The sequence below is a fragment of the Melitaea cinxia genome, chromosome 5 (assembly GCF_905220565.1).
Source record: "Melitaea cinxia chromosome 5, ilMelCinx1.1, whole genome shotgun sequence".
NCBI classification, from domain to species: Eukaryota; Metazoa; Arthropoda; class Insecta; order Lepidoptera; family Nymphalidae; genus Melitaea; species Melitaea cinxia.
This window is the reverse complement of record NC_059398.1, coordinates 124,174-196,262: the sequence shown is the minus strand read 5'-3', so window position 1 is coordinate 196,262 and position 72,089 is coordinate 124,174. Positions and strand designations below refer to the sequence as shown.

At 37.9% G+C, this 72,089-nt stretch overlaps 1 protein-coding gene across 2 annotated transcripts; it reads right to left on the bottom strand.

Moving 5' to 3' along the window:
• Positions 1 to 37,884: 37,884 nt before the first annotated feature.
• On the bottom strand, positions 37,885 to 70,466 carry LOC123653380. Of its 2 annotated transcripts, none has more exons than XR_006743082.1 (3): positions 70,116 to 70,465; positions 38,773 to 38,863; positions 37,885 to 38,281 (listed from the first exon to the last, which is right to left on the bottom strand). XR_006743082.1 is itself a non-coding variant. In XM_045589370.1 (3 exons), exons 1-3 carry the CDS (start codon positions 70,350 to 70,352, stop codon positions 38,234 to 38,236), a joined length of 396 nt encoding a protein of 131 aa, XP_045445326.1. In that variant the 5' UTR covers positions 70,353 to 70,466; the 3' UTR covers positions 37,885 to 38,233. The 2 variants fall into 2 exon arrangements, 1 of the variants encoding a protein (XP_045445326.1); XM_045589370.1 differs by having other exon boundaries at positions 38,773 to 38,883; positions 70,116 to 70,466.
• Between the last annotated feature and the right edge of the window lie 1,623 nt (positions 70,467 to 72,089).

Genomic DNA, 72,089 nt, shown 5'->3' with positions numbered 1-72,089 from the left:
TTCTATCGTGGCTTATTAGGTTTTTTAGATGCTCGACGTTTCGGATACTTTACAGCAACCGTGGTCACGGGAGATATCTAAAAAACTTAATAAACCGCGATAGAATCCGAAAAGATCGCTTCAGCCTGTAATGCCTGCCAGTACTGGGCATAAGCCTCTTTCCCCGTGTAGGAGAAGGATCAGAGCTTAATCCACCACGCTGCTCCTATGCGGATTGGCGGATATATTCCCTAATATGAGTAACGATCGCTATCAGGTGTGCATGATAACAACCGGGACCGCCGGCTTAACGTGCTCTCCGAGGCACGATGGGGAGATCCACAAGAACTGCACAAACACCCAGACCACGGCAAACACATGTATGGCCAATACAAATGTTTGTCATGTGCGGGGATCATACCCGCAACCGCCAGCGCAACAGGTACAATCCATGGCTGTAACCGCTGCGCCAACGCGGCGAAAAGATCGTTTCTATATAATGAGTAAAATTCGCATAAACATTAGAAAATAATATTAATGAGATATTTCTATTTGCGAATTTTAATCTTAAGCTTGTACTTTATCAGTTGCGGTGAAATAGGTCCTAATGCCATATTTCTACCACCTACTGTAAAAGTCTAATCGTAATTTATTCGTAGGATAAACTATATCCACATCTGGTGAAACGGGCCCTTAGAATAACGAATTACTGATAGCGTCATAATGCAGTGACCTTCCACTAATTCAAACGATAAATTCCGGTAGTCGATAGTTCTGGGGAACTAAACTGCAATTGGCTCTTATCGAGCGATAGCCGCGGTGCGCTAATGAGGCGACCGGTTCCTGCTTCGAGCTAAATTGACGGCCAAAAAATTGGTCAAGCGCTCTTCCGAACCCTCGGCAAAAGTTCCGTACACATTTTTTTTTTTTTTTTTTTTTTTTTTTTTTATATACACACACGGTCGTCTGTTCCTAAAGTAAGCAACTTAATGTGTGTGTTATAGGTAACAGCCGACTGGTATAGCTACATATTTTTTTTTTTTTTCGATAAACATACTTATAAATAATACATATATAAATATATAAATAAATATTTATATTACACCCAGACTCGGGGTGGGAATCGAACCCACAACCCTCGGAACAGAAAGCAGGGTCACTACAAACTGCGCCAACGGGCTAGTCTATTTTAGTTGGGCTATTTTGTGTTTATTGTGTGCAAAGAATATAGCCACCCTTCTCTCCCCGTGTCGTAGGGGACGACTAAGGGATAACACAGTTCCACTACCGCCTTGGAACTTAAAAACCGACCAATGGCGGGATAACCATCCAACTGCTGGCTTTGAAATACGCAGGCCGAAGACGGACAGCAGCGTCTTCGGTGCGACAAAACCAGCCCTGCGATCACCAACCCGCCTGCCCAGCTTGGTGACTATGGGCAAAATACATGAGTTAACGCCATTTTTGTCGCGAACTTGTGGAGGCCTATGTCCAGGGTCACCACGCTGGGTAGTATTATGTATATGCAGGCAGTTATATGTATGTTTATCAAAATAAATGTGTAGGCTAAACAGTCAGCTGTTTACTAAAACACAAACATCAAGTTGCTTACTTTAGGAACAGACGACCGAGTGTGTATGTTGTAGAAAACAAAATTAGTATTCACAACAATTAGTAACCTACTGATGTTTTTTTTTTTTTTTTTTTTTTTTTTAATTTTAGCAATACATGTAAAGCCATTGAACCCTAAAAACGACCAGGATCAATGACTCGGTTTCATCGACCGATCAGAACTGGAGCAAGTTTGACCGCATACTCCGGCTCGAGTTTTCGAAGTACGTTCACTTACCAGTTCGAAAATTACTCATTACACTAAAAACGAGCGAATCCGTAAATGAATGTTATAATGAGATGCCTCACATCAATCACGATTAAATAATAATGTCACATCCTTCAATGTGTACATCGAACTTAATATAATTTACGTTCCTGTGTTTTAATATTATATTTACAACTAATGTACGGCTATTGGCAGTATCATTTATCATCTAATATAATTAATATAATAAAATGGTAGGAAAGTCAAAATTGTACATTGAATATTTTTTTAAAGAATACTTAGGGGTGTGATCTACAATCGATACCGAAGCCAAAAATATAGTTTTTAGAATTTTTATCTGTTTGTCTGTATGTATGTCCGTGATAAACTCAAAAAGTACTGCATGGATTTTTTTCAAATTTGGCACGAATATTATTAAGAAATCGGGTCAACTTATAGGCTACATATTATCACGCTATCACCTACGGGGAACGAGCAGTGAACCTTTATTTCTTCAACGCATTCTGTAACAACGTGTAATCTAACGACGCATATTTGAATGTTGTTGTTATTATGTTAATAACCATGCTATAAGCTAGCTTCACACTATAAATAAAGAAATTCTGTAGTTTATTTAGTAAAAGCATTGCACCCGTGCGAAGCCAAACAAAATAAAAAACAAAATGATCTGATTACGATTGTTAAGACACAAATAAAAATATGTTTACGCTTAATTTGGAAGTTTCTTTAAAAAATATGATAACGCGGAATACGACCGAAATTGGAGAGCAAAATTGATGTTGTTTGTTCGCGGACATTGAGTATAAATTAATGCCTAAATCTGTTATATAACTTGGTCGACAAATAGGCGTAAGGCTCATGCAATGATAAGCGATTACCGTAGCGTAAAGAAGCCTAATATAATAACTCCTGCAACACCGGAATCATCAAAAGCTCGTTGCAGACCCTATCACCAATTCCCCCCAGAGCTCTGGTCACATTACTCACCAACAGGAACACAACACTTGAAAACAGTATCATATACCTGTGATCTTCTGTAAGGTCCGAGGTCCTACATCAGTCGCGTTACTCTATATTTTGAGCTAGAAGGTCCCTGCTATGCCCTACCTTAGTAAAAACCTTGTTCTTGTAACGTAACTATAATAATAATGTATCAGACATTATTCAACAAAGTTTATTACATCTGAACTTTATAGAGTGTATCTCTAGTACATTAAGTGTTTATAGATAGCACTTATGACTGGAATCTCACAAACAATATTATAATTATGTGAAAGGGGTTCTTGGGACTTGATCACAAAAGAATCTCCGTCTCTTGTCAAAGATTTTTTGTAAAGAACTCACTATAGACGGCGCCACGGTCGCTTAGAACCTAATAAAAAATCATCATATCAAATTTTTTTTATCTAAGGAGTACATCGTTCCATAGCTTAATTGGCTAGAGCACCGACACGGTCAGTCGCAGATGCAGGTTCGAACCCCGCTGGAGCGGTCGATTTTTGATATGATATTTTAAAAAAATGTTCACAGAAGAATGATTGGGATAAAATGTTGTAGAGACTTTTAAAGTACAGTCTCGAACTGTAAAAGGCTTTTTTAATACCGGAAAATAAACGCCTCCCATGGAGAGGTTTTTTATAGTTTTACATATAATTAGTTCGGCATAAGTTTTTGGATTGTGGTTTTTTAGGGGTCGGATTCCTTTTTATCCGTGTAAAGTTCCTTTGGGATTCACATATCGTATATTGTGTCTATGGGAAAGGGTATCAATTGCATTATGCAATGTCAGTTCTCACATAGCCGTAAGAAGTCGCGGGCGAAAGCTAGTAGTTTCATAATTGTAGCAATAAAAATCGTTTTATTAATTAGTCCGTGATGTATTTGATAGTTTGTCAATCTGTTTGCTCGACGTATATGTATGTGTGCATACATATGTATGTATGTGAGAGTAGTTAAAATAATTGTGTTTGCTCGCAAACGAAAAAAAAACCGACTTCAATTACATCGACGAGTAATACAACGTAGATCGACGAAAAAATAGTCAAGTAACTACGCGTTATTAAAGATTACTCAAAAAGTAGTTATCAGATCTCAATAAAATTTATATGTGACCACAAGACAAACATCAGCATTCGATTAAATTAATAATTATAAAAATCGATACACCCAGTACAAAGTTCTTGCGGATCTTCAAGAGTTTTCCTCGATTTCTCTGGGATCCCATCATTAGATCCTGGTTTCCTTATCATGGTACCAAACTAGGGATATCTTCTTTTCAACAAAAAAAGAATTATCAAAATCGGTACACCCAGTGAAAAGTTATTGCGGATTTTCAAGAGTTTCCCTCGATTTCTCTGGGATCCCATCATCAGATCGTGGTTTCCTTATCATGGTATTAAACTAGGGATATCTCCTTTCCAACAAAAAAAGAATTATCAAAATAAATCGGTACATCCAGTAGAAAGTTATGCGGTATAATACAACGTAGGTCGACGAAAAAAGCGTCAAGTAAAAACGCATTATTAAATATAACTCGAAAAGTAGTTGTTAGATCTCAAATAAATTTAAATGGGACCAATTGGCACACACCACCTTTCGATTAAAAAAAAATTGTCGAAATCGGTCCACACAGTCAAAAGTTCTGATGTAACATATATAAAAAAAAATACAGTCGAATTGAGAACCTCCTCCTTTTTTGGAAGTCGGTTAAAAAAAATTAAAGTCGATGTAAAAAATGTACAGTCAACGATTAATTTAAATCGTTATCAATAACCTGAACAAAAAACTTAACCTAGGATAGAGAAAACTGATAAGCATGAATGAAGCAAACAACACGCGTAGTGTCGACTTCATTAACCGGTAAGGATATTCATTTGAGTATAGTAGGGATAAATATTCTTACTATATGTTCTGATATATTTGTAAGTTTATTATACATCTACGCCACCTACCCAATTTTGATAATAAGTTCCCTTTTATGTCTGGGTTATCTGGAAGAAATTGCTAATTAGCCATAAGTCCGCCTATTGTACTTCACCATCTGTAACTATCTTTATGCTTTGTTTGTAATATATTTGTGGTGTACAATAAAGTATTAAATCTATAATATAAAAATGAGTCGCTGAATGTGTTGCTAAGCGCAAAACTCGTGAACGGTTGGACCGATTTCGCTAATTCTTTTTTTTTTATATTCCTTGAAGTACGAGGATGGTTCTCACGGAGAGAAAAATTCTAAAAAAAAAAAAAAAATTAAATTTCCTGAAAAAGTCTAAAAACAACACTTTTTTATACTCCCATACAAAAGATTTGTGATAATACTTAAAAGTCACTGTTAGGCGATACGAAGTTCGCCGGGTCAGCTAGTAATAAATAAATAGTGTATTTTAGTTACCTTTATATTTATATTCCTTTCGTTTAGTTGTACTTTTATCCATGTTTAATCCAGTTAATTATCAATATGTATCCTGCATGCGCCTAATTCCGTGGTAACCTGTAGCTATTATGGCGGCCCAAGATACAAGCGTAGCTTAGTTTGGGTACCACGAGCAAATACTGTATATTCTATGCAAATGTAGTTTACTTGAATAAATATTGTTATTGATATATTGTTCATAGTACATAGGAGAAGGATCAGAGCTTAATCCACCACGCTGTTCCAATGCGGGTTGACGGATATATTCCCTACTATGAGTAACGAGAGTGGGGAGAACACAAGGACTAACAATCAGACCGGAAATAAACATTTTTATAAACACAAATATCCACTCCGAGTGGGAATGGAAGCTACGGCCTAAACACCGACGTTACGGCATACGCACCATTACTCCATAGCGGTCATGACCAGACTGGTCGAAATCGGCTTACCCCAAAGAAAAAGCAATCATTAAAATAGTAAGTGACGGATATACAGAATAAACGAGTCATATAAATTACATATTTAAGCGTTTACTTGAATAAGATTAACGTGAACACGTATAAATTTAGACTAGAGAAAAAGCAATAACTCCTTAATATAAATAAAATAATAATTAAAAAAAAAACAAAAAACCCGCCTGCGTGAAGGACAACTAATAGAAAATCAACTGAAAAAGCTGGAACAAGATAAAAATTCAATATGCACACAAAGTCAGCGAAATAAATAGAAACAATATTAAACATTTTGTGCTGTACATTTAAAATATATTAATACGGTAGTCTTTCGAAACTTTATGCAACGTCGTACATAACATGCAGTTGGAGACATGCACAAAGAAAGAATGATTTGACTTATCCTTCAATTTCATGCCTCCGACTGCATATTATCTACGACGTTGCCGTACGGCGTTGACGTAAAGTTTCGAAGGACTACCGTATTAATATATTTTAAATGTACAGCACAAAATGTTTCATACTGTTTCTATTTATTTCGCTGACTTTGTGTGCATATTGAATTTTTATCTTGTTCCAGCTTTTTCAGTTGATTTTCTATTAGTTGTCCTTCACGCAGGCGGGTTTTTTGTTTTTTTTTTTTAATTATTATTTTATTTATGTCTTTTTAGTCAGACGAATTACGTAATCGGTTCAATTCTTTAAAACAGTTTACATCATGTGGTTGATTAAGTAATTTTTTAGGGTCAAGAGAACTGATAGCAAGCCCGGAGAAAGATCTCACTCTGCTCAAAGCAACGTAAGCCTGACCTTTAGCAAATAGGTGACTGCTTAAGTCAACAACTATTAGTTTTAATATAATGAAATTATTATTAAAATTATTTGTTTGTATTTGGTATTATGTATTTGTTATTGATTTTATTAATGTAATTGTAAATTGGTGTGACATTTATTAATTTTTATTTGTAATTATAATTGTATGTTTTTTTTAACCATTGTATTTTATTAGAAAGGCTACACCCCGAAGTTGATCGTCGCCTAGGAGGCGAGTTTGGCATGGCATAGGCGTGGGAAAGAGCAAAGTCCACATTTTTTAAATTTTAATATTGTATTTCTTTATTAGTATTACGGTAATAATAATCATGATATACCTTTTTAAAATCCTTGTATTGTGCCCTCCAATTTGATTCCCATATTGTAGTATTCGAGAAAAAAATTTTTTTTTCATTAACTACAATGGGTTCGCGCAGCCGCCATGTTTAATTTTTTTTAATGTCACCTATCTACGAACACTTGGGCAGCTAAGACGAACCTAACGATACCTCAATTATGTAAATCCGTTCAGTGGTTCTGTAAATATGAGGTAGTAAAGAATATTACATACAAATATACATACATACAAGATACGCGCGAAAAACATAACCCTTCCTTGGCAGTCGGGTAATTAGACAGCCAATAGCCATAGAATCATCGATGAAGCATCGCATTTTCTAATTAGAAGAATGCAAAGTAAGCTGGCATATTAATAAATCAATTCGAACTTCCTTGGGCGAATTACACGTTTAGCTATTTATTTTTTTTACATATAAAATCCATATTATCGAAGAATCACAACTCAACTTGTAAAATCACTACCGTTTGATTCATTCAAAATATAAATACATTTTAAATTTTGAAAGATCAAACGATTCCACGATTCACATTAATTAAGAACGTGATGGAAATACGCCTCAGTATATAAAAAACGTTAAATTACCTAGTAGCGAATATATATACAAGATACAAATATAATGTTTGTAATAAATTTTGAATGTAGGTAGGGTCATTGCGCCTGTTCACGTCCACTTAGTGCAGTTGGCAAGTTTAAAGAAGAAAATAAAAATGTTCCCGCACTAATTTCTATGAAAAATTTATTTACTGTGTTCATTATATAGTCTACTAGCTGTGCCCGCGGCTTCGCCCGCGTTGAAATTGTGGAGCCCTCTACAATGGTGAAACCGCATGAAAATCCGTTCAGTAAATTTTGAGCGAATCGATCACATACACTTTTGGGGACTTTGTTTATAATACACTAACTGTTGCCCGCGATTACGTCCTCGTGGTTATGATGATATGTATTACTATTAAGATGTTTAACGCAAATTATTTTTTTATTTCAGTCACTTGAAATGCTTATCAAACTGAGTAACTTTTTAAAAGGCACAATTTAGTATAATTTAATAGTTATTTTTATAAAACCTCTCTACACACCACATTTTTGGTTTTATTTTCAGGCTGTGTATGTTTCATACAAACTATCAACCCCAATTAAACTCCCTTAGCGATGGAATATCGTAAAATCCGTTCTTAGCGGACGTCTGCTAACTATAATCTACATCCCTGCCAAACTTTATCTTTGTCCAACCTGGATGGATAGACCATCCGGCGGTTTTTGAGTTCTCGTGATGAGTGAGTCAGTGGCCTTTCTCTTTTATATATATAGGTTACGATGATTTATTTGGACACCTCTTCACCATCTATAAAGCATATATTTTAAATTTCAAGTCTCTTACTTCAAAAACATAAGACTTCCATACAAATTTCCGACCCCCGTTTTATCCCCTTAGGAGTCAGTTTTCGTAAAATTAGTTCTTAGCGGATGTTTACGCCCCATAAGGAACCTACCTGCCAAATTTCAAGTTTGTAGCTATTATAGTTTCGGAGGTTTCGTGATGAGTGTGTCAACCTACCATCCCCCGTTTTCACTCCAAAAGAGAGTTGATTTCTAAAGATACATTATTTGGTCACCTATCTACCATCTATAGAGCATACATTTAAAATTTCAAGTCTCTTACTTTAAAAACATAGGACTTTCATACAAACTTCCAACCCCCGTTTTATCCCTTTAAGGGTCAAGTTTCATAAAATCAGCTCTTAGCGGATGTTTACGCCCTATAAGGAACCTACTTGCCAAATTTCAAGTTTGTAGCTGTTATAGTTTCGAAGACTTCGTGATAAGTGAGTCAACCTACCATCCCCCGTTTTAACCCCAAAAGGGAGTTAATTTCTAAAGATACATTATTCGAACACCTTCTCATCATTTATAGAGCGTACATTTTAAATTTCAAGTCTTTTAATTCAAAAACATAGGACTTTCATACAAACTTCCAACCCCCTTTTTACCCCCTTAGGGGTCGAATTTCGTAAAACGCATTCTTAGCGAATGTTTACGCCCTAAAAGGAGCCTATCTGCCAAATTTCAAGTTTGTAGGTGTTATAGTTTCGGAGATTTCGTGGTGAGTGAGTAAACCTACCATCCCCCGTTTTAACCCCAAAAGGGAGTTGATTTCTAAAGATACACTATTTGGACACCTTCTCACTATCTATAAAGCATACATTTTAAATTTCAAGTCTCTTACTTCAAAAACATAGGACTTTCATACAAACTTCCAACCCCCGTCTTACCCCCTTAGGGGTCGAGTTTCGTAAAATCCGTTCTTAGCGGATGCCTACGTCTTATACGGAAGCTACCTGCCAAATTTCAAGTTTGTAGGTGTAATAGTTTCGGAGATTTCGTGATGAGTGAGTGACCTTTCGCTTTTATATATATTATAGATTATAGATTATAGATTTAAAGATTAATTTTCAGTTTTGTTCGAAACGTCTTGTTATTATTTTATTTAAATACAAACTTCAGAATTAGGCGATTTACCCAGTTTGCGTCCATAAAATCCAATTTGCGTCCACCCGCTGGACCACTTCGCGTCCACCAGCTTAGAAAAGGAATAAAGAGGTGATATTTTTATGATAATGTAAAGAGAGGTTGGATTTTAATAATTTATTTATCGAAGAATTATAGTTATTTAAAAATCAACATATTAACATTAATAAATCACTATAAAGTAAATAAAACACCTATTTATTCTTCTAAAAATTGATAGAACTTAAAATTAAAAAACAAATTAGGTACTCATGTATTTAGTAAGTAAATAGTAATTCCACCTATAAAATTCAACAATTATCTGTTCTGTGAATTTTAAAGGAATGTAAGCAATCTAAAGGATCAGCCTGCAATTACAATCACAGCAGCCTTTCGCAGTCGACTACTGGACATAGGCCTCGACAAGTTCACTCCTGTGTTTTGCCCATAGTCACAACGCTGGGCAGACGGGTTGGTGACCACAGGGCTGGCATTGTCGTACTGAAGATGCTGCTGCCCGTCTTCGGCCTGTGTATTTCAAAGCCAGCAGTTGGATGGTTATCCCGCCATCGGTCGGCTTTATGAGTTCCAAGGTGGTAGTGGAACTATGTTATCCCTTAGTCGCCTCTTACGACACCCACGGGAAGAGAGGGGGTGGCTATATTCTTTGATGCCGTAAGCAGACAGCACCACAAAGATCAGCCTTGATTAATAATTATGGAAACAAAATACGAGGTGGACACATATCTCTATTCGCATTAAATATTAATAATACCGTTATGTTTTCTTCTTCGTTACTTGGTTTTATTTGATACTAGCTAGCTCGGTTATGCCGTGGGGTACTCCAAATAAGCTCGGTCGCCGCTTTCGTTGTAGATACTTATCGGGTACGCTCAAATCTATCCACTGCAGTAACCCTGGATTATTGACAACACCGCGGAATAATTTTAAAATATAAGTTGCCAGAGCCAGCTCTCTCCTAGTCTCCAACTTGTTGTATCCAACCATGCCCAATACCAAACAATGTTGGATACATCAAGGGATACAAGGGATACACGCCATTAAGCCTAAGGTAAAGAAACCTGGTAAATTTATTTTGAATACGTTCCAGCATGAGACTGTATTTGACTTCATGTGGAGACCATACTACCGCATTATACTCAAGCTGACTTCTTATTAGGGCATCATACAGTAAAGAGATTGCTTATTTTGGTATATGTACCGTGTATAAATCAATATGCATTTAGTAAAAAGCTGTTACTTTAATATTACAAACAGACACTCCAATTTTATTTATTTGTGTAGATAAGTTTTGTACCCTCTTGGTCTGCACCCACTGATTTTGTCCAATATCGGAATAGCATATTTTTTGCATAGGTGCTTGTCTTACCGATTTCCTCTTCTCTTGAATGTCATGCAAAACTTCCCTTAAATCTTCCTCTGTGTATGTTCTCTTTTTCTTCTTCTTATCTGCAAAGAACTCATTTTAAACAGAAAAAAAAAATAAGAAAGAAATTACTTATTTCATTCAAAGTAGAATAGGTATTAAACTTGTAGTTATTAGTTTTATGTATTAAACTTATAGAATTAATTTAAGAAATGGACGCGATTTAGTTTTATTATTAATCCCTTTAGGTATAGTTTGCGTCCATTGCGGACGCAAAGTGGAAGTTTTATAAATTCGGTGTAGTAGTTCGCGTCCACCTTATTTTAACTGTTAACTATAAAAAAAATAAGCAAAATCATAATTATTATAATTCCTTTTATCATAACCAACGCCTAGAAACAGCTATGTATTCAAAACAGACATAAAATAATAAAAGACTTACCTTCAAACGAACCGCTGCCCACTATTTTTTTCTCAATATTCCGTGCCTTCGCGCTGTCTTGTTGAACAGCCCTCACTAACTATTTTTTTTACCCAGGATTGCTTGGACGCACAGAACTTTTGTCTATGCGTGCGTGCCTCTTATACATTGAGGTATTGCCGGTAATTACTTTTCGACTTATTGGTGTCTTAGTATACTTAATTTCGAGACTTTTGAAAGTGAGATCCGTAAAATGGACGCGAATTGGCCGGTGGACGCGAACAGGCGCAATGACCCTATTTGTGCGAATTGCAAGCGCGGGATGCGTTTGTTAGAAGCGATTAATTCCAAACTCCGCATATCCGAAGGTCACGCGAAATTGAAATGTATTCGTAGAATAGTACAAAATACATTGTTTCGTTTTTGTTTTTAGAAACGCAACAGAGCAATACGAGTTGTTAATGCTGTTAAATTATTCTTATACTTACAATAAAGAAGTTAAACAGAATATAGAAGCAACACAATTTGAAAAAAAATGATGAATTGTATATAAGTATATTTTCTAGTTCTTGATTTTTTTTTTTAATTTTGTTGATTGGTTTTTAATCTATACATATAATAAAATGGTAGGAAAATCAAAACTGTACATTGAATATTTTTTTAAAAGAATACTTGTGGTGTGATCTACAGTCGATACCGAAGCCAAAAATATAGTTTTTAGTATTTTTGTCTGTTTGTCTGTTTGTCTGTATGTATGTCCGGGATAAACTCAAAAAGTACTGCATGGATTTACTTCAAGTTTGGCACGAATATTATTAAAAAGTCGGGTCAACATAATTATATCATGCTATAACCTACCGGGAACGAGCAGTGGACCTTTATTTCCTCAACGCATTCTGTAACAACGTGTAATCTAACGACGCGTATTTGAATGTTGTTGTTGTTATTATGTTAATAACCATGCTATATGAGCTAGCTTAACACTATAAAAATCACGCAATATAAATAAGCCGATAAACATAATTAAATGAATATAAGTAGCCAAGACAATTTTAAAGCAGCGCCATCTATGAGATTTTTCTGTAGATATGAAATGTAAAGAAGAAACGGGTAAATGAATGTTATTTTAAAAGGTATAATCGTAGGTATTTTTGGCGCTGTATAGCGTTCACGCAGACGACGTCGCGGGTTGCAGTTAGTTAAGTACATAAAAGTATTTAGGAAATTTGGTATTTTAGAAAGGAACAAATACCGTAAAATAACATAAATCAAACAAAATAATAATAATAATAATTCAAACTCTTAAGTAAAATAAAAAAAAAAACATATGGCTTTATTTATTTTTGTCGACAATATAAAATTACATAAATAATTAAAAAAAAGTTTACAGTAATATTTTAGTTTTACAAACGTCATATTACACAGTCGTGTGACGTCACTTCCGTTATATATTTTTCTTACGGTTTTAGTATCACATTTTCTTCAGTTCGCTCGCCCAGCCAAATGTCAAGCCTGCCGTAAGGAACTCCGTTCCAATAATATTGACTAGCCCGTTGGCGCAGTTTATAGTAGGCCTTTACTAGTACTTTTTCTTCTCGTGAGTTTCCCGCCTGATACTGGGTGTAATATTTGTATTTATTGGTGACAATGGGCAACACACATGAGTTCGCGCATTTTTGGCGCGAACTTGTGGAGGCCTATGTCCAGCAGTGGACTGCAATAGGCTGAAATGATGCTAAATTTCCTAAATACTTTTATGTATCTAATTAAAAACCAATCAACAAAATTAAAAAACAAATCAAGAACTAAAAAATATATATAAATATCAATATTTTTTTTTTCAAATTGTGTTGATTCTATACTTTCCAAAGGAACTTCGTTCCTACCTGGTGTCCCATGTTTATTTATTTGTATTATTTCTGTATATATTTCTCAAAAAAAAATTATCAATCAGCTGTTAATAATGATACAAGCATTAAGTTGCTTACCGTAGGAACAGACGACCGTGTGTGTATTTTATAAAATATTTAATTTATTTATTTACATATATGTTCGTCGTCTGTCACTCCAAGTTCCTCTTTTTGATCATCGCTGTAACCTCAGTGGTCACAGGGAAAATAGGTTAGTAGTAAATAAAAAATGCCAAAATCCCGTACCATTAAAATATGGCCTATATTAAATTAAGCTATATTATGATTTCGTTGTTATACATTGTCAATAATTACGCTTTTGTTTTAATTGACACAGTTGTAAGTGTTTACAGTTCATCACACAGATGTGCGGTGGGTAAAGTGCGTTTTAACATAGTCGAAACTTGTCTTTAGAATTTGATTATAGCTTGTCAAGTTTTTACTGGCTTCGTTCATCTTTGGAGTCAGCTTTTCATTATTCTTCGTTCAAATTTTTCATGTGTTCTTGAACGCTGACCCTAAGACTCGGAAGACTATATCGGAGAGTAGAGCACACCAGGAAATTTCCTGCTATGCTCTTAGTAGCTCGACCTTACAGAAGATGACTAAATAATACTGCTTTCAAGCTGTGTCGTGTTCCTGGTTGTGAGTAAGGTGACTTCCTGCGAAAATTGGGTATAGGGTCGACAACGCGCTTGCGATGCTTCTGACGTTGCTATAAGCTATAAGCTACGGTAATGGCTTACCATCAGGTAAGCCGTACGCTTAACAGCTAAAATTTTTATAGAATTTGTATTTCCATAAAACATAAAAAGTTAACATCGTCGGTACATAAGCGTTTACAAACACTTGTACTTTTATCTAAATTTATACAAATACCTACAAAATATTTAAACACACTCGTTTCATTTTGAAATACAATTGAACTGAGCTTACAATATCAATGTAGTAATTCATTCTCTAGTACACTACAATGTAATGAGAGCGAGTCATCACGTCCACTGAGAGGATTATCCTCCGTCATTCTATCTTCACCAAAAGAGCTGCGAAAGAATGGAACAATGAGTGAGTCAGAGCAGCGATAACGACGCCCGCGCAGCGCGATAACCGCGCGAGCGGCGAGCGTGCGTCCGGGCGACCGCGCGACGGGAACCCACGGATCGACAATACTAATTGTATTCTGTGCTGTACTGCTGACAGACAGACGACGGAGATAACCACACAAATGTCGTTAGCTTATCTTTAATCTATTATTTTTCAAAATACAACTCGAAAGAGAGAGTCAATTTATTACTTAAAACAATAACGACATATGAAACAGCTAAACTGAAATTAATTCTAAGAGTTAGTGTAATATAGTCACTAGCACGCGGTATTCGTAATTAGATAATTCGAAATAACCTAGCTTATAAAATACACGGACTCAAGGTGAATGTTTGAAATGTGACAATCTGTGTTTAGTTCACACACACACACACATAGTGTAAATTCGTAATTTGTAATAATCTTGTACTTATAAGCTTAAGTCTTCCTAGGCTTAATCAAACAGGAAATATTCTCTCAACGTCATTTATATTCCTTTATCTATAATCTATAATCTATCTATAATATATATAAACGCGAAAGGTCATTCATCACGAAATCTCCGAAACTATAACACCCACAAACTTGAAATTTGGCAGGTAGGCTCCTTATAAGACGTATAATATTTTAGTTTTACAAACGTCATATTATACAGTCGTGTGATTGATATTACGTCACTTCCGTTATATATTTTTCTTACGGTTTTAGTATCACATTTTTTTCAGTTCGCTCGCCCAGCCAAATGTCAAGCCTGCCGTTTGTAAAACTAAAATATTATTTTACGAAACTCGACCCCTAAGGGGGTGAAATGGGGGTTGCAAATTTGTATGAACGTCCTATGATTTTGAAGTAAGAGACTTGAAATTTAAAATGTGTGCTCTATAGATGATGAGAAGGTGTTCAAATAATATATCTTTAAAAATCAACTCCCTTTTGGGGTTAAAACGGGGGATGGTAGGTTGACTCACTCATCACGAAACCTCCGAAACTATAACAGCTACAAACTTGAAATTTGGCAGGAAGGCTCCTTATAGAGTGTAAACATCCGCTAAGAACGGATTTTACGGAATTCAACCCCTACGGGGATAAAACGGGGGTTGGAAGTTTGTATGAAAGTCCCATGATTTTGAAGTAAGAGACTTGAAATTTAAAATGTATGCCTTATAGATAATGAGAAGGTGTCCAAATAATCTATCTTTAGAAATCAACTCCTTTTTGGGGTTAAAACGGGGGTTCGTAGGTTGACTCACTCACCACGAAACCTCCGAAACTATAACACCTAAAAACTTGAAATTTGGCATATAGGCTCCTTATAAGGCGTAAACATTCGCTAAGAACGGGTTTTACGAAATTCGACCCCTAGAGGGGTAAAACGGGGGTTGGAAGTTTGTATGAAAGTCCTATGTTTTTGAAGTAAACGACTTGAAATTTAAAATGTATACTCCATAGATAATGAGGAGGTCTCTAAACAATGTATCTTTAGAAATCAACTCCCTTTCGGGGTTAAAACGGGGGATGGTACATTGACTCATTCATCACGAAATCTCTGAAACTATAACAGCTACGAATTTGACGTTTGATAGGTAGGTTCCTTATAGAGCGTAAACATCCGCTAAGAACAAATTTTACGAAACTCGACCCCTAAGGGGATAAAACGGGGGTTGGAAGTTTGTACGAAAGTCCTATGTTTTTGAAGTAAGAGACTTGAAATTTAAAGTGTATGCTCTATAGATGGTGAGGAGGTGTCCAAATAATACGTCGTAATCTATATATATAAAAGAGAAAGGTCACTGACTCACTCATCACGAGAACCCAAAAACAGCTGGAAGGTCCATCCATCTAGGATGGATAACGATGAAATTTGGCAGGGAGGTAGATTATAGTTAGTAGATAATAGTAGTAGAGTAGAGAGATTTAGCGATATTCCACCGCTAAGGGGGTTTAATTGGGGTTGATAGTTTGTATGAAACATATACAGCCTGAAAATAAAACTAAAAATGTGGTGTATAGAGAGGTTTTATAAAAACAAGTATTAAATTATACTAAATTGTGCCTTTTAAAAAATTACTCAGTGTGATAAGCATTTCAAGTGACTGAAATAAAAAAAATGCGTTAAACATCTTAATAGTAATGCATATCTTCATAACCACGCGGATGTAGTCGCGGGTAACAGTTAGTGTATTATAAAACAGTCCCCAAAAGTGTATGTGATCGATTTCCTCAAAATCTACTGAACGGATTTTCATGCGGTTCAAGAGGAAGGTTTACGGAACGGCAAAGCCGATTATAATGAGAGTTTAACTGGAAGTGTGCCGGGAAAACTTTGTGACACACTGATTTCAACGCGGGCGAAGCCGCGGACACAGCTAGTAATTAATATAATGTAGTCGTAAGTGCGCTTAAAGTAACGACCCGCGTGTGAGTCGCGTAGGGTACGTTACACCGTCCTCCAGAGACGCGCCGCACGCCAACACTTCATTACAGCGAACATCCACGCTACCTATCACACGAAACTATTACAAATTGTTGCATGTTTTTGTCCCAAAATATTTAGTACCAAAATTCCCAAAAACCTATAATTTTAAAGTAATCTAATATACATATTAATATAATAAAATCGTAACTGGCCAATGTCTATCCATGAACGTTATTCAGGAAAAACTAGTTGTATAATATATAGAAAAACTATTTATAAAAGTAATAGAAAGCAAAGGTCTATCATTTGGATATCCTCAGTCTCTTAGTCTATCATATTGATTCACTCTAGTCAGTGTAAGTATCATTTGGGTACACCGTCTTGAAGCTTTTATGGAAATAATTGTCTTAAAATAATAACAGCCATGTTACACCGTATTACTGCGGGTACTATTTATTGTGGTTACGGCACTAAGAATATAGCCACCTCCTCTCTTGCCGTGGGTGTTGAGGCGACTAAGGGATAACACAGTTCCACTACCACCTTGTAACTAAAAAAGCCGACTGATGGCGGCATAACCATCCAACTGCTGACTTTGAATTACACAAGCCGAAGACGGGCAGGAGCGTCTTCGATTCGACAAAGCCAGCCCTGCGGTCACCAACCCGCCTGCCCAGCGTGGTGACTATAGGCAAAACACGAGTCCACTCCATTCTTGTGCGAACTTGTGGAGACCTATGTCCAGCAGTGGACTGTATTAGGCTGAACCGAGGTGCATATCAAAAAAAGCTCAACTTCTAATTTGAAGTGAAACCGTCTATAAATTATCTAAGTGTATGACAGCAGAGTTGTAATCTAATCAGTCAGGTTGTCAACAGGGAATTAACGGATAATTTATTTTTCAAGGACAATAACTGATGTCTTTAGGTATATTCAACCTAGAACCAAAGGCACCATCGTTAGCGTTAGTGAAACTTTCGCCATCAGTCAAATCTTCTGTATCGTCCTCAGTCAGGCTGCGTCCGATTTTGAGCGGGATATTTCCTGCTCTGCCCTACCGTAATTAAATTAATTTCTATAAACTACATAAAAAACAGCGCTAGATCCGCTTTATTGAAATGACTCTCCTTTGTTTTATGGGTGATTTACTAAAAATATACAAGTAAATGTCCATCACGGTAAAAACACGTTAAACATGGTCTCGACATCATACTTTATGGTAGGTTGGGGTATTGTACTCTGGGGTAAAGCTTCTAGTACTTACTTAACCTTTGCATTTTTAAGAAACCTTCAAGACTTACGTGTTCTATTATCCAAGTCTAGACAAGGTATACAACAAATAACATAAGATTATATAGAACAACTACAGGATGCTTATAGACACATCCACGTTTCCTCTTCCAAACCTACCACACTCCATTAATCTAAAAATACAAATTACTTTGTTAAACTATATAAAAAATATGGTGGAAAAAATTGAGCTTCGCAGGACCAATAATCCTTCTTACATGCAAGTGGCTATAGGCTTTAAAATAATAAAACTACTGGTGGTAGCTTCAACTACAATTGATATGACAGATAAGTCTGAACAAAACAAACAATTTCAAAAGTATATTTTGAGTTCCAGTTTATAAACACTGTTTTTAATTAATAATTGAAGCTTAAAACACGCCGACCGGCTTTCGCAGGTACAGTTAGCGAGCAGGTCTGAGTGTGATACATCCGACAGCGGACAACTACACGAAGGTGCCGCCGTACGGGCACACCGCGCATCGATCTTACGACGCCATACTCGGTTCCTTTTGCACTTTTATTTGTTTCAGCCCACCAACTAATACACTGACAAGACTTCTTGCCCAACTTTGTTCGCTTTGTATTTTATTTTATCATGTACCTACATGTTGCTCGCGTGTGCGTGTGTAATAGCATAGCTTCGTCGCAGTCATATTTTTAAATGAAGTCTTAAACTACATTTACGTTTGTAAATTAATGTAAATAAATTGCTTTTTAATGTTTACGCGAATTTCACTCATTATAATGAAATAAATATCGGGTTTTATCGCGGTTTATTAACTTTTTTTGATGCTCGACGTTTCGGATAATTTACAGCAAGTCACGGGTGGACTAAATGTCGGGCATCTAAAAATCTTAACAAATTGCGATCAAATACGAAAAACTTGTTTCATTATAATATAAATGAAAATAAATCATTTTTAAATTATTTAGGTCTAGTTGCAAATGCGTTAATCGAAAAGCAAAACAATTTACTTTCAAGATGAATCAAATGGTAACTAAGGCAGGGCACAACAGGAAGTTTCCTGCTCAAAATATGGAGCAGCCCGACTGGGGTAGTACCTCGACCTTACAGAAGATCACAGCTAAATAATACTGTTTTCAAGCAGTATTGTGTTCCTGTTGGTGAGTAAGGTGACCAGAGCTCCTGGGGGGATTGGGGATTGGGTCGGCAACGCGCTTGCGATGCTTCTGGTGTTGCAGGCGTCTATAAGCTACGGTAATCGCTTACCACCAGGTGAGCCGTACGCTCGTTTGCCGACCTAGTGACAAAAAAAATGGAGTCGGTCTCTTTAAATTTGAATATCACAAACAGACGAACAGACCACATTTTCCAAATATGTTATAACGCATGCACAGCTTGTTACAGATTTATTATACGAACTTATATCATCATGTGTATCTTTCACGATAATCATCTTTCTGACTTGTCAAACGTCTGTCAAGATATTGAGAGCAGAATTTATAAGGATTAACTTCGATTCGCGAAAGTGGACGTGTTTGTTTAATAAACAGACTGCAGCTCGCGTGTTCTGAATATTTTATACTGTATTTTATTAATTAAGATCAATTTGATATTATAGAAACTGATATAATAATAATATGTACATATAACTGGAGATCAGTGTGTGTTGTGTGTGAATCATCGCTTTATTATAAGTGAATGGGATAATTAAATGAATAAAATCATATAATTATATACTTATTAGCTAGATAAAAATATTTGCAAAGTTTATCAAAAAACAGTATTAAACTATCAATAGAATATCGCGTAAGTCATAAGAACTATTGTAAAATATACTATCAGACAACACAAGGTAATTAAGCAACTCATAATTATAAACATTAAAATACTAAACGACATTTACAAAGATAAGACCTTAAATATTGCCATCAAATTACACGCACACAGACTCGCACGCACACAGAGGCACGTAATGGGACGAGGCAGCACGTACGTATGTAGCGTCCACTTAAGGCGATCGCATCTGTAACCGTTAATTCCCCTTGTGGCGCTGTGGCTCGACGACTCCGCAAAAAACTCCGTGGGATCGTCCACGGACTTATTTGCATTTTATCGAGTTGCTATCGATTCGATTTCGCTCGATTCGTTCCGTAGTTTCGAATTGATCGAGACGATTCTGTATCTACATTGCTACCATGATTGCGAACAAAGGTTGCGTGTCCAGTTTCGATGGAATCGAGTCCAGTCAGGCAGTTCCGAACAAATGGAAACATGGCGGATTCGAAAGTGAAATGTAAGAAAAAAACTATGAGGAGATACGAGGCATCGATTTCATCCCATATTTAATTTTTAATTATTACAGTTAATTGTTGTCCCCAATGCCATATTCCAGCAGCCTATGTTTACTTCCTCTTACAAAGAAAATTCCCCTCTTTTGAATTTAATAAAACTGTTATGTTGACCATTCTTGTATTCATTTAAATTAATTTGGTAAGTTTGGGAATTAACATAACCTCTATACTTATAAGATTAGGTTTTTCTACGTTATCACATTATCTGAGGTCCTGTGTGTACATGTACGTATGTATATATGTCTGCGTGTGTGTGTGTGTGTGTGTGTGTGTGTGTGTATGAGGACATAAATATTCATGGTCTTAGTTCGCACTACGTCGCACCGTGTCACGTTACGTACCTAGGAGATAGGACAGTGTTTAAAAAAACGAGCAAACATTTGAGGTAAAGGGAATTTTATATAACAAAACTATTTTAACGTTTACTTGTACATCATATTGTTCAATGTTCTCTGTTATTCAAAGGAAGTAATACCAATAATAATAATATAATGAGCACGATATTCCTGTTTCGTATTTTTTGCCGCTCTCTATACATATACTAGCATAGGTATTACTAGCTGACCCCACAAACGTTGTTTTACCATATATGTTATTAGCCCCCTTAAACCCCCATAACCCCCCTTATAACTTAGCTGTATGAAATAGATAGATAGATACTCTTTATTGTACACAACAACAATCAACACAATAACATATTACAAATAAAAATACAGTGTACAAAGGCGGTCTTATCGCTAGAGTAGCATAGATGTTGGCCGATTCTCAGACCTACCCGATATGCACACAAAATTTAATAAAAATCAGTCCAGTCGTTTCGGAGGGGTATTGTAACTAACATTATGACACGAGAATTTTATATATAAGATTTATCACTGAATTTATTGTTCAATCACAATAAAATATAGCCTATGTCACTCCTGAATAGTGCAGCTTTCTGTTAATGAAAGAATTTTCGTGACCGGATCAGTATTTGCGAAGATCACCCCCACAAACAAACAAAGTTAGAAACTTTACCTCTTTATAATAATATTATACGAGTAGTATAGATTGAACGATAACAATAAACATATTTGTATAACAGATTTGTCTACATATCCAATGAAGGAGGACATTTTTTCTAATAAAAAGAAAATTCTTTCACTAACAGAAAGCTACACTATTCAGGAGTGATATAGGCTATATTTTATTGATATCGAACAAAAAATTTAGTGAAAAATAATAGTATATGTAAATCAAGTCGGAGAAATGCGAGCGAGATTAAAACTTTAGTACACATTTGCATCACAATAATTGTGTTTGCTCGCAAACGAAAAAAAAACCGACTTCAATTACATCGACGAGTAATACAACGTAGATCGACGACAAAATAGTCAAGTAACTGCGCGTTATCAAAGATTACTCAAAAAGTAGTTATCAGATCTCAATAAAATTTATATGTGACCACATGACAAACATCAGCTTTCGATTAAATTAAAAATTATTAAAATCGGTACACCCAGTAAAAAGTTATAGCGGATTTTCAAGAGTTTCCCTCGATTTCTCTGGGATCCCATCATCAGATCCTGGTTTCCTTATCATGGTATCAAACTACAGATATCCCCTTTCCAACAAAAAAAGAATTATCAAAATCGGTACATCCAGTAGAAAGTTATTGCGGATTTTCGAGAGTTTCCCTCGATTTCTCTGGGATCCCATCATCAGATCCTAGTTTCGTTATCATGGTACCAAACTAGGGATATCCTTTTTCCAGCAAAAAAAGAATTATCAAAATCGGTACATCCAGTAGAAAGTTATGCGGTATAATACAACGTAGGTCGACGAAAAAAGCGTCAAGTAAAAACGCATTATTAGATATAACTCGAAAAGTAGTTGTTAGATCTCAAATAAATTTAAATGGGACCAATTGGCACACAAAACCTTTCGATTAAAACAAAATTTGTCGAAATCGGTCCACACGGGCAAAAGTTCTGATGTAACATACATAAAAAAAAAAAAAAAAAAAAAAAAAAAATACAGTCGAATTGAGAACCTCCTCCTTTTTTGGAAGTCGGTTAAAAATAATAATTATTGCCCAACGAAATGGACACGGGTCGGCTAGAATGAAATACATTTACAGGTACATTTATCTTTATTAGTACAACCACATATCGGAATAAAGGCAGTTATAAAATCATACACAAAGTTCGTAGACTAGTTGAATTTGTGTCATCTTTGCCCTAGATTTCATCGTCACACGTAACGTATTATAAGACGTTATAAAACTCATTTTCTCAGAATATCGAACAAATCAAACAATGCTATTACACAATATAACAGTCGTTCGACAGCTTCTTGTCAGCTGCTCCATCACCAAACGACTATCTTCTTTCTTGCACTCTCATAAAAGATACGTAAGTAGGTATATTAAGGACGTAATAACGTAACAAAACATACTTATAAGACGGAGTTTTTAGTAAATTATGACGTTTATTACGATTATATAATTACTACTAGCTGACCCCATAAACGTTGTTTTGCCATATATGTTATTAACCCCCTTAATGGACCGAAAAATGGACGATGAAAGTTCTAAAGTTACAATTGAGATTTCAAATGTATTTTGTTTCATCTCTAACAAGTATATCGAGGTTTTTTTTTAATTCCAGCTAGGTCGGCAAACAGGCGTACGGCTCAACTGATTGTAAGCAATTACCGTAGCTTATAGACGTGTGTAACACCAGAAGCATTACACTAATGTTGCCGACACTACTCTTAATCCTCTCAGGGCTTTGATCACCTTACTCACCACAGGAACACAACAGTGCTTGAAAGCAGTATTATCTATCTGTGATCTTCTGTCAGGTCGAGGTACTTCCCCAGTCGAGCTGCTAAAGATTTTGAGCAAAATATTTCCGCCGTGCCCCACCTCAGTTAAGTGCGTTTGTATCAGTACTTTTGTTGTATGTACAACAAAATATCGAATAAAGCCATCAGTTCACGTTATTAAGATATTGATAGCATGACGTAAGGCCCGTGTGCTCGGTGAGTATAAACGTTAATCCTTGTCGAAATGCAAATGCTGGCCGCTGCGATTTTATAGAGCAAGAAGAGTCAGTCGGCGATGCGCAGTTACATACCGTATGAGTCCTTCGGAATCCGCGAGGCGCTGCGAGATAGAACTGCAGATGAATTTTAGACAACATTTGACACGTGTAGAGTTGTGATATTAATTGTAATACTTATTGTCCGATTATTTGTATAGTAATTAAGTTATAGTAATTAATGAAATTTTGTTATAAATTTTTATACGTTATTGTCTGATTTTCTTTCTCTTTGCACTGTCCTACCTTTTGTAACATTTAAGCTTTGTTAATTTATGTTCCAGTTTTATTTATAATGTTATTGTATTCTAATGTTATTGTATAGTTGATTAATAATATATTTGTATTATGATTGAAAAAGTAAATGTCTAAATAGATCACTTTAGACAGATCACTTTTCGTCATATAAGTACTGACTTTATGATTTCAATTGTAACGATATTATCATAGTAATGTAATATGCACTTTAATTTCGAATGTTTTTCTTTTAATACCTGTATCATCACCATCATCACAGTAGCCTTTCGCAGTCACTACTGGACATACAAATTAAAAAACAAACACAAGTAATTTATTGTTTGATTTGTAATAACAAGGTTACGGATTGTTTCAAAGGTCGGTTAACAGTTCTACTACTAAACAGTACCAATCAGTAATAAAAACGGATCGGTAGCGATAGTTTACAAGTTACGAGGCGTTTTCCGTGCGAACCTCAAGCTACCTGTCATTAGTCTTACATAACCGACGCTCACACCTACCGCTCTAATAATAACGAGCGAAACTCAACTGTGCCACTTTGTTGCACGAAGCTATGCGGAACCGCAGGAATAACGCGACGCCTTTTTTAGGACACGGTAACCCAAATCAGACAAATCTCTTCAACTGTGTCTAGTAGACGGCGGAAATAGATACGAAATTCGTAGTTTTATTTTGATAACCCTTTTGTAACTATAACTCAAAATATTTTAGAAAAAAAATAAAAATAAATAAATAATATAATTCAATCTTAATAATAAATAAATTCAAATCTATAATATAAAAATGAGTCGCTGAATGTGTTGCTAAGCGCAAAACTCGAGAACGGTTTGACCGATTTCGCTAATTCTTTTTTAAAAATATTCCTTGAAGTACGAGGATGGTTCTTACGGAGAGAAAAATTCAAAAAAATTTATCTGAAAAAGTCTAAAAACAACACTTTTCTATACTCCCATACAAAAGATTTGTGATAATACTTAAAAGTCAATTTGAACTTTAATACCATACGATAAAGTTTGTGTTAGGGGCGATACGAAGTTCGCCGGGTCAGCTAGTTTAATAATAAATAAATTCTTCTCTCTCTTTCTGTTCATTTTGAAAACAGAATTACAAAAACAAAACAAAAAAAATGAAAATAGTATTTAAGTAATAAACGTTAAGCTTAAAAAAAAAGGGTCGTCCAAGGGCTTCCTCAAAGACGGATCGCTCTGATCAAAATATATAATTTAAGACTCGAAAGTAAGTTAAGTAAACGCAGCTCGTCATCGCTTCACTGAATTTTGGATTCGTTATTCATACGTGTATGCCTGTGAAAGAACAATGTATGAGATTTAATTTTATTCGATGTATAATAGGAACATTTTTGCTTTCGTTTTATTTAAATAGTCTTTTTTATGTATATCGTTTCAGAGCAATGTCTTGAGTATCATTTTTCGTAATGATGCGTTTACACATACAAAAGTTTAAACTAAATCATTATTATGAAACTATAGGTCAACATTGAATACGTGCGTGAAATTTTATTTATTTTAATTTTGTTTAATACTTTATTTCATACAAATCAGATAATAGTACTAAAAAAAGCGTACAAAAAATAACAATATATAGAGATTTTTATAGAGACAGCTTTATATAGAGATTTTACACACACTTACGGTAGCATTGTGTAAAGAAAGTGCTGTAAGTATTATAAAACACACAAAACGGCATTCATCACCAAACCTATTTTTAATAGTCAATAATAACAAAAACAGTTCATTCGTGAACGTGTCACAAACGGCGCAAGAGTGGACGCTTCTTAAAGTTTTTGCGTGTGCACTTAATTACGTTGTAAATATGATAATCCAATTTATATGGAACTCTGTGCGGTAAGTGCTTTCATGTGTTTCTTTTTTATAATAAATATTCTTGAAGACGATCTTTCATTATCTTAACCGAAGTCAGATCTGGGTTTTTGTAGAAGTAGGGTTCCTATCAAGCTTTTCTGTTCGAGGTATCCAGGATTCAAAAGGATGGAAAGGCAAAAGGAATATCAGGGACTGACTAAAAGCTGTTAAACTCACTAGAATCAATAGTTTTGTACTTCATAAAACCGCTCTCTTAAAGATCTTTAGGTCTCGAAAGTACGGCCTGAGAGCCAAATCCAGCCCGCAACAGCGTAAGTGTAGAGTCATAAATCTAGTCCGCGGCAGCCAAAACTAAACTAACTAATAGGCTTAAATATATTCATAATAATATTAATAAGTTAAGGACAGAAAAATTAAAACTGTTTTGATTCTTGAAACACATTGAAAAATGATTATAACCCTAAGGCTTCAAAGTCTGGAGACCCCTTGTGGGTGCTAATAATAATAATAACAATCAAAGAATCTGGATCGGATTGTTTTATTAGACATATGATTTTTTTTAACGTGGGGAAAATCCGTCATGGATACCCTCCGGCGCGGGAGCGCCAGAGGGTTATGTCAGACTCTACTGACTAAAAAACCGCCACGTGTGAGCAGTCGTACACCTGGGTGGGGCGAGATGGGGTCGCGCTAGCATTCGCCACCTAGACATATGCATACCCCAGTTGAGAACTCGAAATTCATCACGAAAATGGCCTTCCCTTAAGTATGAATTGTTTACGCTACAAGATCATTAAAACATCAATAAATACGAAACGTCTGATAAGAGAACATTTTCTTCTAGATAAATTTACTAAAAGATTAAGATTGAGCATATATTCTGCACTTTTACTCGTATGGTATCGGTTACATTTTCTTAACTTTAGCGGTTCTAAAATAAAGGCGAAATATGTATGTCAACTGAAAACGACGCAGAGCCACAATTCAGGAGTAAATAGTCTCGGCCAAGGGCCCGGTTCATATTGAGGTCGCGCTTTAACTTAACTACAAACAAGCCTTGAGTTTGTAATACTCGTGTGAAAGTCTTTTACTTTTTAACCGACTTCAAAAAAAGGAGGAGGTTACTCAATTCGACCGTATATATATATATATATTTTTTTTTATGTATGTTCGGAGATAACTTCTTCGTTTATGAACCGATTTTGATAATTCTTTTTTTGTTGGAAAGGAGATATCCATAGTTTGGTACCATGATAAGGAAACCAGGATCTGATGATGGGATCCCAGAGAAATCGAGGGAAACTTTCAAAAATCGTAAGGGTGACTAGTAAATTTAATCATGTTTTCATTAAGTACTATAAACCACTACTATTAAATAAAGGTCTGGAGTCGATCTGATGATGGAGAAGAAAGATAGTCGAGGGAACTCTTCAACAATTTATAGCAATTACCTGCTTTTTGAACTTAATTCGTTTCTATTGATGAGAACTTTGCACCTGTATGAGTTATAAGTGCTATTACAGTCTGATGATGGAGACAAAAGATAGTCGAGGGAACTCTTTAACGATTTATAGCAATTACCAGCTGTTTGAACTTAATTCGTTTCTATTGATGAGAACTTTGCATATCTATGAGTTATAAGTGCTATTTCAGTCTGATGATGGAGACGAAAGATAGTCGAGGGAACTCTTCAACGACTTATAGCAATTACCTGCTGTTTGAACTTAATTCGTTTCTATTGATGAGAACTTTGCACCTATATGAGTTACAAGTGCCATTAAGTCTGATGATGGAGACGAAAGATAGTCGAGGGAACTTTTCAACGATTTATAGCAATTACCTGCTGTGTGATCATCTGTGTCGCAGGACCAGGTTTGATGATGGAGCCCATAAACACTCGAGGGAATTTCTCAACAATTTTCAGCAGTTATACCTTTTGTTGTTTGACGACCGCTTTGATATAACGGTGCATGTGCTGTGTCGGCGGCGCTTAAACACCGACGGTCGCGGGTTCTATTCCCGCTCGGAGTGGATATTTATGTTTATACAAATATTTATTTTCGGTCTAGTTGTTAATCCTTGTGGTTCTCCCAACCTAGCCTCAGAGAACACGCTAGGCCGTCAGTCCCGGTTGTTATTATGTACACCTGATAGCGAACTTTACTCATAGTATGTCGACGCGTTAGCGCAGCGGTCACAGCACCGGCTGTTGCGCTGGCATTTGTGGGTTCAATCTCCGCGCACGACAGACATTTGTATTGGCCATATAGATGTTTGTCATTGTCTGGGTGTTTGTGCTTGTGTATTGTATATGTTTCCGGACCCCCGACACAAGAGAAAAAGCATCCTTGTTAGGTCTACCCATCACTAAAAATTGTAAAATAAAATAATTTTTAACAAAAAAAAAACCGACTTCAAACAGGAAACTAAAAAGTGAAAAATAAATTTACTTAGTACAAAGTAATTCGTATTTTGATTTAGTTAATCAGAAATGATTAAGTACATATTTTATAATTTTGAAGTTGGTGCCAAGTAAATACTACAACAACCTGGCTACAATAACAAATACAAACAACACACACACAACAAACAAGTACAAAAAATACTATTAGATATGTCAAAACAATAACAGAATAATAACAGTATTCAACCTAATAGTCAATGAAACAAATTATGAAAGAAAACTGAATACAACTTACGAGTAGATACCAGAGTAGTTGTTTTACTTGGCACCGACTTCAAAATTATAAAATATTTACTTAATCATTTCTGATTAACTAAATCAAAATACGAATTACTTTGTACTAAGTAAATTTATTTTTCACTTTTTAGTTGCCTGTTTGAAGTCGGTTTTTTTTTTTTGTTAAAAATTATTTTATTGAAATTAACATTAGTCGACCTAAAGAGAAATGACCAACATAAGAGGGTGTTTGATAAAATGTTTTGAAGTTGCAACGTTTTTATGACCTAAATGCTTTAAATTAGATGTCAGCAGATTTAATTGAACTGAATAAAATTACTCATTGGTTTTTGAAGTTTAACTTCTATAGAATCGTTGTGATTTGAAACTCGCCGAAACGAAAATACGTTACGATAAAGAAAGAAACATATAAATGTATATAGTAACATTACTGCTCAAAACGCGTAATTAACTCGTTTTGCATGGCGATTAAGACCTTTTTCACTAGACCGTGATCATCGACGATAGAACAAGTCGCAACGACCTACCGACCTACGACTTATCAGAAGATTCACTTCTGCCGTGTGTGAACAACACATACACTTTTTTTAAGTACGCTTCAGCCTGTAATATCCCACTACTGGGTATAGGCCTCTTTCCCCATGTAAGAGAAGGATCAGAGCTTAATCCACCACGCTGCTCGAATGCGGGTTGGCGGATATATTCCCTACTACGAGTAACGATCGCTATCAGGTGTACATGATAACAACCGGGACCGACGGCTTAACGTGCTCTCCGAAGCACGGTGGGGAGACCCACAAGTACTGCACAAATACCCAGACCACAGCAAACACCTGTATGGCCAATACAAATGTTAGTCATGTGAGGGATCGAACCCGCAAACGCCAGCGCAACAGGTACAATCCATGGCTGTAACCGTTGCGCCAACGCGGCGGTAAGTAGGTACATATGTATTCATTTCAACCAGTTACATAAACGGTTATTTCCTATTTGTATAAAATAAAAAAAATCAAGTCTGTTCTGAAGGCTTGTTATATGTACATTGTGCGATGTCACGTCAAATGAAGCCACGTTGACAGAAAAATACGCATCTTATCCAGTCTCGATCTCTTCAATGACGCGATTTTTTCGCCGCCATTGTTTTCTGAGCGGTCGATAGTCGCCCACGCGTTGATTATAGATTTGATTTCTTTTACCAATGTAGTTATTATTTATTGAATAACGGCCTTCAATATTTTATTGAGTGACACACTCTTAACGTAGAAAAATATCTTATATTACTATTGCTATTTACATTTTGATGAGAAAAATTTGCTTTTCTTATGGGAAAGGTAAATTCACCAAATTGCACGGAGTGCGAAAGAACAGAAGATGTATATCACATTTTGACTGAATGTGTCCGGATTGAAGCCGAGAGAGGGGTTTTTTATACAGAACACAATATAATACTAGTAACATAGGGGTTCATAATACTATCCTAGTTTTTCCTCTTAGCGAAGAAGCAAAAAAAATATATAAAATTGTACAGATATATCTTAAGCGTCGTGTGTAAGATTTAGTGTGTAAAAATGAGGGTGGCATGTTCAACCTGTGAACAAACCCTCTACAAAAAATAAAGATTAAAAAAAAAATGTGAAACATCTATAGGCGAGGAGTAAGCCTTATCGTTCGCGTGGCGATACAGGTTGTGGCGACGCTTTGTCACGCTATATAACGGAATATAATATGTACTATACTATTAAATAATTGAGTAGTCGCAATTTTAAAGAATTTTTTTTAATTAAATTTAACAATCATTTGCCAGACGTCTTAAGACGGTTCACATTTTTCTTTTTTGTATATTAAACGAATCCCTCTTTTACCCTCGACTATGACATGAAAATAGATATATTTTAATTGATCTTTTTTTAAATTTTTTTTTTCTTCTTATAATTTGTAGAAAGTTTATATGGAATATAAAATTTAAAGCAAATTTTAATAATTTCAGAAGTCATCATAATATTCCATTAATATATATTTTTTTACACTAAAACATATAAGTACAAAACTCGTACAAATAAACTAATAACAATCATTAAATAGCATCAGTTGTAACAACGACTGTCTTGTATAAAATAAATCTCAATGTTAGAGACGATGAAATATCGTAACTCATTGTTGATATTTTTCCTAAGGTCTTTACTCTCTTACAACACGTGAACTATATATACACGTGAACTAATTATATATTACTAGCTGACCCCGCAAACGTTGTTTTGCCATATATGTTATTAAACCCGATAATTCCCCCCCCCCACCCCCTTATAATTCGGGGTATGAAAAATAGATGTTGTTCGATTCTCAGACTTACCCAATATGCACACAAAGTTTCATGAGAATCGGTCAAGCCGTTTCGGAGGAGTTTAACTACAAACACCGCGACACGAGAATTTTATATATTAGACTGTATTGAAGTCATGTGATGATGGATACATGTACAGTAATTATTTTTAGTGTTGACTAGAAGGTAACTCCGAAGACGGGCAGCAGCGTCTTCGGTGCGACAAAGCCAGCCCTGCGGTCACCAAACCGCATGCCCAGCGTGGTGACTATGGGCAACACACATGAGTTCACGCATTTTTGGCGCGAACTTGTGGAGGCCTATGTCCAGCAGTGGACTGCAATAGGCTGGAATGATGAGAAGGTAACTCTATCTTATCTGATAGAGCTTTCGATAAAACCATTATAGACGTCAGCTAACGAGAAAAATCATGTTTTGGTCAGAGTATCCTCAAATCTTAATTCGTTGTAACTCCTAACTGATTTTTTTCAAGTACTTTGACGAGATATCACACGATATATAGCAACCGCTCTGGTGTAGTGGTTCGATTGGTCGCCTACAACACCGACGGTTTGCGGGTTCGATTCCTATTCGTGATGGAGACTTATATTTACGCAAACATCTTTTTTCCGGTTTTTTTCCTTGTGGGTTTTCAAAACCGTGACTCGGAGAGCACATTAAGCCGTCAGTCTCGGTTTTTATCATAAATATCTGATAGATCGTTACTCATAGTAGGGAACATATCCGCCAATCCGCAGTGGTGCAGCGTGGTGGATTAAGCTCCAATCCTTCTCCTACATTGAGATAGAGGCCTATGCCCAGCAGTGGGATGTTACAGGTTGAATGCGTCCCAACTGATATTGATGTAAGTATATCTATCCTACTAACTATCAATTTATCGCAGTTGATATTTATTTAATACAGTAGTTATGTTGGCTAATAGATAAATATACATGTTTTAGTATCAGATAATTTGCAACTTTAAACTAGGACTAATCAGAACCTTCACGGTCACCAACCCGCCTGCCTAGCGTGGTGACTATGGGCAAAACACATGAGTTCACGTTATTTTTGGCGTAAACTTGTGAAGGCCTATGTCCAGCAGTGGACTGTATAGGCTGTAATGATGAATCAGACACTTATAAAATAATAGTTAATGTAACTAAATGAGCGACAGAAAAGTTAATAAAATAAAACTTGAACAATTCAGCAAACAAACACATTGCAATAACAGTAATACGAGAAAATATAAACTATTAAATTATGATTATTACGCTTGATGTATTGAGATAGAAAAAAAACGAGTGTCCTTTAGACCACACGACTGAAGTAAAACTTCTTCAGCTCCATCTAACTAATATCTCCCTCTCAACTTCCGTTCGCCTCGTCCGATCATACTTTTCGTAACACTCGTCACGCAGTCACCAGTTTACACCCCAAGGCAAGCGCGTAAATAAGTTTTACTTTAATAAACGTTATTACGTCGATAATATGGTTGTTATATTATGACATGTGTAGATTAAAAATTTAAAACTCAGACACTGAGTAATTAAAGGTATAACTCATTAGTGGTCCGTATTGCGGGGACGCTCGGTGCACTGTGGCGTGTGGCTTCACTCGCTGCGATGATTCACGGACTGCGGGTCTCTTTGTATTGAAACACGGCGAATTTATACATAAAAACTTACTTAGATTAATATGCATAATTGTGTTTCAAGAACGATCAAAAATTAAATATATTTAACTTAAAATATACGCGTGGAACCTGGTTAGAGAATTATATAAATACGGTGTAATTTGAAGTTAAAACGTAAGAAACATTTATTACATAATAGTTTTATTATATACATATATTATTTTATCTAATAGATTTCGCTTTAACTAAAAGCTGCTTGTCTAGTAATCATTTCTAATTATAAGAAAATTATTATAACAAAAATAGGCAGACGGATACCGTAGTCCATTGACGCCAGCAACACAGAACATTTCAAACGCATTGCCGATTCTAATCATTCTCCTTCCCCAGGAGCTACTACTACCTTCCAAACCACAGCGACACAACACTACTTCAAGCAGTGTTATTTAGTACGTATGTATCTATTTGATGTGAAATCATTATAACATGTAACAACGGTCTGAAACACATACAACATCAAAAACCAAAACTTTGCACACGACCTTTGAATACATACATACATACACATGCTGACGAAGTAGGTCTCAAAACAAAAAACAGGTGAGTCAAGGAAATGCAACTGAATACTAGTTTCGGTAACGTCATCTTTATTACCCGACTGCCAAGGAAGGGTTATGTTTTTCGCGCGTATCTTGTATGTATGTATGTTTGTATGTAATATTCTTTACTACCTCATATTTCCAGAACCACTGAACGGATTTACATAAATCATCGGATTTACATGCCCAAGTGTTCTTAGATAGGTGACATTAAAAAAAATCAAACGTGGCGGCTGCGCGAAGCCATTGTAGTTAGTGAAAAAAAAAATTTTTCTCGAATACTACAATATGGGTATCAAATTGAAGGGCATAATACAAGGATTACCGTAATACTAATAAAGAAATACAATATTAAAGTTTAAAAAATGTGGACTTTGCTCTTTCCCACGCCTATGCCATGCCAAACTCGCCTCCTAGGCGACGATCAACTTCGGGGTGTAGCCTTTCTAATAAAATACAATGGTTAAAAAAACTTACAAATAAAAATTAATAAATGTCACACCAATTTACAATTACATTAATAAAATCAATAACAAATACATAATACCAAATACAAACAAATAATTTTAATAATAATTTCATTATATTAAAACTACTAGTTGTTGACTTAAGCAGTCACCTATTTGCTAAAGGTCAGGCTTACGTTGCTTTGAGCAGAGTGAGATCTTTCTCCGGGCTTGCTATCAGTTCTCTTGACCCTAAAAAATTACTTAATCAACCACATGATGTAAACTGTTTTAATGAATTGAACCGATTACGTAATTTATCTGACTAGAAAGACATAAATAAAATAATAATTAAAAAAAAAAACAAAAAACCCGCCTGCGTGAAGAACAACTAATAGAAAATCAACTGAAAAAGCTGGAACAAGATAAAAATTCAATATGCACACAAAGTCAGCGAAATAAATAGAAACAATATCAAATATTTTGTTTTTTTTTTTTAATTATTATTTTATTTGCAAATAAGGAAGAAAAACACGGGCAAACTTCACGTGTGTTGAATTAATAATTAATAAATACTATGTTTTATTTAATATCGTTAATTTTATGTACCTATCTACCATTCTCAGGTCAACCATTATTCTTTCTACAATTTATAATAGTCTAATAATAACCGTGTTTCGAGCGTCAATATAATATTTAATACACACTTCCTGTTGCAGTAATAATTACCAGTAAACCTGTATCCATGCACAGTCGCTCTGTCAGCCGGTTTCTTAACGTTAACTAATCACTCGGCCTCCGCTTGTAATTTGCCTCTGTCATTAAAAGCTTCCATCCATTTATTGGTGCAGGTCACTCGGGAAAATAATTAATTTACATGTGGCAGTCAAGTCTATCGATAGATATTATTGACTTCTGTTTCCACAATTACAGTATGGATCAAATAAATGTCCATAATTGTGTTTGCTCGCAAACGAAAAATAACCAACTTCAATTACATCGAAAAGTAATACAACGTAAGTAGACGGTTGTTATCATGTACTCCTGATAGCGATCGTTACTCATAGTAAGGAATATATCCGCCAACCCGAATTGAAGCAGCGTGGTGGATTAAGCTCTGATCCTTCTCCTATATGGGGAAAGAGGCCTATGCCCAGTAGTGGGATATTATAGGCTGAAGCGTCGACGAAAAAAATTAACAAACGCACTAGTCGTCTGTATGATTTTCGAGGGTTTCCCTCGATTTCTCCGGGATTCCATCATCAGATCCTGATTTCCTTATCATGGTACCACACTTGGGATATCTCCTTTCCAACAAAACAAGAATTATCAAAATCCGTTCATAAACGACGAAGTTATCCCCGAACATACATAAAAAATATATATATATATATATATATATATATATATACATATATATGGCCGAATTACATATATGTACGTATAACAGTCACAGCCATGGATTGTGCCGGTTGCGCTGGCGGTTGCGGGTTCGATCCCCGCACATGACAAACATTTGTATTGGCCATACAGGTGTTTGCCATGGTCTGGGTGTTTGTGCAGTCCTTGTGGGTCTCCCCACCGTGCCTCGGAGAGCACGTTAAGCTGTCGATCCTGGTTGTTATCATGTACACCTGATAGCAATCGTCACTCATTGTGGGGAACATCCGAACATCCGCCAAACCCGCAGTGGAGCAGCGTGGTGGATTAAGCTCTGATCCTTCTCCTACATGGGGAAAGAGACCTATGCCCAATAGTGGGATATTATAGGCTGAAGCGTTACGGTCGAATTGAGTAACTACCTCCTTTATAGAAGTCAGTTGATAAAATGACGAGTCTGCCTAAATAGTAATCGTACCTACATACCGACTTTGATTTATTAAAAACCTTATTTTCTATTATTTTTTCGTTTCGAAATTTTCTATATGAACGCCAATACTATATACCATGTAGGTAAGCTATAAAGCTATAAAATTGTGTTTTATCAATAGAAAATTACTAAAACGAGTACCTGTTACAAGCAAGCTAATTAATTAATATATTCAAACTCACCTAAAAGAAACACGTACGCGAACAATTGAAGAATCGCCCGACATTCTCCCGTCCTCATCAACGCACAATCAGTCTTACATTAGAACACACGTGAGAGCGTCTCAACAATTATGTTATTATTGTGCTTAAATTAGTAATAAACGAGCTAATTACATTTAAACTAGGTTAATAAAGACTTGAGAAATGTGACACCTAACGATTTGGAGCGATTTATGTGTTCTAGAGTTTTCGGATTAATTACAAAATTGTTGAATTATCGATCTGTTTTTTTTTTTAATGTCACTTTTTTATGTCAAGCGTATGGCTCACCTGATGTTAAGCGATTACCGTAGCTTATTGACGCCTGCAACACCAGAAGCATCGCAAGCGCGTTGCCGACCCAATCCCCAATCCCCCAGGAGCTCTGGTCACCTTACTCACCAACAGGAACACAATACTGCTTGAAAATAGTATTATTTTGCTGTGATCTTCTGTAAAGTCGAGGTACTACCCCAGTCGGGCTGCTCCATATTTTGAGCAGGAAATTCCTGCTGTGCCCTACCTCAGTTAGAAAAGATAGATATTAAGATAGATATTTTACGTTTTGGCCTCATTTAGTAGCAGTCAAATATAGACTGCATAACGACACGCTATAATCAAAAGATAAGCAGTTAAACGGTTAAGCACACGCCTAGACTAAGCCTGAAGGGATGTCTAGTTCCTCCGTACCTTCTCTACAAAGTACAAACTATCGGAGAATTACTGAACCGTAACGTTGCTTTAGATTAATTCTAATTTGCTTTAACTAAAACATAGGATGGTGTTCTTTTTCTTTATATTTTATTTGTAAGATTAGTAATCTATCTATAATATATATAAACGCGAAAGGTTTCATCACGAAATCTCCGAAACTCTAAGAACGAATTTTATGAAACTCTGCCCCTAAGGGGATAAAACGGGGGTTGGAAGTTTGTATAAAAGTCCTATGTTTTTGGAGGAAGAGACTTGAAATTTAAAATGTATGCTATATAGATGGTGAGAAGTTGTCCAAATAATGCATCGTAATATATAAAAGAGAAAGGTCACTGATTCACTCATCACGAGAAATCAAAACCGCTGGATGGTCCATCCATCCAGGATGGACAAAGATGAAATTTAACAGGGAGGTAGATTATAGTTAGTAAACGTCCGCTAAGAACGGATTTTATGATATTCCACTGCAAAGGGCGTTTGATTGGGGTTGATAGTTTGTTTGAAACATATACAGCAGCTATAAGTTCGCCTGCTAGGTTATTTATACTGCAGCCTGAAAATAAAACTTAAAATGTGGTGTATAGAGAGGTTTTATAAAAATAACTAATAAATTATACTAAATTGTGCCTTTTAAAAAAATTACTCAGCGTGATAAGCATTTCAAGTGACTGAAATAAAAAAATAATTTGCTTAAACATCTTGATAGTAATGCATATGTTCATAACCACGCGAACGTAGTCGCGGGCAACAGTTAGTGTATTATAACAATAACTCCCCAAAAGTGTATGTGATCGATTCCCTCAAAATTTACTGAACGGCTTTTCATGCGGTTTTACCAATGGAGAGAGGGATTCAAGAGGAACGTTTACGGAACGACTAAGCCGATTTTGATGAGATTTTGAGTTTCACTGGAAGTTTGCCGGGAAAACTTTGTGACTCACTGATTTAAACGCGGGCGAAGCCGCGGGCACAGCTAGTAATTATATAAAATGTATTTTGTAGTAAAACTTCTTTGAACACGCTTGAATGTGTGATCGCGCGAGGCGAAAGGAATTCAAGAGGGAGATATAAGTTAGTGAAGATAGAAAGAGTGAGGGTTACGTTTCGTAAGTACACTCTATTTTATTTACACTTTTTTGTACACCGACAAAAAGGATAATGAAAAATGAAACGAAGCAAACAAAAATAATCTGGTTGCATTAGTTGCAATATGCATTATAATTCATTGCACAGTAATGACTGTACAGTTGTATGTTATTTTTGAAACGTTATACGATTCAGCCCGTCACATCCCACCGCTGGACTTAGAGCTCTTTCTCCATGTCTTTGTCCAGGTATATTTAAAAAAAAAAATTAAATGTTATTAATTATAATCACGGTTGGGAGACCAGACATCGTAACCGGAAAGAAATATTTGTAGAATCACAAATATCCATTCCGAGCGGGAATCGAACAGACAAACCGTCGACGTTTGGGCGCGTTCATGGCGAACGCACCACTACAACTGACTCAGTTGAACTGAACGATTGTTGGCTATTTCAGAGTTTTTAGATGATACGGAAAACAAGTTTGATGTTTAGATGTTTTTGTCTCAAAAAATATTTACTTTAATTTTTGTACAATCATAAATAAAAATTTTAATGTTTTTCTACACGTCATGCTCGGTTTCAACTCGTGTTGCTTTTATAGTGAATCAACATCCTACACTTTCAATCAGACGCCATTCGAAACAGAAAAATTTAAACAATTAAATACTTTTACCGATAGCGCGCATGATATTACTTAGGAATTCAATGGAACAGCTAAAGGTTAGCGGTTTGAATAGTAATAGGTATAAATTGTCGGGAGTCATGTGCGCGGGTAGCGTCGCTCAGCCAAGGTCACGAGTAACGAACGAACTCCGCAAGACCTACGCGACCAAATGGGTTATTTTCCTCAACATTCCTTCAAATTATCACAAGGAAACTTGTATAACTGTTGGTATGAAATGACTTATGTGATGATTTGACTAAAACAATAGTATTTCGTGATACAGTTTATTCTCATCAATTTTCATTACTTCGTAACTTTTAATTAAAAAAAATACTTAACACATATAGACACAAACGTATTTTTAGTGCCAAAAGTCAAACTGTCTTTTTAAGTCTGCCAAGAAGAGTTGTTTTTGAAATTTTATTACGCCCGGTTTAATCATTATTAATAGAATTATTTATCGTGTTGTCGCCTCAAACAATTATATATGACCATTCTAAGCTCTTTCGTAGTATTACGGCTGCTTAAAGATTGTCCTTGCGTCGCTCGTCGCCATTGTCATCTGTTTCTCGTATCAGCGACAATTGACCGGAGGATGCCGCCGGCTGACGCTCCGATATCACACTCGTACATTACTGCACCATGACACACGATCGAATGATACGCGCTGTAAGAAATACGACAGAAAAAACAATTTAGTTACCTTTAGTTACCTAGTCGATGATAATTATAGAATTACAATTTGGATCTAACAATGCTTCTAAGTGAATGAAGAAATAAACGTTTACACATGGCTCTTAAATATTATTACGCTTATTTTTTTTTATGTCACTAGGTCGTCAAACAAGCGTACGGCTCACCTGATGGTAAGAGATTACCGTAGCTTATAGACGCCTGCAACACCAGAAGCATCGCAAGCGCGTTGCCGACCCAATCCCCAATCCCCAGGAGCTCTGTTTACCTTACCCACCAACAGGAACACAATACTGCTTAAAAACAGTATTATTAGCTTATATTGAGGATATTTATAAATACGTTATACTTTTGTCCCTAAGTGAAAGCATTCAAACTGATTTTAATTATGTTTTAAAACCCCACAATTATTTCTTTTATCTTTTATTTACCATCACAATTGTGTAACAATCCATTAATTAGTACCTTCGGGCGATGAGCGTAACAAGGTAGCTGGATTGCCGAGGACGGACACGCGGGGACGCCTCGTAGCCAATCACGACCAGCTCTCGTCGAGCTAGTAATACCGTATCTAGTCTTTAAATCATTCCAACATTATAAATCTTACATTTGCTAACATCAAGTCGTATTAACATTAAACACTACATATCAATACTAATATTTTGTTCTTAAAAGATTTAATACATTCCACATAATGTAAATTTAGGTACGCTAATAGGGAATTTGTGCAGTCCTTGTGGGTCTTCCCACCGTACCTCGGAGAGCACGTTAAGCCGTCGGTCCCGGTTGTTATCATGTACACCTGGGGGGGGTAAAGTTATTCGCGTCCGTAGGTACTACCTAACCACTTGCCCCTACACGTGCCCCCTGGGTGGTGCTAAATGAATAACAAGTCGAGAGTGCCTGCGCAAGCAACTTGGGCAGTGCCGGCGCGGGCACTCCCGTAACACACTCACACACACATAATATACTCACCTAGAACACCACATTTACACTACACAGTTACACTCCCACAGGCCCCCACACGCGCAAGTGCGTACATACTAAACATGCACCCATACACCTCCTACACACAATAGACACTCACAACAAGGTTTTAACATAACACTTCTGCAGGGATGGTGTGGTCAAGTTCCTGCGGACCTTCCGTCGCAACAATAAGCGAGGGTTGGCCCCAATTGACCACCCACGTGTTTGTGCCGTGCGCGGGGACCCGTAAGGGGGGATGAAGGAATCCTGGTGGCTGAGCCGAAAGAGCGTCGGCTGTTGTACGTCTCCAAGGCAACACTCCACTTTGGTCTGGATTTCTCCTGACACGGGAGGCCGGAGGCTAGCCACCTTCGGTCAATCGGCTGCGACGTCCCGTCAGAGGGCCGTCAGGCGAGAGCTCTGTCCCGTCGGGGGTGGACGACGGGTGGGACGGTGAAGATCATCTCGCCCAGCTCGGCCTGCTTCCTAGCGGGGTGGGGCTCTATATCCTGAGGTGACTTCTGGCGCTAACAGCGTCCCCACTTGAGGGCTCCAAGGAGGGTGGAAGCACTCTCAGGATGAACTTTATACTACCACTCATGGCTAATAATAAAAACAAAAACAAAAAACACAACACCAAGGCCGCACCGGGGGCGAACAACCCTACTGGAGCGCCTACCACCAACCAACCGGCTGCACCTCAGGCTCATAACCTGAGTGTTGCGCCAACAATCGAACCGGCTGCACCTCGGGCTCACAACCTGAGTGCTGCGCCAACCCAGCTACTGGCTGCACCTCAGGTGCAGCACCTGAGTGAGGCTAGTACAAGTACTATTGACCTCACTTCTCTGAAGGCAGCAATGCCGACAGCCACCCAACCCTGGCAGGACGAGTCTTGCTGGAACTTGGTGACTGTTAAGAGAAGAGAGGTCAAAAAACGTGACCAGGTGTCGGCTCGCAAGGGGAAGCGGGCTGTAGTCCGTGCGGAGGCGCGGCGAATGCGACGCCCGACTGATGACGGGAGTAGGCCGCTTGAAGCTGCCGAAGGGAACGAAAGGACCCACGCTGCCCCTGTCAGTGTTGCGCTGGTCCCTGGCGAAGCCGGGTCAGCTGCACCTGTGGGGGCACCCTCGGAGGTTGTGGCAACTGCTGCTGCCTGCGCCTCTAAAACCAAACGAGCCAGACGCCGAAACAAGAACGCGACGAAGGTGAGCCACGGGGAGCATCCAAGTCGGTCGAAACCCGCGAAGCGGGACCGACCGGATGACTCCTTCACCCTCCAGGGTAGTGGCAAGCGTCGCAAGCCTACCCATACCATCGGCTCCATCAAATACGCTGACGCGTTAAAGTCTAACGACTACTGCGTCGCGATTATGATGGAACCCTACCACGACCTCTCCAAAGAGCAGGCTGAGGCAATTGAGAGGCAGTTGCAGGGGGTGATGGACGAGGAAATATTCTCGCCCACCACTTCCGCAACACCCGTCGCTGCACCGCAGTTTAGGGGGAAAGCCTTCCATAGTGAGGGCACCCTTAAGATGTGGTGCAGGGACGATTTCGCCCTTTAATGGCTTCGCCGCTCCATAGGGAGGATTTCGTCACCACGCGCGGGAACCAGACTGGTTGTAAGAAAGCAGTCTGAGATCCCGCGGCGCGTCAAAGTAGGGCTGTTGATCCCGCAGGTGGAACCGGAGGATACTCTGGATAAGATCCACCTGCGGATCATGTGCCAGAACCCGCAATTCCGCGTCTCCAACTGGGCGCTTTACAATGCGGTGCCAACGGAGGAGAAGGCGACGATGTATCTTCTCCTTGGCATCCCGGAGGATGACGCGGAAAAGCTGAGGGAAGGCGAGCGTAGAATTTACTACAAGTTTGGTAATATCTACGCTCGCTTCCACGATGACCGCACTACTGCACTGCCGAATCTCGGTGCGGACGAGAAGGTCCCTAGTGACCTAGGCAGTGCGAATAACAATATGGTGGAGGGACAGCCGGGCTCCAGTAAGGAGCCTGTCGTCGACACCGGCTCGTCTGAAGTGGGTCCCCAATTTGATCTGGGTGATCTTTCCAAGGATGAGCCAGGTGATCTTGACGACGCCATCCTATCTAGCGATGATGGCGCTGCCAGCTCCACCTAGAAACCAACTAAAAATCACCCAAATTAACCTCCAGCATAGCCAGACTGCGACGGCTAACCTACGCAGATTGCTGGAGGGAAAAACGAAGACCGTGGCCCCGATCCAGGAGCCGTGGATCAGGAACGGGAGAATCTGCGGTCTAAACAACATTGGAGGTAAGTTACTACTAAATAATAACGTATACCACCCACGCACTTGTATCTATGCACACAGGGACGTGAACATCACCTTAATAACCGAGTTCTGCAGCAGAGATCTTACAACCGTTAGGCTCCAAAAGGAACCCTCTTCGGGCCTGCCTGATGTGGTGATGGCATCCGCCTACTTGCCGGGCGATGCTGACATCCCCACTCCGGAGCTGGCCGCGCTTGCTGAGTACTGCGAGCGCCAGGGTCTGGAGCTCATCATATCCGCTGACTCCAATGCGCACCATGCGCTATGGGGCAGCAAGGACAACAACCAGCGAGGTGAGGATTTTGTTTCTTTTTTACTCGCAACTAAGCTTAATGTTATTAATAGAGGATCGGAACCAACCTTTGTAACTTCGAGATCCCAAACCATCATTGATCTAACTCTGGCGACAGAGCATGTGTCCGAATATATTTCAGATTGGCATGTGTCTGACGACGTGTCGTGCTCTGATCACCGGTGGATCAAATACAACCTAGAAGTCACGCTGACGTCACCTACACCCCGCCGTAACCCTCGGAAGATGGACCGCGGCAGGTATGAGCTTCTGACAGCGGAGAAACTCAAAGGTGTCGAACTACCCGATAACCATGAAGGCACGGAGGACATTGATAATCATATCAACCAGATAACTGACTGCCTAATCACCAGCTTCGAACAAACATGCCCACTTTCATCACCGCGCTCTAGCGCGGCAGCTTTGCAAAGGGCACTGGTGGGGACCGGAGCTCGAAAAGCTACGACGCAGGGTGAGGAAGTTGTTCAACAGAGCAAAGAATACTCGTCTAGAACACCACTGGGATGCCTACAAGCAGGCCCAATATCACTGCAAAAGGCGCATCAGAATAAGGAAGAAGGAGTGCTGGAGGCGCTTTTGTACCAACATAGAAACGAACAATCAGGCGAACAGAGTTAAGAATATATTGTGCAGCGAACCGGTGCACAACCTGGGTAACCTGAAAAAACCGGATGGAACATACACCAAAACGGATCTGGAAACTTCAGAACTGTTAATAACTACACACTTCCCAGGATGCCAAATCGAACGAATTGCGGCATGGGAGCAAGAGCCAAAGAAGACACCTGTAATGGTGGACTGGATCACCGCCAAGAAAATTGTCACACATGACAAAGTAATATGGGCCATCAACAGTTTCTTACCATTCAAGTCGGCAGGACTGGATAAGGTGTTTCCAGGTCTGCTAAGATGGAGTGATAGGAAACTTATCGACCACCTTGTCTCCATATATAGGAGTTGTTTAGCCTATTGCTACACTCCAAAGTTATGGAGGGAAGTTAAGGTAGTCTTCATACCTAAACCCGGCAAAGGAGACTACTCACAACCAAAATCATTCAGACCTATTAGCCTTACCTCCTTTCTATTGAAAGTTTTGGAAAGGCTAATAGATCGGGAGCTGAGGAGCACAACTCTGGTTGAGCAACCCCTGAATCCCAACCAACATGCCTACTCAATGGGCAAATCAACGGACTCTGCCCTACATAAGGTTATATCCTATATAGAGGGCAATCTCCATCACAAAATATCAACCCTAGGCGCCTTTATTGATATTGAAGGGGCCTTTGATAAAACTAAGTTCACCAGCATAAGCCGTGCCCTGACCAAGCATGGAGTCAATAACACGATTGCCGGGTGGATTGACAGCATGCTGAAGTACAGGGCCATCCAATTCACTGTGAATGAAATAACTAGAGGCGTTGTAGCGAGGGGGTGTCCGCAGGGGGGGGTCCTTTCCCCACTTCTGTGGAACATAGTGATCGACGAACTGATCACCTTGCTCAACGACCGCAGATTTCTCACAGTGGGCTATGCAGACGACTTAACTGTACTCATCAGTGGGCCATCTGAGAGGACAGTCTGCGACCAAATGAGGGCCGCATTAAAAGTCGTTGAACAGTGGTGTACGGACCACGAACTAACAGTGAACCCCGCAAAGACGGAACTTGTGATGTTCACAAATAAACGGAATTTAGAGAACCTTAAACTCCCTAAATTATTTGGCACCAGTCTTGCCCTAACCAAGGAGGTCAAATATCTTGGAGTAATCCTAGATAGTAAGCTTCTTTGGAACAGGCATTTAGACTCAAAAATCAACAAAGCCAGCATAATCCTCTGCCAATGCAAAAGGCTCCTCGGCAAAAGCTGGGGCATATCACCTAAAATTACTCTATGGCTTTACAAAACTATTGTCAGGCCTATAATCACCTACGGTGCGGTTATCTGGTGGCAGAGAACAGAACTTACAACCGTTAAAAACAAACTCCAGCGGTTTCAGAGAATAGCATGCTCTGCAATCACTGGCTGTATGCGTACCGCCCCCACAGCAGCTCTTGAGGTTATGCTTGACCTGGCGCCGCTTGACTTGTTCATACAACAGGAGGCGGCTATGTCAGCTATCAGGCTGAAACACTTGGGCCTGTGGTGCAACCAGGAGGGTCCACACAATAGACTTTGGAGCAACCTTGTGAGCTATGAGCCACTACTTGCTGCTCCTTGTGATAGGATTCCCAAACAACATATTTTCGAAAGAAAGTACCATATACAACCGTTTGAGTCTGAAAGAGACCAATCCGGCATACGCGAGGTCCGCATCTACACGGATGGCTCCAAAATGGGGTCTGGCACCGGTGCCGGAGTGTACTCACAAGACCTCAATATCAACTTATCACTAACGCTGGGCCAACACAGCTCCATCTTTCAATGTGAGTGTGTTGCGATAACCCATGCAGCCACCGCCGTCCTGTCAAAAGGCATTAGGGATTGCAATATCCGTATTCTGTCGGACAGCATGGCTGTACTTAAAGCACTAGAGAGCAATTCGACTAACTCTAGTCTTATATACGAATGTCATCAAACCCTGGAAGTATTAGCCTCACATAATGAGGTAATCCTCCAGTGGATAAAAGGACATAGTGGATCGCGCGGAAACGATGCTGCCGACGAGCTTGCAAGACAGGGGTCCAATACAAAGGTTGCCGGCCCAACCATCCTGTTGCCGCTACCATTTGGACAACTGCGCTCGTGGGTAAGGCAACGTACACGTGCAAATCACAATGCCCTTTGGGCAAACCAAACCGGCTGTAGACAGTCCAAATTGGTACTCACGGAAGTATCACCGCACCTAGCGTGCCGACTGCTCAGTCTCAACCGCCTGGACATCAGAATAGTTGTTGGCACGATTACCGGCCATATGGCACTCAATCACCAACTATTCATCATGAATGCAACAGACAGCCCTCTTTGCAGGGGCTGTCTGGCTGCTGAAGAAACAGCCGCCCACGTAATCCTGGAATGCGAGGGAGTGGCCGCACACCGGGCTACTATCCTTAAGGAAATAAGGACGCTCCGAGAAGCCTGTGAACGCCCCAGGAGGCTTCTGAGCTTCTGGAAGGAGCTGGGCTGGCTAAACTAGTCGGCCCACTTTTCACGCATAATGGACCACCTTTGCGTCTAAATGCGGAAAACCGAGCCCACTACAATACAATACAATACATGTACACCTGGTAGCGATCGTTACTCATAGTAGGGAATATATTCGCCAACCTACATTGGAGCAATGTGGCAGATTATGATCTCTGATTCTTCTCTTACAAGGGAAAAAGAGGCCTATACCCAGCAGTGAGATATTACAGGCTGTAGCGTAAGCGTAATAGGGATTAAGAGACACACAAGTGAAAATTATATGAAAACTAAATGATATAATGTTTATTTATAATATAAAATATATAAACCACAAAATCGGAAAATACAAGTAAGTACCAAGTACAATGTTTTAGAGAAATTAGATGTAATCGGAACCGTTAATTACATAATTATGTAGGTAGGTACCGACAGAACCAAGGATTTCAAAACGTTGTTCAGCTTCATAATTGAGTAGTAAGCCTTGTTTTAGTCTAGGAACATGTTTTAAAACATTTGCACTTTTGTATTGTGGCAATACAGTGCATTTAAAGGACGCCGATGTAATTGCATATAACCTGCGCCCGGCGCCCGCCGCTGTCGACGCTCACCGACTGCTATTAATACAATATTTCACCTTTATCTACTTGATTTGTTATTTGAACCACGTAACGTTCTCTCACTTAAGTTATTTAAATACTCATTTACTCCTTAGTTTAAATGTTTCAACACTAAATTGTCTAATATTAGGTAATAATAGGTATCTAAGGTTAATGCAATAGATAATGATTAACACGAACATACAAAGTTTATTGCGTTTCTTATATATGAAACGAAAATGACTACGTTTCCTTTTTATTATGTGATTATTTCTCTTCATTTCTTTGATTTCTTTTGTTTTAATCTTTTGTTGTAGTTAATTTAATTGTATAACACTGTCTTAAGTTCTTGCCATGTGTATGTTATTTATGTATGTCATTAGTGTATGTTAGTCAAGCTTAATGGAGTTATCACCTATGATTAAAGTTACACCCAGACTCTACCGTTATTGTATATGTACTTGAAATATGGTGTATACTTTGTTGGTTTTCTATAAATAAATAAATTAGTATTTATTGAAATTGGAATAGCTTAAAAATATTCAATGACTAATAGTTAAACAAGCATTACAATCGTTATAGAGTGTTATGTAAAGGTAAATAAACAGAACGATAGATAAACAGAGTGCGGAGAGTTCACGCCTCTGTACCGGTTGGCTGTGATCTCTAGCAAGCCTCACTGCTAATCAAAAGTAGGTACATAGTAATGTATGCAAACAATTTTAGTTTGCGTGAAGTTGTGTTGTCATTGCGCATGTTTACCCACAGAGTGGTGTTATTTTGCACCATATTACTAACACGTGCTTTAATGACACAGCATAGAGCAAAATAACTATGTACACATTACACCAAAATAAAATATTTAGATTACAAATGAAGATTATACGATTTTATTGGTTTCTAGGACAAGAATCATGTCTGGACATTATTTTGAATGTATTAAGCTGTTTTAATCAAACTACCTGTCGTATATTATAACTAGCTGTGCCCGCGACTTCGTCCGCGTGGATATAAAAAAAAAAATATTATTCAGTATTACGCAGAATTATAAAAGAAATTTTCTAAAATAAAAGTGGCTTAAGTTAGTCCTTATAATATACGCTATCTGCCAGTGAAAGTCGCGTCAAAATCGGTCCAGCCGTTTCAAAGATTAGACGGAACAAACAGACAGACAGACAGACAAAAATTGTAAAAATGCTATTTTGGTATATGTTCCGTGTATACATATCATAGCGGTTATTTTAATGTTACAAACAGACACTCCAATTTAATTTATTTGTATAGATTTACAAATGAAACTGTACTCTTTAAAAGTGAATTTGGCAAAAAACTAAGTTTACTTTAAAGTAACCGAAGCCATACACAAGTCGCTGAATACATTTTTAATTGCAGTCAATCGTTACTTATTCTGGGCGTCATTAAGCCCCATGTGCACAATACCTGTCGCGTCTCACCGCCGCGGCCGCTGCCCGCCGCAGTCAATCAGAAGTGGCACGCGGTCAATTACTTTAGTTCAAATTCCGATGAGCTTGCATAACGGTCGAGATTTCCTCAGTGAAAACCCGCTGTGGAGTATGTTATCAGGTAACGATGACTTTCGGAAGACCTTTTAAATGAATAATGAAACATTTCCTGACCAAACTTTAATAAAAAACCAGTATGCAAGCGTTTTACTAAAAGCCTACTCTCCGTATAGTAAACATTTCCTACGAAAATTTAGTCTCTTTCAGTTCCATACTTCGATTTGATAGTGTTCAAACAATTTGCCTCTAGTTTAGCTTTACATACACATCGGTCAAATACGCTCACACGTGACTACCCCGTGATAAAGTCAGAATCAACTCCTCACACTCAGCAGCCCCCACTATGATAATCTCCAGTGTCGGAGGTCCGGAAACACACAATAGACCAGCACAAATGCCCAGATCACGACTAAGATCTATATGGCCAATACAAATGTTTGCTACGTGTGGGGATCGAACCCGCCATCGCCAACGCAGCAGCCACAAACCAGTGCTGTGACCGTTACGCCAACACGTCGTCAAAATACTAAATAAAATAACTAGCCATATTTTTTTCCCTTTGATAAAAAAATATACTAAATTGTATTTCTGACATTGTGATATTGACAAGCCAAAGCTAGTTGTACTACTAAATGTCAATGTACGATGTCCTTTTATAAATTCAAGCTTTGATAAAAATAAAACCATAATAGGTGTGGCCGCATCTTACTACTGTTATCAATGCAAAATTTTGGATGGATGTCTGTTACTCAATCATAACAAAACAATTGAATCTCTCGCGGAGGATTTAAATGAAAATTGGTACAGGAACATTGTCAACAATTTGACGTTAATCTGGAATAGCAGAATGCTTTTCATCCTCAGAATATGTTCAATTTCCGTGGTAGAGACTTCCACGCGATTGAAGTAGCAAGAAACGGCTAGTGTAGTAATAGTTACGGGGTCATTCAACATCAAAGCAGCTCACAGAGGTAGGTCGTTAACGCAACAGGCGGCGCTCAGACCGCAGCACGTGAACCCGCGACCGCTCCGCGTACCGACACTACACGAAATTCACGACTCACGTTATTGTGTAGTCCATACGTGAAACTCACACCGACCAAACTATTAAGAAGTCAACAATTTCGTTAGGAAGTACCTTTTGAACATTACCTTAGATTCCGGACCTAAGGAGTGCTTTTGGAAACTATTAGGTATTGAAATTTCGCTTATTGTCAGTCTGCCTCATTCGTTTGGCAGTATCAGCAAGTTATTCAGATCTATTGAGTAGTAATAGATTAACACTTTATTACTACTCGTATATTTTTGTGCTGTAGACACCAGGGACGGGTTTATTTGATGCATTAAGCTCAATAACAAATGCGAATAGGTAGTTATACATCAGCAGAACCGTTGGTGGCGGAGTTCGAATTGCATTTGGTCTCTTTAGGGTTTTTAGTTTGGCCTTCATTATATTCAAATCAAATCAAATTAGTTTATTCAAATAGGCACTACTCAACAACACTACTCAAACGCACTTTCGAATCGACACAAGTAAAAAAATTTGAAAGTGATAAAATTTATGTCACCTTTGTGTTGGTGTGCAAAAAAGTGTAAATAAATAAATAAATAAATAAGTATTTATTATTTTTAAAATTGAAGCTACCGCCGATTCGGGACGCAATTTCTGCAGAGAAGAATTGGCAAGAAACTCCGCAGTTAGTCTTTCAAGAGTAATAAACTGTGTATGAAAGCAAAGGATGCCTTCAATTAAGATGATATACCTACTTACTTAGAACATGTAACACACAGTTGCAGCCCATATATGTGTTATATGTTATAAGTTTTGAATAATATAACTCGATGTTCGCAATCAGAAACAAACAAACACTTCCCGCAGAAGTAAATTTATCAAAGCTGAACAACTGTAAAATGATCCCGCGCTCATATTCTCATTGTACTAATGAATTATCACTCCATAAATTTTAATATCCAATATGACTATGAACGTAAATCAACCGCGTGCGTCAGAACTTTAGTTGGTATCGATGAAATATATCTTCAGTAAATAAGACGGAAGTAACACAGAGCTGATGGCAGTTTAGTTGTGGCAATCGTCGGGCAGCCTTTCCAGCCTCAATGGTGACACGCAGCGCGATGACCTAGCGGCGATCCAGTCGACACCTTGTGGGAAAATGCCTGAACACCAACTGGACGTACACACCGAAAATACACACATACACACTCTAGGCAAGTTATCTAGCTACCACACTACTGATTAAATGCGTTCTTCCATGTACGACTCTCATGAAATTAATTGCTTATTTTCCAAATTTAAATTAAGTAAAACATATGAAAAGCAGGCACGAAATTATATTGTTGGGTGGAACTGTTTTTTTTTTATGTCGGAATTTTTGCTTATGTTAAAATAAATAACTACCTTATAAAGATTGTGTATATAAAATTAATTTAATAGGACGTATGTAATGATAGAGTGTAAGACTTGCGTGTTCAAATTGATTGTACGTGTCATAAGCGTTGCAAATACGTCGGTTGGCGAAATCGGACAGACCGCGGAGCAGGTTCGAGACGAAGAGCGAGCTGGAGCCGAGGATGATAACGGGACCGTTGACCGCCGCGCGTGTGGAGCGGCGTGTCACCAGGAGCAGCGCGCATACGAACGTCCGACATAACGAACAGTTTAAAACCCTTCAAATAACAAAGTAACTAACTATTTCAAAGAGACGCCTACAATAACAATGAAACCAGTTAAGTAACATTACGTTCCTAATCAAATATAATAACCTTAGCTTCCAAATAGTTCGCGTTCCATTTGAGATATAAAAATGTGTCGATAGAAATCGTGCATAGGTCGCGTATGAGCTAGATGTAAATATATATAAGAGTTTATCGCGCCCATGGCCGCGGCGGGGTCGCCGACCGCCGCCGAATGGAAGCGACGCGACACTTGGACATGCGCCGGCCAGCTCCTGGACCCTGGCGATAATAACATTCGTTATACCACTTCATTACGAGCGCCAGTCGCTGTGCATTACCCACTCGCCTCTGCAACATTTCATCACAATTTATTGATAACATTTAATCGCCCACTTAACACCAGCATTAATACTTTTCCTGTCCCTGCCACTGATCAGTAAAAGATAACAATTTGTGCCATTAATTTGAAAACCAATCTATATAATACAGCATTATATTACACACACGATATCCAGTTGTTGATACGCTATTGTACAGCTTAGCACAAGTTTAACTTGTCATTATTGTACACGCCGATACTCCATCAGGGGCAGGTGTGAAGGGTTTCTGCAGTAAATATTCCGATAGCATCGGCGCTCATCTAAGTGCTAACAGAAACGGAATACAATTAAATCAATCATGAGAGACGGTGTGGCGGCGTGTGTGTGCGTGGGCCCGACCGGTTCGGAATCAGTTACCGCGCAGCTCTTACAGCCGTCAGCGAGCGGGTTCCAGCGGAAACGGACCAGAGCGAGGAGCCAAACTAATTGCTGATTATCATACGACGACGGTTTATCGTAATTACAATTGAGGAGAAACTCTATACGCCAATGATTTACGTGATCCCGATGCGTATCTACTCGATGAACGAGCACTACACGTGTTTCGTAGATGACAACGACTACTTAACCAAACTCACGAAGCAGTTATTATGTGAGCAACAAAATAATTTCATTCATAAATATGATCGTAAAACGATTTTATTTCTAGAAGAGCTGTTAAATTATTATCTTAAAATTACAGTGGCACTTATCCAAAAACTGTTATCGAGCGATAAGCGAACAATTTCACTATCGATAAGAGCGTAAACCGCGATACGAGCGCGTCGGCTGCCGCTTGCCCTACGGCTACCGGCGATTGATTGCTCATATCGATTGTAGAAATTGAATTACACAACGTTGTTAAATATCTGATTGAATTAATAAAAATTAAGTAAAGTATCGACCTGCAAAACATAACAATTGGATTATTATCACTTCGTGGAAAATCTATTTCTAAGTAATTGGATGTATTTATGTTTTCAATAGGCAGGTACACAAAGTAAAGGTAGAGAGTATTTTTAAAGTTATTCTTCTATTTGCGCGTTAGGGAAAAATTATGAGAGTAAATTTTTACGATGCGCGCGCACATCGTCACAAAAAACCGACACCCTGAAGTTAGCTAGTCAACGAAGAAGAAGTTAGCAACGTGAAGTTAGCTAGCCAATGAAGTGTAAATTCATGCGTGCGTACATAAGCACACACTCTTTTTTTAATAAAGAAAAATAATTAAGATTCTTTCGGTCCAGCCGCGAACCACATCGAAATACTTCTAACTGGTCAGTGAAGAAGCAGTTTCAAAATAGACGCTGTTTTAAACTTAAAGCTTTATACTCGTACCTACAATGGTCCTTCGTAAGATTATACTTTACTCGTATTTGAGTTATAAATAACAATGAATAAATTGTCGTTATGTAATTATCTTTAATGAAATGTCGATTTATATTATTTTATTCAACATAGACATATTTTGCTAAGCGGAAACTATTGTAAAATATTCGAATTTCAAGCTTCTAATTTCATTTCTAATAAGTATAGGTTTATGACAGACATATGTGACGTAATACAAGATGGCAAGCAGGCAGAGACGGGAACTAAGGGTAATGTTAACAGCTTTCTGGGAGCGAGCTCGACAGCTGCGCGCGCGACCTTTACGATGTGGACCTTGGCGCGCCTCACGGCCGACACACCCAGGCCTACGATACTCCTAAAAGCCAAGTTGTATTACTTGTCGATGTAGTTGAAGTTTATTTTTGGGTTGTAATATTGCTTGTCTGTAGAAGTGGTCGGTTACATTTTAAATTAAATATGAATAACTTGGTCAACTATTTTCCTAAAAAGTGACCACAGTAACTCGTTTGGATATCAAGATGCTACCTTTCATAAGATATCCGATTCCAAGAAGCAATGTCGAATAGCTCAGTGAGTCAATTAGCCTCCAGAATGAGCATCGCTTACCATAATTATGCATTTAATCCTAGAATTTGATCACATACAGTTTATCAATGTATAAGATACGAAGAACTTGTTGATAGCTATATCACCGGTGGATAGCATCAAGGCGGGCGACGCGCGGGTTTTACTAATGTCCGCGGCGACCCGGACCTCGGGGCACTCGGGGAATCTCATGACTCCCACTCGCCACGTATTTCACAGATAAGGTTTTTTCATATTTTAAAATTACTAATGATCTTCAGAATGAGCCAAAAAATGTATTAACAAAGTTCCCTCTAGTTAATTATAGTACGACATTACTTATTTAGGTACACGGTATGGTAGGTCGGTACATGGTATTTTCTCAAAAACTATTAAAACCAATTTCCAAATGGAATTTAATTATTAGCCTTTAATTTATAGAAGATGTAAATAAAGGTACCAAGTACATGAATAAATTCGACGTGTAATTTATTTTATCAATAAACTGACTCTGACAGATAACTCCCTTAATAAAGTCGGCTGGTGTAGTGATGTATTATTAAAGCGTCCACGAGGGCGACGCTAACTTAATTTGGCACCGCGTCTGTTGACTGTCAATACATGTATCATTACTGCGGTCCGCGGGCCGGCGTGTCGTATCGCTGAATCAACAGTTGTCACCCCACCGCCCCGCACGCCGCCGCACCCGTCTGGAACATTGCCCTTTTAGTATCATTCCACTTACAATTAGATTCTGAAAAAAATATCACGTACATGAAAATTAGGGCAAATATTTTTTATTAACCTCCTTTTTATGGTCGTATATCTGATTTCATAAATGAGATGTTCCAAAATAAGCGCAGTATACTGACCAAAGTTAATAACGTCTGGAATTGTTTAAAATGGTTAGTTGTTGAATAAATTATATAAGATTCCACGCCAGTGCAACTTGGCGCCGATTCAAGGTATCATTGCTCATTAGCATTGACCTGTTACATTTTGTGTATCAGATATTCGGAACATATCCTTCGTATCCACAACTTAATGTTCGTTTAGCAATGTTATTACCGTCGTATTACTTTTACAACACAACAAAAAACCCGCCGCAAGTGTGCCGTTTGCGTGTGTGTTGTGTCCGGTAACAAGCATACGCACCCACACACTCACGCACACATACACACAAATGTAGTTATCGTATTGGGTTCGAAATCCTCCGTCACTCGCACCGCACCGCGCCGCGATTATGTCGTTTGTTTTCTAACAATTGACACCTGCTGTCAGTCATTAACGAACAATAAATTTATTTGTTCTAGCGACTTTCGTCATATTAACCGAATTAAGAGCTATCAATCTATCTGACGATGATTAGAACTTGGACAGTGAAAGAGAGGCAAGCATGAGTCAGGCCCAACTCATAATTAAAAATATAAACATGCTTATGTTCATAGATATCTATTCTTAGAGCAAAAGCAGTCATTAATGCAACGAGCCGCACCGATGTATTGAAATATAAACACACGCGCTGATAACAAGTACACAGTACCTACCGAGATAATAAGCCCTTGTAAAAGCTACCAACTTTTTACTTTACTAAATATGTGTGATATATTACTGATACTGTGTCTCTGATATACTAATGGAGTAGAATAGAATATCCTTTAACGACTATTGTATAATAAATACTACTGACTACTACTAAATAATACTGTTTTCAAGCAGTATTGTGTTCCTGTTGGTGAGTAAGGTGACCAGAGCTCCTGGGGGATTGGGGATTGGGTCGGCAACGCGCTTGCGATGCTTCTGGTGTTGCAGGCGTCTATAAGCTACGGTACTCGCTTACCATCAGGTGAGCCGTACGCTTGTTTGCCGACCTGGTGTTATAAAAAAAAAATTTAAAAAAATGTTAAAAAATTGGATGAATTTTTTACTTTACGTTTTACACCCTTTCGTTAGTTTTCGTACGTTTTTTTGTTCGTTTACATAAGCGACGTTAGCAAAACGACTAAGCAACGCATTTTGACTAATGTGTAGACTTCGCGAAGTTAGTATTTGTACAGTTAGAAACTTGACTAAGTTGACTCGACAGTAAAGCCATAATTACTCTCGTCTTGGCAACATTTTATACATTTTTTTTTGTCGGATTTTAATGTACACGTCATGTCAAAAGTATCAAAATAATAATAATTACAATGCATGCATTGTGAGTTTTAGCTGATGTATATAAATACTACACATCAACAATCATTAGGTGTTTAAACATCAAGCGACGGTTGCTCATAGACTATTGTTTCTTGTAACAAAAGTTGGCGCGACTTGTAAGATGTTCGTATGTTTACTCGGCGCGGCGCTCGCGAACTCCCTGACGTCTCATCGTGTTGTGACACCGAATTTGTAACAGCTAACGATGTTTACCAGTACACAAATTGTTGCTACTAGAGACTCGATACTACGCATTGTGCCGGGGGTTTGTGAGTTCCGCTTGAATTCATACATCGTTTCCAGTTTAAAGTTGGTTTTGAAGAGGGAACGTAATTAATTATTACACATAACATGATAATCTTTAGCGTATTGTTATTGATGTTGGTGCTTTATGTTATAAGTAAAAGTAATTTACAGCTATATTATTCAATGAAATGTAGTAATTATAATTACTTTTCTATGCCCTGTCCTATAACCCAAAGGTTGTCTGGAAGAAATCGCTCATTTAGCGATGAGAATTGCTTTGTTGTAAATGTTCCTCTAATTGTACTACTTTTGTTTGTATCTTTTAATGGTGTGCAATAAAGAATATTATTGTTATTATTATTATTAATACTGAGCAATTAAACTAAAATTTTACAAAATGAGAAAGTTAAGCAAGAAACTATCTCGTGCCTTTCGAAATTAATGATTTTCGTTTAACGAACATTAAAAAAAATTGATTGAGTAATTGGTTTTGTATGTTGATATGACAGTGGGTCAGCGTTCGGCTCGAAAGCTTGATGAAACACGCGAATGTAGGATACAAGTGAAAGTGTGCGCCGAGATTAATGTAATTTACGAGCAGCTATCGACGAGCGGCCAGACCGCGGCCGGCCGCGGGGACGGAGCCCTTGTCAGGAGCCGGGAGCGTTGCTTGTGCCTGTGGAACTGTTCAGTATATGTGTGAATCCGTCTAATTAAGAACTTTGTCACCGAACGGATATCACTTTATACATTAAGTCCCTCGTTTGGAGCTTTGGTTTGAGTGTCTCTTGCGTGCGTCGATCAGCCGCAAGGACTGAACAGATGAAACAAAATACTATGGTAGCGAACAAGCAAGGGAACACGACGTTCGAGTATGCGTCGCGTTGTCGTATGTTCATATTTTTAGTGGTAATGGAGCGCACGCCGCCGCGCGAACGCAGCCTTCTAAAAATACTCGCCCCGACTCAGCACTTGAACGCTCGTCCACAACACGCTGACATTGTGACGCGATACGGCCGATTAATACGCTCGCGAAGAGGCCGGTGCTACCGCTCAAACTTCAGTTCCTAAGGATCCGCTAACAGCGGCTAGAACCGGTAGCATACGCAATGTGGTCTTAGTCTAAGGCATTTTGCAACGACCGCCGTCGGATGAATGGTCAACGGCAGACGTCGCCGGGACAGGTGCGCGCCGCTCCTTATGTCGCCGCGGAATAGACTCGCTTGGAAGCTAGTGTTCTCACCGGTCACCGGACGCTCCCACATCGCGCCGGCGACTAAGCAGTAATTTTACACCGCGCCCTTAATGAACACCGTGTCTGTGTGTGAATTATTATCGTTTTTACATAAGGCGCGTCTTCGTAAAGCCGAGGCAATTCGACGCACTTGAGCAAACATCGACTCGACGCTACGAGCGTGTTACTATTTCGAAAGTACCTAACCTTATCATATATTTACATTACTTCGATCGACTTGTTTACTAATCTAAACAGGGATATTCAGTTTATAAAAATTATAAATTTTATATTCCTCGAAAATATTGAAAGTCCCAACGGTTGGTTTGATGTGGTGACGCGGGCGGCGCAGAGTGGTGAAGAAGCACGCGATTGCGGGTTCCTACAGCGAGGTGTTACGGTGACGGCGCTAATTAAATTGCAAATGTCTCTAATAATAGTTTTAGTAGCGCCACACCCGCCGCACCGCTCCCGCGCCCCCCACCCGCCGCGCCTCACCCCCCTCGACCCTCCCCCCGCGCCGCCCGCGCGCCGCCCGTCGCCGACTTACTGCTCGTAAACATGCGGTTACATCGCATTCTGCTGATTAATTTCCATAAATGCGATCCAAATTAATTATTTTATTAGGTATCGCGCTCATTGTAGAATATTATAATCCATCTGTTTTATTATTCATGAATCGTGAGGTTCGCACACGGCAGTACGTAACTAATGTAATTGTATGACCAAAAGAGGCCTAGTGACCGTTAAAAGGTTTTTCTTTCTACGTGCTTGTACAATAATTGAAAATTGTTGCGTAGAATAACATTCAAGAAGAAAAAAAAAATTTCAGACTTTAATTATTGCTATATACATTTACATAATGAGTCCTACTCCCTTAGCGATAGAGTTCATACTAGGAAACCCGAGATATTTTATTTTAAATTGGTACGAAAAAATTAGACCAATTGATTGATAAGTTTTTAAGCACTCGGCGAATTGATACTCTACTTCCAATTCGATAATTTAGTGTGACACGCAAAATAAACGTGTCACATTAGCAATACAGAACGCTTGATCACACAATTTATGGCAAATTTATATTAACAAAATTAATATTGCTCCGCCAGTAGAATAATGTAGTATTTCAATGTGTTTGTTGTGTATTTTAATCTATATAAATAAATTAGATGTGTCATCGAATATAGGTAAGTATGCGAGTAACCTTCTGACGAATGCACCATTCGATATCAATAATTTTTTCGTGCGTCCGTATTGTAAGGACAAGGTTTGAATTTTTTTTAAATAACTAGAAAATAATATATATATATAAGGGTCGGCTAATTCCTATTATATAATAAATTGTTTTTATCAACGAATTTAAACGATCTGATAAAGTAATTATTTTTACTTTATTTATTTTTATATATAACCAGGTCGGCACACGAGCGTACGGCTCACCTGATGGTAAGCGATTACCGAAGCTTATAGACGCCTGCAACACCAGAAGAATCGCAAGCACGTTGCCGACCCAATCCCCAATCCACCCCCAGGAGCTCTGTTCACCTTACTCACCAACAGGAACACAATACTTTTTGAAAACAGTATTATTTAGCTGTGATCTGCTGTGTGATGCCCTTTCTCAGTTATTTAGTTCATTCATCATATTAATTATTTTTAAATTTTATTTTCTGAGATTCGAAGGTGATTTAAAGCTTATTTGAATGAAGTTTTTTCGATTTTGAACCTTTTTAAAACTATTCGAATTCTTTAAATATTATTTACTCAATGTAGTACACATAACGTGCAGCAGGGCCGTGTGTGTATGTAGATATCGTCGATAAACGGTCGCTAAATACATTCATCATTCCCTTATCACGTCCTATCTGATACTTTTAAACATTATAATACAAGCTATAATTCGATAAACGATTTTCTTAACCCCGAACGAAATTTACATGAAAATCTATGTAAAACTACTATCAAAAGAAATTTTATGCTGTGTGTGTGTGTGTGAATGTGTATACGAGCATGTGTGTGTTTTTTTATAAATTATAATAGTAATAATAATAAATATCTACACAATACAGACACGGCCGTCTGTTCCTAAAGTAAGCAACTTAATGCTTGTGTTATAAGTAACAGCCGACTGGTATAGCTACATTTTTTTTCTTAGATGAACATACTTATTATTTATAGGTATGTATACATATATAAATATAGAAATAAATCTTTATATTACACCCAGACTCGGGGTGAGAATCGAACCCACAACCCTCAGAGCAGAAAGCAGGGTCACTACAAACTCCACCAATGTGGTTAGTCAAATATATTAAAATAAATATTAATAATTCGTAAATGTCGATGCTTGCAATATGTGTGTGTCTGTCTACAGGTCTATACACATACAAAACAATATTTTCCAACTGAGGTAGGTATGGTACAGTGGCAGCGACAGTAAAGAACACACGACGCCTCAGACACAAGAAGACACGCCAGTGTCCTGATATTGTTATTTTAAAGTATATTCATCACAGATACAATCAGTGGCACAAACAACAAAGCTGGGGAACACTGGGCAGCCAAAGATAACTAGAGGGCGCTGTGCCAGCAACTACACGCCCTAAGTTTGTGTCACAATCCCTAAAGATGGCGTTCGCAAATTACTGTATAATTATATATATTTTTTTAAATGAATGACAATAAATGTAGAACATATATAGAACAGACCGTATCGCTCGCCATTTACGCTGTTACTCGTTACATATTTTCTCGTTGCGCAAGCGCATGCCGCGAATAACGATCATAGTTCAAGCAAAGGCTAACACAATTACTGTACACTTATCGCATAATATTTATGAGTCTGACTCGTTACCTGTTCGAACAGGTCGAGATGCTTCTGACGTGACTTTCATTTTTGTGCAATATTGTTCACGTCATTACACGACAGCGAGCGTATATGTACTCATTTTTTTGTATTACTAAGCGCGTTGCCGACCCTACTTTTTACCCTTCCTAGGAGCTTTGGTCATATACATTCCCTACTATGAATAACTATCGTTATCAGGTAAATATAATAACAACCGGAACCGACAACTAAACGTGCTCTCCGAGGCACGGTGAGGAGACTAATAAGGACAGACAACCAGGTCGGAAATAAATATTTATATAAACACAAATACCCATTCCGATTGGGACCTACGACCGCCGGTATTTAGACATCGCTGACACGGCACCAATAAACCAGAACGTTGTATAGTCGATGTACAATGTTATAAAATAACCTTCACTCTGGATATATTCCCATAATTAATTAGTTACAACAGTTATACTTAGGTGATGATGAATCCGCCCGTAATACAATCAACCAGTTTGTCAGTTATGAAATACTGTCAGGAACTTTCTTTTGATAAGAATTTGGTGTTTCAAGTGACTCTACAATTTAAGCAAATTTACATAGCTCACGTCACCTATTAGTGATATAAAAAGTTGGTATTATGTTGTTTCATACTTAACTCGAATACTAATCTACTTCGATGCAGACATTTAGTGATACTACACGCCTAATGTTAATTCAACCTTCAATAAAAGCTCAGGGCCTGGTTAAGCTGATCTCATTTATATTGAAAACATCATCTACATACATTCAAACTGGTCTAAGATAACCTAAAATGTAAAATGCATCCGGGCACTTTATGGAGCTAGTTATCTATACTCATAATTTTAAGAGGATAGATTTGATTGTTTGTTTGTAATGAATAAAATCAAAAACTACTTGAACTTTTTTAAAAATTCTTTCATTAAGGAAACGCTTCTTAATCATAGACTATGAGTAACATAGATTACATTTTAAGGGAAGGAAATGGTACAAAATCGTGTAAATCACGCAGGTGAAGCCGCGTGGAAAATTAGTAATATAAATAAAAATATGACGAACAGTTTTAACAGGACGCGAGACGTCAGTGGTCGTTGATGTCTTTTGGAGGCGTCTTACGATCTCAGAAACGTATTCAGATGGCTCGTCTATAACTACGCTCTACGATTTAATAGAAAACAAAATGTCTCCTTTTTATATCAACCATTGTATCAATAATTAATAATATTAAAATTAAAAAAAAATACTCCTGAATGGTCGTTTCACATAATCTGTCACGTCAGTTCAAACACGTGAGCACTTCCCAATATTTATGGTTTAAAAATAGAACATTATTTAATAATAATAAAAATAATAATAACAAATAATTAATATAAATAATATAATAATAATAAAATAACAATAATAACGTTATTTAATTAGTTACAAGTTAGAAATTGTTTTCTATCTTTTTAATATAAAATTTTTTATCCGTAGACGCAGACTAGTATTAATTTATTCAATACTTTATATCATAGACAACATACAATTTACTTTAGAAAAAAAATTCAAACACTACAACTGGCTGGTATCTCTTAGTCGCGATCTGTTCCATAGAACCATAAAGGTAGACATGATGAATGAATTAACAGCACACACACACATACATATAGACATGCCACACAGAATTACGTATTATAAATATACCTAAAATTATAATAAAAAGGATATTTATATATTATATCCTGCAATGTCGTTTTCAATACGACCCTCCAGAGAACACTTCAACAAAAACTGAATGACTAATAAATAGTAAGGGAAAACGATATTTCTGGCCGCGCTGCGGAGTTGTGTTACCCTTTATAGTTAAGATTAAAGTGTAGCTTGTACTGAACGCGCTACCGTAAAATCAATTGCTTTTGTGTGTCATGTAAATTACACACTTTATAGTTCCAGTCGCTCGGGCCGCGGCCGTCTCTGAGGCTTTACGGTTCCATGCTACAGCGGACAGTTTAGCGAGAGTCATAAAACGCTTCTCTTGGAATATTTAACCGACTTCCAAAAAAGGAGGAGGTTCTCAATTCGACTGTATTTTTTTTTTATGTATGTTACATCAGAACTTTTGACCGTGTGGACCGATTTCGACAATTTTTTTTAATCGAAAGGTGGTGTGTGTCAATTGGTCCCATTTAAATTTATTTGAGATCTAACAGCTACTTTTCGAGTTATATCTAATAATGCGTTTTTACTTGACGCTTTTTTCGTCGACCTACAACAAGACTAGCTTACAAATATTTTATATAGTCAGACTTTTTTTTCTGTGCGACCATATTAGTCGCATAAACACAGCCACGCCGCTGCCACTGACTCTGGCATCGTAAAATATGAGCCATATCTATCCGCGATGTGCTATCGGCCGTGGAATCTAGTTGCTATGTCCCTTGTACTGTAATTACAAGTACTGCCTAACGAAACGAAACGGACAGATAGCTTCGAATTCCTCAAATAAAAACGTAAGTAACAATTAGCATTCGTTCGCGTGATCGGAGGAAAACGCAAGCCCGCGTCGGTCAGGAAAAAACACGAGTGTTGCTCATTGAGCCGTGACGTGTTACGAGCGCTCGCCGAGCAGACTGTTATTAACTTAATGGTTAGGTAATGAAAATTGATTAATTTTTATTGTAATTAAAAAAGAAGATGTTAAGGTCATATGTCCTGATGAAGGTTAGAAGATCAATATCGAAATCTATGTACATAGTTCCAACAGACTTAATAAGGTACCCTTACCTTTCAATAGTCATTTTGCAATTATGATATACATTATGTCATGTACGAGTAGTTAATAACAATTGATAAGTGATTCGTAATAAAAATTTGCTGAACAGAACTGTTATGAAATTCTACGGTCGCTCTTTTAAAATATGAAAAATTTCTTATTAATATAATAATAAAAAGTTTCTTGTGCAGTTCATAATTATGAATTGTTGCGTAAATCTTGAAATAATTTAAGTCATTGTTTAAAACTGTGAATGATTATTTAATGCCGCTTTTGTTTAATTTTTCACAATTTAATTCATTACATTATACAGTGTTATGCAATATCATATAAAATGCTACGAATTATATTCTCACTGTCGTATATGTTAAAACTATTACGTGATATTGTAACCGCGCCTCGAACATACGTGGGCAGTGTTCACGTATTCTATTGGATATAAAATTGTGTGTTTTATATTATTCTTAATAGTTTCGGAGGTTAACGAACCGGCTGTAAGTAGGAGTTATATTTTACGAGAGAAATTTAAATAAAACACCTCTGCATTAGCATAGGATTATGAAGGCGAGCGCGCGAGATAACTGTACCCGCTGGAGCCTCGCTCGCTGCACTTTGAGCGCCGAGACCTACCTATCTAAGAGAGTATGCGCGCTGCTATCATTTTGAGAAATATCGAAATTAGAATATTCTAAACCAGTATTTCACATTTGTTAATTGTTCGAGAACATCATATTTTTTTCTATTCAACCGACTTCAAAAAAGGAGGAGGTTACTCAATTCGACCGTATATATATTTTTTAATGTATGTTCGGGGATAGCTCCATCGTTTAAGAACCGATTTTGATAATTCTTTTTTTGTTGGAAAGGAGATATCTCTAGTTTGGTAACATGATAAGGAAACCAGAATCTGATGATGGGATCTTAGAGAAATCGAGGGAAACTCTCGAAAATCCGCGTAACTTTTTACTGGGTGTACCGATTTTAATGATTTTTAATTTAATCGAAAGCCGATGTTTATCATGTGGTCATGTGGTTTACCATGTGGTGGGGTATATTTACATTACATCGAGATCTGATTACAATTTTTCGAGTAATGTTTGATAATGCGTATTTACTTGACTATTTTTTCGTCTACCTACGTTGTATTACTTGTCGATATAATTGAAGTCGGTTTTTCTTCGTTTGCCTGCAAACACAATTATTTGCCTAAGTCTACAAAAATGTCTCAAATTTGTTTACTCATCTGCTTCGTATCATAAAACTGAAAAGTTATACTCGTAGGTATCATATTAAAATATTTAATAGCGATACAATCTTACTCGACCGGTTTGGTGCCACACTCGACCAGAGAATCGGTATGAAGTAGCTAAAATAGTTGACGTTTCGATGTGCAAGTGAGCGACCCTGAAGCCGCTTCTTTCCTAATAATATTATTTGTGAAAATGGATGTGTGTATGTATCTTTGTTACTCTGTCACGCAAAAACTGCTGGACCGATTTTGATGAAATTAAGTACGTATATAGCTGGAGATCCAGAATAACAAATGGGGAACTTTTTATCCTGATATTCCCACGGGATTGGAAATTACGTGGATGAAACAGCGTGACGCAGCTAGTGTCTTATACATATATATATAAACAGCCAGAAACCGTAGCTCCTCTGTTAACGCCGGTCAGTGCTCAGTTAACATCAAGCGACCCTCCTGTTGTTTCTGGCTCATTAAGAAAAAGAACTCATTACCATTAAGATTCTATACATAACATTATACGTAATTACTTAATTAGGTAATAACTTAATAATTGTGTTTTGAAACGACTTTCTAAAATCAGTTTGTTATCTTAATCACAGAATCATCTTTGTAATTTAAAATTAAATACATGTGAAATAATATGAAACAATGAATGAAGTGTCATGTCATATTAATTGTGTTAAAAGCCGACTTCAGATACGCATCATTAGGGATAGCCCAAAACTACTCGTCCGATATCGTTCAAATGTAAATGACCAAACACCAGCTGTCAAATGCAAATATATTATCAAAATCGATACCCCAGTTAAAACCTATCAGGTACTTAAAAAGTTAATAGTAGTACAACTGAATTGAGAATTTCCTTTTTATGAAGTTTGTTAAAAAAATTCTTCATTTTATTTTTCATATGGACATGATATAGGATATTACACACAGTCCGCAGCGGACCGGGGCAGTAGACTCCAGCGTAGGAAGATCGGCCGACCACATTGTCCCTAATGTCGTAATATCGCGGTCATTAGCTGGCCGTAAAGAGCTGGACCGAGAATCGTAAAAATAAAAAGAGGGCGGAACGGAATGACTGTAAAAACATTATGATTGATTTAAACGAACCATAAAACTCTGAAACGTCTGTTTACTACGCGGTGATTAGCCAACGATTACAGCTAAATATATCATAGCAGTTAGTGTGCGAGTACATTGTAACGGCTTGATTACGTTTGTCGATACTGCACTCGTCTCGCTTCTCATGTTTGTATAAATTTAACAATAATTAAATCTCTTATAGCTATTTAGAGAGCGGCTGCCACACTATGTTTGTTAGTGTATATTTGTCAAACATTACATTGTGTATCATTCTAAATGATTCACAGATAACACATGTTATTCTAATGAGAAAATAATTTTTAAATATTAATGCTTTCATTCATATTTAGAAAGAAGAAAGAAAAAAAGAAAGAAAGAGATTTATTTGAGACACATACACTGCTTACAGACATACAACAAACACAATGAGAGCACAAATACAATAAAAAAATAAAATAAAAAAGTCAAATTAAATAAAAATGTAACTAAAAATTTAAATAATTAATTTAAAAAATGAAAAGTAAAATTTACAAGACAAATAGGTGAAAAACCCTAAGCAAAGACGTGTTTATTACCTGATTTAGTAAAAAGACAAAATAAATGTTGATCATGATAAATAATTGCGATTTTAACTAGGTATGATTTGATTCTGAATATTTAAAACAGAAGTTTACAACAAATCTCACGCTCAGCATAGGACGTCGTCGAATAGTTGATTCTAACAAAAAAAAAATGAAATGAAAACATATCAATTAAGCTACCTTTTACATAATTGTGTGTTATTAAGAGTACACTAAAGATACCAATACCCTTTAACTAGTAGATAACTCTACTGGCCGGCCGTGTAATCGCAAAATTGCTACGGGTAAAAAGTGGGTAGGTCAAATAAATGCATAGGCAGTTAGTTACGACTACTGCCTTAAGAGCCATTTCACAATTTTACGCTCTGCAAGTTTAGGTAAATTTGGTCGCATCGCGCGAGTCGTACGAGCCGCGCGATCTTTGTGCTAGTAAGTATAGTGTGACAACCAAAAGACCATCGTGATCATTTTCTGATGTATAATAAAAATTATAACTATGGTATAAAATGTTTTTTACATAATTAATTTGTTAAAAATTTCAAGTATGTTATATAACAACAGTCAATAAATTTAAAATAAAATTAAAAAAATCAATTTTATGAAATAATTTTTTTAAATTGATTTAGTTTTTTCAGTTTACGAATGAATCTAATATTTACGATATGAATAAAAAAGCATTTAATGACATCGACACCGACAAACATATTAATTAACAAATAACAAGACAAACAGATTGAAATGCCTATTTGTATTGATAGTGTGAGAAAAGAAAATTAAATTATCCATTTGTTTACAGACATTATCATTATATTATTTTACAGTCATTTTCGTAATATGTTTATTTTATTTATATTTTATTATGAAAGTATCAAATGCGTTTTATCCGCTATAACAACAGGCGCTTGGCGCGTGTGAGCGAAAGAGACGGCTGCGCAGAATTTGGCGTGGACCTTACCTCTAAGAGCGCTAGCGCTCGACTGATTTACCGGGCTTGATGCGTGGCAATATATACTATCTTTTTATTATTTAATATAAAATGTATTAAAAATAATTACATCTTTTAATTTTTTTTTTTTGTATTCCTTAATGATGTAAGTTTACTTTGATGAAGATAGTTCGTTAAAATTTCTTAGTTTTCTAAGAGAAATATCGCTTTTAAAATTGTACTTATTTGGAAAATATTCGTAACTTTAAATTTTTTTATCGTTTAATAGAGATACAAATGGAATAAAAATCTATGATAGTGGACAACAAAATTATATTCCACATATTATGATATTTTTTTAAAATGGTTTCAACGTAGAGGTTAATGAAAAGTAGGACTTCAAAGTATACATTGCGACCGTTTACCCAGGGAGGAGGCTGATGAAAAGGTTAATAATTTTATACACATAATATAAATCAAAATTCTGATCCGACTATGGACTACAACAAAGGTTGCTTTATTATATTTCAAGAATATATATTACATTATTGCATCCAACACTGAGATTAACGACGTCAAAATATTACAATTTCGCGGATTGTTACCGATTTTTGTGAAATGGCTCTTAACAAATTATAAAAACAACCTAAAAAAGATTAATGTTAAGGATTTCACAACAATTATGAACATTATTTCGAAAATTTTCTAACTATATCTTCAAAAATACATCGTTATTTCAGTTACTGGATTGTTCGTGTCGGAATACGGGCACGCTTTTGACCGATTTTTAACCGACTTCCAAAAAAGGTTTTTTTTTTTCTATGTATGTTACATCAGAACTTTTGACCGTGTGGACCGATTTCGACAATTTTTTTTTAATCGGAAGGTGGTGTGTGTCAATTGGTCCCATTTAAATTTATTTGAGATCTAACAAATACTTTTTGAGTTCTATCTAATAATGCGTTTTTACTTGACGCTTTTTTCGCCGACCTACGTTGTATTATACCACATAACTTTCTATTGGATGTACCGATTTTGATAATTCTTTTTTTGTTGGAAAGGAGATATCCCTAGTTTAGTACCATGATAAGGAAACCAGGATCTGATGATGGGATCCTAGAGAAATCGAAGGAAACTCTTGAAAATCCGCAAAAACTTTTTACTGGGTGTACCGATTTTGATAATTTTTAATTTAATCGAAAGCTGATGTTTGTCATGTGGTCCCATATAAATTTTATTGAGATCTGATAACTTCTTTTTGAGTAATCTTTAATAACGCGTAGTTACTTGACTATTTTTTCGTCGATCCACGTTGTATTACTCGTCAATGTAATTGAAGTCGGTTTTTTTTTCGTTTGCGAGCAAACACAATGATGTAATATTTATTTAATAATGTATGCAATGATATGAATATCTGCGCACAAGCATCGAAAGAACTATGACGAAGCCTACTTCGGTCGCGAACACACCCGAGGAACGACTTACTGTCCTCGATACGGCGCTAATCAGCCACTGTTTGCGCGCCACCATCGCTTATCGACTTCGACACTTATCGAGCCCCTATCGGAGTATGAAAACGATTTCAGAATCTACACCGATTAGCGCTCTTATCTCACCGGACCCAAAATTTATCCTCGACTAGTATGTGGATAATCGTTCTCCTGCGATTCATCCACGACTTGGAATGAATTTCGTTGTTAGGTACGGAGACATTATAAGAACAATATTTTTTCCTGATGGACTACAATCTCGGATGTAGCGTGTCCAGTATCAGTGGACCGACAGCAATTCATTCTAGTGAGTGACATTTATAGTTCATTCTCACGTAATAAAAATAATACGAAAATGAGGTAAATGTGTTCTCGGACAGCAGCAGGTGGCGGGCGGCGGCGAAAGCACGTTGTCAATCAAACCTGTCGGAGCTCGCGAGAGCGGGTCACGGGCCTCGTCTCCGAGGATTGACTTGTTTTTGCCGAGAGCTGCTCGCGGGTCAGCCGATAGACCCCCCGCGCCCCACTCGCCCGCCGGCACCCTCCCTCTTACAACCGAGATAACATCCCGCTACTGAATGCGCTCTCGCCGTAGGATTAATATTATTTCGACATTGAGTTCATATTGTGATCAAATCGTACCGACCCGATTTTGTTATCTGCGTAATATAGCATTGACATTAATTACGAAATCCCTTTTCGTATCGTACTTCCACCAGTCGCGTTATGCAAATATTGTTGAAACATGTTCAACGACCTGCGCACGCCGAGACGCGCGGAGCGGTCGTCACGGCGCATCGACGGCGGCCGATCTGCGGCTCGTTTTAGCGTCCGATATAAATAGCCCACAACAATGCTCGCTGCGACATCGCCACGTGGGATATCATGTTCGTGACGGGCCGCGTACGACGGACGGGCAATAAACATTGCTTTATGCGAGGGCTAGACCGGCCCTCGGCTTATTAAACACATTACATTCGATTATTAGGAGCGTCCCCGGCGCCCGGGGACGACGTACTCCCCGGTTACGTCATCGCCTGAAATACGCGTGCGTTTTACACGAGGGCGGCGAGGCGCGGCGAGCCGCTCCCGGAACGACGCTCCGACACGAACAGAATAAAACCGGCCTCAGTGCCAAACCAGCGGTCAACGACTCCCGAAATAGATGCACAACGCGCGCACCTATAGGAAATTAAGAACCGGTCCCGCGCGGAGACACTCTCCGGCACCGATAAGAATTCGATTCGAAAGCGGAATCCACCTGAGCGATTAATTTACTGCTGCTTTCACCGGCCCAGTGGCCGGCCTCGAGCCTGCAACTGGGCAGCGCGGCCGGCGCCGGGCACGAGGGCTCCGCGTGGCGTCGCTGCTCTCAAATATTCGAATAACTGCCGCGATAACCCGCACGATAGCCCGACGATTCTTCCAGAGCAAAAACAATGTGATACCACTCGACCTCTGACCCGCCGATAGCGCGCTTCACGGTCTAATCTTATCTCCTCGCTCATTCTTACTTGGGAGCACATCTCCAGCTCGGTTTTAAGAACCATGTTGTTCTTGTGCTTGTATATTTTAAATAACTCCTACTCAGAATCACTCTACATCGAAATCCTGCACTTATTAATGTTGCTAACCCAGTTTTATTACGTAGGTACATATCTCCAAACAATTAAATGAAAATTAACTACTCTCGTTTTTGTAAGTTGACAAAAAGATTAAAATGATATTATTTATAACTCTTATCCTTTTATACACTCGCGGTTCTGCTGCTCTACACTCTGGGGTTGTAGCGTAACAATTTATAGACTTCCTTGAATAATTTGTTCGCTCAGCAAATTCAAACAAAAATACTCATAAGTTTTATATTACGAGTATAGATAAAATAGTTTAACGAAGAACGACAGTGCCTCCGATAAGATTGAAATCGTCACGATGAACAAACATTGAAGATTAATTAATATATTTAAAGTGGAAATTTCAGTAGCACGTTTTTTTGTAAATAGCAGGTACACGAGCATTCGCCGCTCAGATGGAAATTATAGCATATAATTAAGCAACTTCAAAAGGAGGTTGCATCTAAACGACCATAAAGTGGCGCGCCGGCAAACGCAAAGGTGATAGCTCGAGCCTTGACCCACATCTTTATATTCGAGAAGCCAAAACTTTCCATCCACTAATGAATAATGCACCACATCTCCAACGGAATAATAGAGGTTCTCGTGAATTAAGCGAGGACCGCGCTCTCGCAGCTGACTGACAGCCGATCGACCCGAACGAGAGCTCGTCCGCGGAGCTGATACGTGTCGCCACTTGTATGAGGCTGGAACAAGCATTCAGCTCTATAACATTCTACTCTCTTAGAAGTAACATGCGTAAGGGTGAAATTACACGGTTCACTTTTGTCTTTCAATTTGGATGAAGCAACCAAATTGATCCATGTAAACTTATAAGTGAATGCAATGTGTCAGTGTAAACTCTCCTCTCAGCCGACACTACGAGCATGTTCTGAGATCGAATAACGTGTTCGCGAGTATGTGACCGTCGTTACGACGTGTTAATTAAGTTTGTTGACATACAAACTACGAAACGAAGAGCGGTCGATCTGAAAGAAGCTGCGAATAAAGCAAATTCACATGAAAAATAAAACAATACAAACGCTCAATGACTTTATATCGCTAATTTCGAATATGATCTGTGCCGGGGAAATCTAGTGAAGGAGTTAATGATTTCAAAACGCATGCCCATTGTCGAGGCGAGGAATTTTAATTAGTTAAGTGGATTACGTGAGCAGCGATGGGGAACAGCGGCGTGGACGGTAGCCCGCACCTCCGCGATACCAGCAGATAACATTTATCTTGTACAGTAATCGAGCTAAGCCATGCGTCTTGCAATTCGGGGTGGTCATAGATGTCGCTTTACTTTTGACTTTGGTAACACATTTAGTTACGGCCTTCAATGGTAAATTTATTGTTTGTAGACACAGTCGCTTAGGCTAAGGACAATCAACTTGATTGTAAATTGGATATGAATCACTTCGATGCAATGCTAACTGCCTGACCATGTTGTGGCAACCGCTTATTGGTCTTCTCGGGCGGTCTCTCGGTCACGTTAATGGCTTCTCATTAATTACGAAACGTAACACAAACATTTAACAGGAAATACTTTTCATATTTGTTGTAACATTAATACAGAACTATTTATATTCTTTTATTTACTCTGTACATACACTATACCGATTCTAACTTTTCTGATAAGTCACGGATATACACAATTCTTTAACTGACTTTTAAAGTTTGGATAAATCATGATTCGACAAATAAGTTATCTGGGTGACACAATCACGTGGAGATTTGGAAATGTACATGAATTGTCAATAATACCTGCTTCGAAGTAGGTGAGCTCGACGACCCACGACTCGCGGACGCTGGACACGATAGAAGGTGGTCGAAAGTCTCATTACGAAAGCGAGAGACCGGTTCATACACGTGACGTAACCTCCGCACCAACGCCAGCGCACATACCTCGCAGCGCCGCACGCACCGGGCCGGGGCACCGGGCCCAGCGACGGCCACACTCCCCGGCAACGGAGCCGATCCGGCGCCGGTCGCGAGGTCCATCTTCGAAACCGCATCGTCGAACGTGGAGCGCGGACGACATCTTTACCTGACAGTATTAGAAAATAACGAAACGACTCTAATGCTGCCCGGTAAGATGCGAACCGCCACTCCGATAAGCAGGGATCCAGGAGCGAAGTCGTCGAGGAGCCACGAGGCGAGCGGCAGAGTACCACACGGATATGCGTGCGAACGGTGTGTCGGCGCGGCGCGGACTGCGGGCGAGCGAGTGCTACGGAGGCGGCGCCGGCCGCGCACGCCCCACGCCTCCCGACACGACCTCTCGACCCGGCGCCCGAGCCGCCGACTATCGCCACCCGAACTTATCGCTACTACCGACCATCCTAATCGAACATTCTTTACCTCTATCCACTTCATCATTATCATTCTCTGCTGCAGACTTTTCTGAGTTGTCCTCCAAAACTTTCTTCAAAGTTATAAATTTGTATAACCGCGCCATTTTCCTGGTATTCGTTTCTGCAAAACGTTGTACTTTTGTAAGGTTAAACACGTCTTAAAATTGCAATGACACTACTTTTCTTTAATTTTTTTAAGCTCCACCGAGTTTAAAAACAAAATTGGCTGTCTGTAAAGTCGGTTACGGAGTTTAACGTGACAACTTCATAAGAAAACATCTCCTCGGACGCATAGACCAATCGAGTGGAAGAGAGATAGTTGCGGCGCAAGTGCACAATGAGCGTAACGGGACAATGACTCATCCTTTTTCGTGCATGCAGCCGACGTTCATCGATTTATTAGACGTTGTCACGTCAATAAAATTGAAAATTATGCTGTTCAAGTAGACTTCAAAAGCACTTTTGAATAGTCCTATTTAAATTTATCCTCATTTATTTATTTAATAGTTCATTTAAAATGATCAAAACGAAAAATGGTTAAACAATGATCGAATGTTAAGCGCTACGAGGTGATATTGCGCTGTGGGCGCCTCAAACCACACAACACTTACAATCAGCGCTGCTAATGAATTACCGTTAATTATCAAACGACCACATTATTAAAATACACCTATTTACTCGTCAACTTTAAAGTGTTGACGTTAAAAAGTCGGTTGCATTGTAATTGTATTTTAATTTATTTATTGCGTAAGGGAGTCAATATCGAGTTTTATGTACCTACCTAATGTAAAAAACATTAACCATTACTGAGTTGTTTTAAATTACAAAAATCGTAGATAGCGACACTATCAAATTATTTTCAACGGAGTTCAAGTCGAAGAGGTTATCAGCGAGATATTTACAACATTAAAAATATCGATGACTTCTTTACCACTTACATCATCTTGTGTCTTTTTCTATGATTTGTCTCCTCAAAGATGGTACTACAAAGTTAGTACTATCCAGAAGCAGCCATAAATAGAGATCTTATTTCATCCTCACATTATGGGGTTAGTCACAGGTAACGTAAATGGCACCTGGCCATAGATAGATAGATAAATATAATCTTGTGAATGTATAGGTACTTTTTTAACATCGAAATACAGAGTACTCAGGTTGAGTCTGTTATCTCTTAAATTAGGATTAAATTTAATGATTTTATAATCGTATGGTTCTACGAGTTTAAAAAAACAACACTATTTATTTGATATTAACGAATGCAGATTTATTTATATGACTGTAGAAAATTCGGTAAACACTTTTATCGAAAGCATCAATAAACCCGACTAGAAAAAAGGTCAGGCTCATCCAGATCATGTATCTGGACCGGATCAGGATAGAATGA

Excerpts from the sequence above, each read along its gene's own strand:
- LOC123653380 (XM_045589370.1), bottom strand. The coding sequence starts at position 70,352 with ATGGACCTCGCGACCGGCGCCGGATCGGCTCCGTTGCCGGGGAGTGTG. Across the intron at positions 38,884-70,115 it reads GCTCACCTACTTCGAAGCAG|ACTAGATACGGTATTACTAG; the intron begins GTATTATTGACA and ends AATGATTTAAAG. Across the intron at positions 38,282-38,772 it reads GTTACGCTCATCGCCCGAAG|CGCGTATCATTCGATCGTGT; the intron begins GTACTAATTAAT and ends TATTTCTTACAG.